The 67,097-nt window shown below is 43.6% G+C and overlaps 1 protein-coding gene and 2 long non-coding RNA genes across 5 annotated transcripts; 2 read left to right on the forward strand and 1 right to left on the reverse strand.

Annotated features, from left to right (window-relative positions):
* The first annotated feature begins 1,479 nt into the window (after window positions 1–1,479).
* LOC140581177 (uncharacterized) lies at window positions 1,480–8,582 on the forward strand. Its single transcript, XM_072703049.1, has 8 exons — window positions 1,480–1,497; window positions 1,573–1,666; window positions 1,894–1,987; window positions 2,343–2,394; window positions 2,958–3,047; window positions 3,852–4,028; window positions 6,775–6,964; window positions 7,363–8,582. The coding sequence occupies exons 3-8, from the start codon at window positions 1,976–1,978 to the stop codon at window positions 7,517–7,519; spliced, it is 678 nt and encodes a 225-aa protein (XP_072559150.1). The 5' UTR covers window positions 1,480–1,497; window positions 1,573–1,666; window positions 1,894–1,975; the 3' UTR covers window positions 7,520–8,582.
* A 10,109-nt stretch (window positions 8,583–18,691) lies between these two features.
* LOC140581145 (uncharacterized) lies at window positions 18,692–26,460 on the reverse strand. Of its 3 annotated transcripts, none has more exons than XR_011984187.1 (8): window positions 26,104–26,460; window positions 25,749–25,783; window positions 24,985–25,077; window positions 22,792–23,003; window positions 21,704–22,689; window positions 21,533–21,602; window positions 20,322–20,490; window positions 18,692–19,173 (listed from the first exon to the last, which is right to left on the reverse strand). It is a non-coding gene; the product is annotated as an uncharacterized lncRNA (long non-coding RNA). The 3 variants fall into 3 exon arrangements; XR_011984186.1 differs by having other exon boundaries at window positions 25,749–25,786; XR_011984188.1 differs by lacking the exon at window positions 22,792–23,003 and having other exon boundaries at window positions 25,749–25,786.
* Window positions 26,461–33,999: 7,539 nt separating this feature from the next.
* On the forward strand, window positions 34,000–42,657 carry LOC111850953 (uncharacterized). The gene is made up of 7 exons (XR_011984231.1): window positions 34,000–34,070; window positions 34,671–34,760; window positions 37,802–38,005; window positions 38,143–38,250; window positions 38,604–39,611; window positions 40,639–40,807; window positions 42,212–42,657. It is a non-coding gene; the product is annotated as an uncharacterized lncRNA (long non-coding RNA).
* The last annotated feature ends 24,440 nt before the right edge of the window (window positions 42,658–67,097 follow it).

Genomic DNA, 67,097 nt, shown 5'->3' on the forward strand with positions numbered 1-67,097 from the left:
TTCTGTTAACAATGAGTAGCTACTATAAAAATATTTGGCATAAATCAGTCTGTGAAGTGGCACCCAGTGAGACAGGGAGGACGATGGTGCAATCAGGTAGCAGCACATCCCATTTGTGAATAAGTGCCCTTTGTCATCAGAGCTCCTTACAGTTTAGTTATATCACTGTAAAAAGGAAATAGTCCTGAGTGGTTTGAGAAGAAGAAACCGCAGAAGAAACAGAACCAGACATAGCTTTTAAAAATTAAAAAGCTACAGCAAAGGGAAGATTAGTTTCTGACAACCACAGCTGCCAGTTTTTTTACTGTAAACATTTGGGATTTGTGTCGTTGTAACACGGCTTCTGAAAATATGTGCACTTTGAAAACAGAAGTGTGCAGAACTTTTGTAAACAAATTTCGCTGCACTACTGCACAAAACTAAAATACAAGTTCGCAAATCTATGAACAGGTTTACAAAACTAAATTACAAGTAGGCAAATCTATTTTACACAACCACGGCATTCTGTCATAATAATCACTCCATAAGCCATGGACTAAACGTACACGTACAATGAGTAAGCTTATTTTTCTGACACGTGATCGGGGCCGGCTCTACGCTGGGGCAAGAGGGGGCAACGCCCCCTTAAACAAACGTCCTGCCCCCTTAAATCAAAGTTGAGGAAGAAAATAATAGATTACCCACAAACTGAATATAGACAATATTTACTACAGTAGCTGAAAAATCCACTGAAAAAGGCACAAACGAGATGATAAGTTTCACTTCTTGTTCGCTCTTTCCCTCCGCGTTCTGTTTGTGCGTGGGCTCATACAGCACTCGGCAGAGATCCCCCACTCACCCTCCCCCCAGCTAAACATCCAATCACTGTTAGTATGCAAATGAGCCAGTTTCTCAGTAGGCAGGGCAGAGCGAAATGAGCTGCGTGATTGCGGGAGGTTTAGAGGAAGTAGCAATCTCTCTCGTCAAAATCATAACGACTCGTGAGATCATGGTTCGAATTACGGGGGGTACTGGGGGGTACAGTACCTCCCGATCAAGACCAAGACCCCCCCCAAATAGACAAAAATAGCAGTTTGGGGGGGGGGGGTCTTAACATGTTTCGTTTGTTGTTTTTTTTTAAAAAGAAAGATAACCTTACCTTTTAGGAAAATTTTATGTAAAACGATTTCAGATACCCCTAGGTGGACCGTACCATTTTAACCACCTCGGCGCTAGAAGCAGCTTAGCCAGTCGGTTGCGTCATTCATTGTCATTGAGCGATTTGTTCGTTGTGATTTCAAGATTCTTTATTCGTCACATACATAGTTATAACAAGTACAACATGTAGTGAAATGAACCCTGACCAATCCTATTTTTCAGTTTTATATTTCAAGACTTGGTGAATTGATTTTTTCTTTTTCATAACTTAGCCTACCCTTTTTAGTTTTGTTAATATCGGCAATAGTGAAAAGTGTTTTGTTGGGTTCAAATATGTTTGATATAGGCCATCCAATTAAGGTAAATGTTATCTTTTTAGTTGTTTTAATCTGATGAGGAATATTTTATTTTATTTTTTGTTGTTTTATTTTTCAGTTTTCCCCCTGAGGGATTGCCACCTTACTGTAGTCATGGGCTTTGCGTGCCTCAGTGACCCTAAGAGCTACACCAGCAGAAGCTTAGCCTTCAGGTGGGACCCCCAAGTTGGACAGGTCTTAGGGTAGAGGCCTGACAAAGTGCAATCCAATTACATGACAAAAACAGTTATCCAGAGCACCCCCACCACCACCCCACCTCCGTCGCCACCATGTGCCCCCTTCACATTTCTGTCTGCCCCCTCATATATGCATGTATAAAACCGCCCCCCCCCCCCCCGCACGTGATGCTGACATTTAATTTTCGATTTCGTTTGTATAGTGAAATCGAAAGTCTATGAAGCATATAATTTGAAGCATAAGGAGATTTTAAGTACAAAGAAGTAAAAGGAAATAAAGCAACCATGGACAATACGGTAAGAATGGCAAACATACAAAGTTTTTTTCTTTCGTAATCGACCGCAGACAGATGAGAGCAGATCAAAATAACCTATTTTAAATACGATTAAAATAACAAAACGCAGATGTTAAAAGTAATATTGTACGTATATACGATAACAGCGTAAAATTAATTACAGTTTAATTTGTAGTCTTCCAACCTGTACAGACGGGGTTGGAAGCTGTAATAAAATAACCCACATCCCTAAAGGTAATATTATTTGATTTAGGGACTATTTGAATAACTACAAGCCATGAACGTGGACGTTTTTGGTATGCGTGGTTTAAAATGCTTTTTTGTCAACGCGTATTGTTTCACTTTTGATTTTACAGGTGAACGGGGCGAACAGTAACATTTTAACGATGACTGTACTCATGGCTTATGGTAAGTCTGCTGCAAAACGCGATGGGCCCTGAACAGGCTGTCTTTTTAAACTGGTATAGCATATACAATACGACTAACAGTGACAGACTGAATTTAAAAACCCAGACAGACAGACAGGGCATACCTAGAAATTCTGGGCCACTGACAAAATGTCACCTTTGCCCCCCTAAACACATTTTATGTATAATTTCACAAATTCAAGGGCCCCAGTCACGTGCTGGGCCCCCTGAGTCTGCCAGGGTACCCATGCCCCTTTGACACCCTGCAGACAGACACACTGTAGCACATGGGCAGCAGGAGGTGGAGTAGTGAAAGTAACCTGAATTGGGGCCAGCAGGTTCTGTTTTTTCCTGCTGCTGTGCTGTTAATCATACTTACTTGATATAAGTTCTCCTGTAAATACACAGAAAGTTATCTCAGTAAAGTTTTCAAAACTGGGAATATTTAAAAATACAGTTTTGCCATTGGTTGACCATTAGAAGTTTCCACCATCCGTTTAAGCATGTTTGTCTGAATGTAATTGTATTTACAGCAACTGACTGAAGATGGTATGTATTTTACAGGTGCTTTTTGGTTGTTTGAGAGTCTATTCCTTGGACCATCCTACTTCTTACATGCACTCATTTATAACATTTGGAATCACTGCTATTCTGGTAAGCTATGTTTCTGAGATTTCACATCTGCCATCTTAAATAACTCAAGAAAAGTACAGTGGCACCTCGGAACTCAAACTTAATCCGTTCAGAACTCCGGGTCGAATCCTAAAAAGTTCGAGTTGTGATGATCAAATTTTCCCCATAAGAAATAATGGAAATCCAATTAATTGGTTCCTGGCCCCAAAAAATTACACCTAAATATGTTTTTTTTAGCATCTAAACACAAAATGAACCGGATAAAACAAGAAGAGCATATACTGTACTAAACACATCTAAGCACATTTATAAAAACTGTAATTTGTAAAGTAAGAAAATAAATGTATCCAAACAATGTGTCCTGCCCCGATCGTCTGCTCCTTCCGTGCGCCACACCCCCCCGTTAACCCTGTGTGGAATCCCCGTGTGATCAGCTGTTTCTGGTTGTTGTCATTAGTCCTCTGTATTTAGTCCGTGTTTCAGTTTCAGTTCAATAGCATTCTAAATCCCTACTTTCCAGGTAAGCTGTGTTTCTGAGGTTTGACATCTGTCATCTGAAATAATTCACTTTCAACTGTAGTTAAAAGTACAATGTTCCTGCGTGCCTTTTCCAAATAAATGACAAATTTGACTATTATAATATCCTCATATTATAATATCCTTCAGTTTCACTGTAAGTAAGTTGCTGTTATTCAATTGTATCTTCTCTAGTATATAGGTGACAAATGGCAGGTAGATGAAACCAACCTTTCTGTAGTAAACTTTCATGTATAATTCCTGTTCACGATAGTTAACTCATTTTAATTTTCCGTTCCACGTCCCCAGTTCAAGTCCACATGCTGGTTGCTGGAGAAACTTTCCAAACCCATTATACCTTCATGCAAAAGCTGAAGCTGAAGATAGAGCTCTGCAGTGCAGAGAGCTGCAACGTCATCCTGGTCTTCTGTCCCGTTGTATCTCGGATTGGGACAGACATGGAGGCTGCAATGAACAGAGTACCAGGTGAGGAAGGATTAAATCTCCAAATCTCCACCTCTACTTGTCACCTTTGCCCTGAACTGCAGATGTTAGGCAGTTTTTATGTATTGTGAGTGTGTGATGCAGTTCATATTAAAAGGAAAAAACAGCTCTTTTAAAAGTGAGAATAAAGTCTTTACCTGCAACTCACCACTAGTCTGACAAGGAAGGCATAAATTGGCTGTGAACATCCAAAAGAAAAATATGGGAAGGGAATATGGCGCACTAGTAAAATAAAACATATCCCTTTTTCCCCATCTACACATAATGAAGTCATATTACAACAACACGCACATATCAATGACACATTATAACATCCAAGGTTTACATGATCTCAATGGGCAAATAAAACATTATTTAAATCCCTGGTTGTTGTTTTTTTCCCTTTACTTTTTATATCCCACCATAGCACAATTAACATTTTCCCTTAACTCAGTCCTGTAACACTCACCGAAAATTTTCTTCAAAGGAAATTAAAAACTAAAACTATGGAAACTAAAAACTAAAGAGAACCCATTTTTTTCCCTTTTCTTTCCAAATTACTTTTAACTTAAAAACAAAAATTAAACCAGCTGCTCGCTTGGCAGCTTCACCATCCTGGTCCGTCTTCTTCCACTTTTCACTTGCTTCTTCTCTCTTTCTATTTTATTAAGAGCACCACTAAAACTGCCGCACTCCTAAGCATATTCCCCCTACCAGAGAAGAAGAGAATAAGTCCTCCTAAACCCAACTAAACTTTTAGCTGGCAGTTTTAGGGGGGTTACAATAACAAATATTCAAACTGGGAAATCGTACACCTTTATCCACTAAATGAGCTCATTTCAAATTTCATGCCTGTTACAGGTCCCAAAAAAGTTGGCACGGGGGCAACAAATGGCTGAAAAAGCAAGAAAGTTTAAAAAGATTCAGCTGGGAGAACATCTAGCGACTAATAAAGTTAATTGATATCAGGTGTGTAACATGATTAGCTATAAAAGGGATGTCTTAGAGAGGCAGAGTCTCCAATCTGTGAAAGAGTGCATAAAAAGATTGTGGAATACTTTAAAAACAATGTTCCTCAAAGTCAAATTGCAAAGGCTTTGCAAATCTCATCATCTACAGTGCATAACATCATCAAAGGATTCAGAATAACTGGAGATATCTCTGTGCGTAAGGGACAAGGCCAAAGACCTTTATTGGATGCCCGTGTTCTTCAGGCCCTCAGATTACACTGCATCACTCATCGTCATGATTGTGTCAATGACATTACTAAATGGGCCCAGGAATACTTCCAGAAACCACTGTCAGTAAACACAATCCACCATGCCATCTGCAGATGCCAACTAAAGCTGTATCGTGCAAAAAGGAAGTCATATTTGACCATGGTCCTGAAGCGCCGTCATGTCCTGTGGGCGAAGACTCCTTTGAAATGGACTGTTTCAGGTGTTCTATGGTCAGACGAGTCCAAATTTGACATTCTTGTTGGTAATCATGGACGCTGTGTCCTCCGGGCTAAAGAGGAGGGAGACTTTCCAGCCTGTTATCATCGTTCAGTTCAAAAGCCAGCATCTCTAATAGTATGGAGGTACATAACTGCATACTGTATGGGCAGCTTGCATGTTCTGGAAGAAACTATGAATGCTGAAAGGTATATCAAGGTTTTAGAGCAACATATGCTCCCCTCCAGACGGCGTCTATTTCAAGGAAAGGCCTTGTGTATTTCAGCAGGACAATGCAAAATCACATACTGCAGCTATTAAAACAGCATGGCTCCATCTGAGAAGAGTCTGGGTGCTGAATTGGCCTGCCTGCAATCCAGATCTTTCACCTATAGAGATAATTTGCCGCATCATTAAACTAAAAATACGTCCAAGACGACCATGAACTCTTCAGCAGCTGGAAACGTATTTCAGGCAAGAATGGGACCAAATTCCAACACCAAACCTCCAGAAACTCATAACCTCGATGCCCAGACATTTTCAAACTGTTGTGAAAAGAAGAGGAGATGCTACACCATGATAAACATGCCCCTGTCCCAACTACTGAGACCTGTAGCAAGCATCAAATTTGAAATTAGCTCATTTTGTGCATAAAATTGTAAAACTTCTCAGTTTAAACATTTATGTTATCTATGTTCTTTTGTGAATAAAATATTGGCTCGTGATTTGAAAGTATTTAGTTTTCATTTTATTCAAATTTATAGAACATCCAAACTTTTCTGGAATTCGGGTTGTAACAGCTTGCTAACTAGACAGATGTCACATTACAGTTCAAATTAGTCATTTAGCTAAGTTGCCATTCTCAAATTGAATTGAACTATTTGTTTTTTTTCTGGTCACCTCATTTAGTAATATCACCAGTAATCATTGGACGTCATGATAACACAAAGATTTCTTCTTAAACTACACATTGCATACACATTGCTTTACAGTGCCTGCAGTTTGAAAAAAAAATGCCTTAACCTGACAGTCTATCAGAGCAATCTGACAAATTTCATTCAGACTGAAATTGCTTGAAAGGGGTGGCCGTCCACAGAACATGACTTGACAGTGATTAACTGTCATTTTCAGAGGCAAGATGAACTGTCTATAACAGTCACAGCTAGTGTAGCACTGTGGTAGAATGCCATATAATATTAATTTTTAGTTTTTTAGAATCCAGCAGCCCCTTCCTTCTCCAATTAATTGATGCAGGGGCAGCAACAGCATCTATCAGTGCACATGCTAACCTGTTTGGATTCTCCCTTCCACAGACAACAAACCTGTCATCCTGGTGTTCATGCACCACTGTCGCAACTCCAGTCACATGACCAACATCACAGTACAGCCCTCTAGCAGTAACATAGTGAAAATCGTCCACTGTGCCTTCCATGAATATGATGGGCTGCTACTTTGTCAGGAAAACGAGCAGGCAGTCACTGAGGTACATTCGATGCTGCTGAGGTACGTGCAAAGAAACAGCCCCTCTGCAGGAGATAGTTTGCACCCATTTTCATACGTGCAATATTAATCAGATTTGATTACATGTAAAATCTAAGTTTGATTACTTTTTAAAACATATTGTCACATCCTGCACATCTGACCCCCCTCTCTCCTCCCTAACTTGACTGTGATGAGCCACGCCTGCTGCTTGTTACCCCTCATTTATCCTTGTATTTAAACACCTGTATATCTCATCAGCTCCAGTCAGGTCATCAAAACCCATCCTCCTGTTGCCTGTGCCATTCCCATGCTAAGCCTTCCTGTTCTGAACCCTTGTGGTCCTATTTTGTGTCCCCGCTTTTGCATTATGCAACAAAGCCCCTTTTTGTTTTCCTGATGCCTGTCCCCATACTCTTTAGCTTTCAATTACCGGACTCAGATTGCCTAGCAGCAATGCCCAAGATCCCCATATCTGCGGCATCTCTGCCTGCACAATTTCTGTTGCACCCAACCTCCTGGAGGAGCCCAATGAGTCCGGCGAAAATCCACATGGGATTGTATTTGAAATCAAAATGAGGTCCAGCCACTTTGACAGTTCCTCCAATCATGCAGCAGCCCAGCATCGTCACCCTGGTGCCTGCTTCGTAGCCGCCTCATCTCCTCATCTCCTGCTGGTTGCAGCCAGCCCGACATCCAAATCTCCGGCTGCTGCCAACCTGACGACAGCCTGACGGTGTCGGCTGAGGCCCAAGACAGGGGCTGGCCAAGTCGTCTCCTGGAGAGGGAGACGGGGGCATACCGTGCTAGCCTCCCAGCCTTGTGTTCGTCTGACGTTGGCCCCCTGGGCAGCACTCCATCCATGGCACCCTCCTGCTCTTGTCCTGCAGTCCCCACCTCCTCAGGCCCTGCTGGCTCCTCGGAGCCCTACTTGTCTGCCAAGGCCTTCAATTCCTGCGATCCGGATGGGATACTCCTTACTGGTGAATAGGCCCAGGAGGGTCTGCATTCCAGGGTCGTCACCCAGCTCCCCAGGGATCAGAAGACTCCCTGGTCACCCCTCCATTTCTGTTTATCGCACCCCAGCCCATGTCTCAGTACCCTGTCCTGCCTTTGTTTTACTCTGGTCTATGTCCCTTATTACCCCCTCTACTGTTTCTGTCTCTGTCTCCATTGTTCCCCTGCTTGTCTGCCACGTTCTGGTGTGGTATGTTCTGTCTGTCTCTCTATTCTCTGCTCCTTAGTCCCCATTGATGTTTAATGTTCTTCCTTCTGGTCCCTGATATGTTCCTGGTGCGTGGTTTCATCCTCTGTTTAGTCTGATTCGTCGATATGGTTCTGTTTGGTTTTGTTCTCTTCTGCTGTCCTCTTGTTCCATGGTCCGGCCTCTGCCTGTTCTGTGTCCATGGTTGTGCTGTGCGTCCTGTTCTATCCAGTCCTATTCTGTCTAGTGGTTCTGCCCCTTGGGTCTTGTGTGCTGTCTACCCCATGTAATGAAATACCCATTCTCTCCCTGAATTTCTTTATGAACATCATTATACGTAATGTTCTGGATGTTGCTTGCAAAATATATGTACATACAGTACACAGTCAACCCTGTGACTTTTTGAATTGTGACTTTCTTCATCATGGTTTCGATATATTGTGGAGTCAGCATAAGAATTGCGGGTATGGAAAATGCTGAGTTTGCTTACAGCAGTTTCTCGTATGAAATGTCACAGTGAACTTAAAGTGATCTTTGTGTCACATTGTCTTTTCACTTCACTCCACTCTTGTGCTAGCTTTGCTTGCCAAGGGGGCCAATAAAAATTTTGTGCATTTTTCCAGACTGGGTGGGAGAGGGGGGCTACACCTCTAACCCCCATGCTGGGAAGTGTTGACTGTATATACACTCACCTAAAGGATTATTAGGAACACCTGTTCAATTTCTCATTAATGCAATTATCTAATCAACCAATCACATGGCAGTTGCTTCAATGCATTTAGGGGTGTGGTCCTGGTCAAGACAATCTCCTGAACTCCAAACTGAATGTCAGAATGGGAAAGAAAGGTGATTTAAGCAATTTTGAGCGTGGCATGGTTGCTGGTGCCAGACGGGCCGGTCTGAGTATTTCACAATCTGCTCAGTTACTGGGATTTTCACGTACAACCATTTCTAGGGTTTACAAAGAATGGTGTGCAAAGGGAACAACATCCAGTATGCGGTAGTCCTGTGGGCGAAAATGCCTTGTTGATGCTAGAGGACAGAGGAGAATGGGCCGACTGATTCAAGCTGATAGAAGAGCAACTTTGACTGAAATAACCACTCGTTACAACCGAGGTATGCAGCAAAGCATTTGTGAAGCCACAACATGCACAACCTTGAGGCGGATGGGCTACAACAGCAGAAGACCCCACCGGGTACCACTTTTCTCCACTACAAATAGGAAAAAGAGGCTACAATTTGCACGAGCTCACCAAAATTGGACAGTTGAAGACTGGAAAAATGTTGCCTGGTCTGATGAGTCTCGATTTCTGTTGAGACATTCAAATGGTAGAGTCAGAATTTGGCGTAAACAGAATGAGAACATGGTTCCATCATGCCTTGTTACCACTGTGCAGGCTGGTGGTGGTGGTGTAATGGTGTGGGGGATGTTTTCTTGGCACACTTTAGGCCCCTTAGTGCCAATTGGGCATCGTTTAAATGCCACGGCCTACCTGAGCATTGTTTCTGACCATGTCCATCCCTTTATGACCACCATGTACCCATCCTCTGATGGCTACTTCCAGCAGGATAATGCACCATGTCACAAAGCTCGAATCATTTCAAATTGGTTTCTTGAACATGACAATGAGTTCGCTGTACTAAAATGGCCCCCACAGTCACCAGATCTCAACCCAATAGAGCATCTTTGGGATGTGGTGGAACGGGAGCTTCGTGCCCTGGATGTGCATCCCACAAATCTCCATCAACTGCAAGATGCTATCCTATCAATATGGGCCAACATTTCTAAAGAATGCTTTCAGCACCTTGTTGATTTAATGCCACGTAGAATTAAGGCAGTTCTGAAGGCGAAAGGGGGTCAAACACCGTATTAGTATGGTGTTCCTAACAGAGCATGTGAGCGGAGCGTGAGCGAGGAGCGGAGCGGGCAGAATTTGGTCAGAGCGCGGAGCGGTTTTTTAATTAAGGCTGGAGCGGTCGCTTTGTCTCGCTCCAATTTCGCTCCGGTACCGCTCACACTACGTATGATTCTGAGGCGTGCCCAAATCTACCCAGAATTCATCTGTACAATTATCAAGACTGTTACACAAATTGGCCGAGATGTATGGAAGAAAAACAGTATCATCAGAATCCAACTATTTTTAGACCTTGAATTTATAACACTGAATTTTTATCCTCCAAATTTCCCTGCAAAAATATTCACCTGCAAAAAATTCACCTGCAAAAAATTCACCTGCAAAAGTGATGAACTTAAATGACCCAAGCCAGAGCAATCAGCACTAGATCGAGTCGAGCGGCTCTCAGCCAATTAAATTACGCTGTTTGATCACATGACACCGTTAGCCAGCAGTGTGTCTCCTGAAAAGAGAGCTGTTTAGAGGTGAGTGATTAAGTTTTTCTCCTAAATAGAGATCATTACAGAACGCCTAGTCCTACTTAAAATCCCATTCAATTTTCTTTTATTTTATCATCTACTCGAACTGAGGAAAACGTTTGACTAACTCAAAGACAATTTCCGCGCCTCCCCTGCCTGTCTGCAGAGGCAGTTTTGAATTTAGGAGCGGCAAGATGGCAGCGGCAAACCCTGGCGGTTCTCCGGTAAGTATATTGTGTTTTATCTTCAAGTTTGTCTTTTGAAACGTTAATTTTATTTAAATCCCTTGGTCACGTATAAAGTACACAGACGGGGTCTTTGCTCAACTCGTCTGAGGCGTGTCTCACTAAGCGCTACATGCTGGCATCCTGCTAACCGAGCTAACCTTTACATGCTGTGCTTTAGAAAATAGATTACTCGGTACAAAACCATACTCCGCAGATATTGATAGATAGACGAACACTGCAAATATAATGTTGGAAACGAGAACGGCATTTGGTGAAGGGGTAAAATACACCACGATTAAAGCCATAGAGTGAATGGCTGCCATTGTTGCAGAACGGCCTGATTTAATGATAAGAATGGGGAAGAGTGAGGTGAAGTGAACCAAAGCCACAAAACACGGTCAGACAAGGCGGGAATAGGGCAGTGATCTGTCCGTCAGTGTGAAGTTGGTGTGTGCTTTGGTGAACAAAAACTCGAGACCGGTAGCAGGAAGATGGGAGAGACTGTGAAACACATACAGACAAACAATTTATAAATTGTTCAATAAAATCTAAGAATTAATCATTTATTAGATACCAATATGAATATGTCTACCATAAAACTTGTGTGGAGCGAAGTTACATTCAATCAAGATGGTCTCTCAATGTCTTTGATGGAGATGTAATAATTGGCTTATTTGTCATTGCGTATTTCTTTACCCTCAAAGTCTTATTTTTAACTTACGCTATCTGTTTAAGTTCAGATAGTATTTGTAAAGATATTGACCATATCCTTTTCTGAAAGTGTGGATATAATGGATGGGGTAAGGTACTGGCATGCTACAACTTTATAGTTGTTAAATTCTGGGTACAAGTATACATGCCCATATTGTACCTGTTTTTTAATATTATTATTTTCATCATCCTACCCAATTACATGTTCCTGTTAATTAGGTTGTGCTGTTTTAATGACTTTACAATATAATTTACATTGTGTTCCTTAAATTTTCCCTAATTGTATGTTATATTAATCCTATATTTGCGTTTTAATATTTCTAATGTTTGCCTTGCTTTCTTCACTGCCTGGTCTGCCTCTGTCTCGCCTGTATGGATGCATTTACACCTAAATTTCCCCAACAAAGGATGTTTTAATTCACCGCTATTCCAGTGAAACACGAGTCTCTCCCATCTTCCTGCTACCGGTCTCGAGTTTTTGTTCACCAAAGCACACACCAACTTCACACTGACGGACAGATCACTGCCCTATTCCCGCCTTGTCTGACCGTGTTTTGTGGCTTTGGTTCACTTCACCTCACTCTTCCCCATTCTTATCATTAAATCAGGCCGTTCTGCAACAATGGCAGCCATTCACTCTATGGCTTTAATCGTGGTGTATTTTACCCCTTCACCAAATGCCGTTCTCGTTTCCAACATTATATTTGCAGTGTTCGTCTATCTATCAATATCTGCGGAGTATGGTTTTGTACCGAGTAATCTATTTTCTAAAGCACAGCATGTAAAGGTTAGCTCGGTTAGCAGGATGCCAGCATGTAGCGCTTAGTGAGACACGCCTCAGACGAGTTGAGCAAAGACCCCGTCTGTGTACTTTATACGTGACCAAGGGATTTAAATAAAATTAACGTTTCAAAAGACAAACTTGAAGATAAAACACAATATACTTACCGGAGAACCGCCAGGGTTTGCCGCTGCCATCTTGCCGCTCCTAAATTCAAAACTGCCTCTGCAGACAGGCAGGGGAGGCGCGGAAATTGTCTTTGAGTTAGTCAAACGTTTTCCTCAGTTCGAGTAGATGATAAAATAAAAGAAAATTGAATGGGATTTTAAGTAGGACTAGGCGTTCTGTAATGATCTCTATTTAGGAGAAAAACTTAATCACTCACCTCTAAACAGCTCTCTTTTCAGGAGACACACTGCTGGCTAACGGTGTCATGTGATCAAACAGCGTAATTTAATTGGCTGAGAGCCGCTCGACTCGATCTAGTGCTGATTGCTCTGGCTTGGGTCATTTAAGTTCATCACTTTTGCAGTTGAAATTTTTGCAGGTGAAATTTGGAGGATAAAAATTCAGTGTTATAAATTCAAGGTCTAAAAATAGTTGGATTCTGATGATACTGTTTTTCTTCCATACATGTCTCACACAGTTCTGAATGTGTGTTGTAAATTTAAATTGTTGCTCAGTTGCATAAGTGCAACATGAGCATTGGGACACACCATCTTGGCAAAACCTTGTTGCAGCAGGACTGGCCTGTAAGTGTGTTGGATGCTTTAAAACAAACAATAAAACACTGTGCAAGCTTACCGTTACTCTGAGGTGCATGCTCATTCTAACAACATAAGATGCATGCAGAAGTAATGCAGCTTGTAAGGTTCAGCTGTAATATCGCTAAAATATCTTATGAACATTCATATCATCATCATCATCATCAACCAGTGGCGTAGGCAGAAATTGTATTTTGGGCGGGCCATTGAAAAAGTGAGCGGGCCTATATTTTTTCCTAGAAAAAATATTACTTAAATAATAATTAAACCTTAGAGTAGAAAAAATAATAGACAAACAAACTGCAAAAACACACCTTTATTTTGCAATATTCGGCAAAGGCAATAACAAAACACCGTCTAACCATAATGTTCAACAGTGCTCAATAAAGGCTGGACAAACCACCAGCATAGACAGTCTATATATTTAATACATTTGAATAATAAAAATAAACTAAAAATGTATTTTGATCAAACTTGCCTGGGTGGGCCAGGGAGTAATGTGGGCGGGCCAGTGCCGCCCTGGCCCATTACTGGCTACGCGCCTGTCATCAACTTGAGTATCCTGAGCATCATAATATAGCCTAAACATCTGCATAATTAACAATCATAATATACTATTTTTACATAAATTCTATTGAGGTATGAGTCTGTTGCTGGTGTAATTTAATAATATATCGATCACATTCTCCATAACTATTAGTAAAACAATTCGGTCATCATAATCAGAAAAACTCAAAACCACCTGTCATAGTGTCACGATCGCGGTAAACGGACAGGCAGGAAGCGGGGAGAGAAGGGCGAGGCAGGAAGGCGAAAAGCCAAAGGTAAACGGGTTTATTACCGTGAACAGGGCAGACAGCGACGCACATCAATGACGGATCTGGGGAAACTAACTCAGACGCAGACTGAAATACACAGGACAAGCCGAAAACAACAGGCAACAGGTGATCATAATCGGGAATTAACACGAGGTAACGAGGGGGGCGTGGCACACAGGAGGATCGGACGAGCCGGGCGTGACACATAGTCTGTTTTCTACATATGCATTTGTGATAAATATTTTGCAATATCATTGATATAATAGAAAAAAAATTTATTGTTGTTTTATCCTGTTCATTTTGTGTTTAAATGCTAAAAAAAAAAAAAAAAAAAAAACATATTTAGGTGTAATTTTGGGGGGCCGGGAAACAATTAATTGGTTTTCCATTATTTCTTATGGGAAATATTCGATCAGAACTCGAACTTTTTAGGATTCAATCCGGAGTCCGGAACGCATTAAGTTCGAGAACCGAGGTACCACTGTACTACTACCCTCGCTTAATGTATTATCCCGTCTCTCCTAATTTCGCAGTCTAACGAGAACTGACTAACAAAACAAATTTAACATACAAGATACACAATAACAACAACAAACGCAGAATACAGAGAATCTGCCTGCAATGCACTCGGTAGCAGATCTCCTCAAAAGTTACACGCTAACAACTCAACGGTTGACCGCACTGTATTATTGCAGCACCGAATGTAATCAGTCCAGGACCAGTCACTTACTGTTTGTCAGTGACACACAATACTGAACCCCTGAGTATGGTGAGTAACTGGCCAGGATCCCTTGGTGCTGGGTAGGATGATCCGGTGCGGCACAATCAGGAAGCCACCACTGAAATCTCAAAGGAGACGCTTCTGACGCTGCTCCAAGAGCATGCGCGTCGGCATCCCATTTACGGAGACGGCCTTTACAACAACTTATCTGGGCAGTTTCAGTAATAGTATGTGTGTACTTCATCAGAAAATGAGCCAGTTGAGCTTATAGGACTTGATGTTACAATCCCAATATCCGACACTTACTTGATGTGTTGAACGGGGGTGAGATTGTCACTTCATTGGGGTCATCAGGTGGGCACCCTGCTTCATCTGTGTTTCGTTGATAGCCCCATGACACCTCCACAGGGCTCAATCACAACACCTGGTGTCCCATGTCCGCTCTCCTCCACTTTTACCCCTTTGTTCGTCATTTTGCAGCCCAGTTGGGATCTTTTCTCTAAAGCCAAATCCAGTTACTGTTACGCTCGGCAGCTTCTGATAGTGACCTGATGCCTAGACAGAAGGCCTCCCCTTGTACTCCCATCTCCTTCACAAGCCTAGTTGTTGCCGTGGCTACAAACCCTCTACACCCTGCCTCTCCTGGGAGCACCTGGGCACTCCAGCCTCATTGTTCTGCCTCAGCTGCTGTGTCTGCATCAGAGCATGTGAGCAGAGCGGTCGGAATTTAGTCAGAGGAGGGGTAGGATAAGGATACCCATCTGGCTTCTACCTGGAAGTGTTTACATTAGAGCATTTAAGTCCTTCATTCCATAGATTGTGGGCCATGCATCAAAAGAAATCACATCACTTTTATATGTAATACAGAAATTAACATAATAAAATGTACATAATAAAACATTTCTATACAATGTTCTATGGTGTTTGTAAGGTTAAAGAATATTTTTGTTCATCTACAGAATAATAAGCTATAGAGACGGACAGATAATTCATAATTGGGAGCACGGCTGGATTTAGAAGGGGGGGGCAATGGCCACCCAAATTTCTGTTCTGCCCCCCCAATTGGTCAACTTTAGCCTGCTCCATCTGAATCTGCCAATCACTTTTATTTCATTCGTCCCACCAGATTTTCTTCTGCGGAGCGTTTGTAGTCACCAGTGAAAGTGGAGGAGGATTGTTGCATGAGAGTTACCAACCCTGTCCGCGCTTATTATAAATAAAGTTACCTGATTATATAGATTACGTGCTTTAGTTCCCTTAAATTAGTCATATACAACCATAAACAACATGCAACAATTTTTGCTCACCAAATCAAAGTTTGCTACCAGCAGTTTAGTTACAGCTGCTCTCAGCTTGATTAACCAAGATCAATATAAAACCTAACATCTAATTGCCTTCAAACCAAGAGAACAGCTACTGCAGGCAGTTCAGTAAGTAATGTTACACCTTCCCTGCCCACTTCACACCACAGTCTAAAAAGAAATACTGCATATTACTTAATTTAATTATTGTAACATTTTTACACTTAAAAATATTGAGTTGATTTGAAAGCCCTCAAATTGATTATAACAAAACAGGAGTATTAAGTAAATTTAAGTAATATTTTCAATTACATCTGAATGAACTGTCTTGTCACAAATACCACATAAATTGAGTAAATGTAACTAAAAATACTTTGTGAACCAGACGGAATACACTGTAAAATCTAATATGTTGACTTAACTTAAAAAAAGTATGCAAACTCATTGCCTTAAAAAAACCAAATCCAATTAACTTAGTTATAGTAAATTAATTCAGCTTCATTATTCTGAGTAAGAAAGACTTATTAAGCTCACATTTCATGTTAACTCAGCTTAATAATTCTAAGTATGTAATACTTAAGCTTACTTTTTTAAGTGAACTCAGTTTGATAATTCTGAATAAGTGGGACTTATGTAGCTTACATTTTTTTAAGTGAGCACTACTTAATTGTAATTATTGACCTCACCATACCAATTTCAGTAACTTATTTTCTGGCTCAGTTTACATACTGCCTTTAAAATGAAGATTACTGTACAATAAGCATTTTCAATCTAGCTAAGAAATCCACTGAAGAGAATGAAATAAACAGTTGATATGCATCACATTTATTTTAAATGCAACAGAACACATGCACAATTAATCAATTTTTTAAATCAATCCTTTGTTGTCCCTCATGGGGAAATTGTTTTTATTCTTCTCTCAACTAGCTCTTTGTAGAGCAAGTTGTCCACAAAGGGCAGCCACCTGTAGTGGTGCCCAAGGAGCTGGGGGTTAAGGGCCTTGCACAAGGACCCACAGACATGCTGAGGCTGGGTTTGAACTGGCAACCTTGTGATTACAGGCATACAGGCTTAGCCCACTGAGCCACACGTTGCCCCCAAATGTAGGAAACGTATGAAAACACTGTGTGCTACACTGTAAAACCTGACTAGTTAGTTCAACAAATTGTTTGAGGAAACCGATTTCCTTAAATCATTTAAGTTTATGAACTCAAACAATTAAAGTAAAAGTATTTTTTGTATTGAGTAAAAGTAACAAGTATTTATAATTTAAGCAACTTAGTTAAATCAAGTTGAGGATCAGCTGCATTCATTACACTGTTAAACAGTATTTCTTAATAAGTAAATAAATAAATTTCTCAATAAAATAAGTAAGTTAATAGATCTTAATTTTGCCTAAAAATTGGATTCACTCATTTCCACAAATTTGACTTTACTCAAAAATTAATCGTTTGAGTAGTAACTCAGTTGTTTTGAGTGTACTTAGATTTCTGGAGCATTTTAAGTTGTGGCGATATAATTCCAGTTTGCTGCATTAACTCATTTCTCCTTAGTTGACTTCATGTTCACTACACTAAAACCTGACGAGTTAGTTCAACTCAAACTGTTTGAGGAAACCGATTGCCTTAAATCATTTAAGTGTATGAACTCAAACAATTAAAGTAAAAAGTTTTGTATTGAGTAAAAGTAACTTAAGTATTCATAATTTAAGCAACTTAGTTAAATCAAGTTAAGATCATCAGTTGCATTCATTAGTTTGATTTAAATGACTTGAGTAACAATAACTTAAATGCATCCTCCTTATGTAAATGCTACTATTTAAGTTTTATTTACTCAGTTTTCTTCCTTTAAGATTTATTATTACATTCTAGTTGCGACAACTTTTAACCTAGTTGTGGCTACTCAGTTCATTTAAGGAAACTCATTGCCTTGAACCTTACACAGCAAATGTGCCAGTGTTAAATTAACACTGCATGGTGTTTAAATGGGTCACATTGAGTGTTACCTTTAACACTTTACAGTGTGCAGTGAATCTTGATTTTACAGTGTTAATCTTTATGAACTCTAATAGTCTTCAATTTACACCATAGGGCAGGGCTATTCAATTCAGGCCCTCGATTCCAAATCCAGGCCTTGTTTTTAGTTCTCCCAGGTAGTTAGTTTAATAATTACTGATTCTGATTGGTCAGAGGCTTCACACCTGGCTCACAGGTGAAGGAATACTGGAAAATCAGCAGGGCTCGGCCCTCGAGGACCGTGAGTTGAATAGCCCTGCCATAGGGTGTTGTCAATGAGTCTCCACCTCCACATATCTGCCCCATTTTAATATGTGCACAAGACATCATGAGGATCAGAAGAGCCATCCCAAATTTACCCACCGTCATGCACTGTAAAACTTTTCCCTGTAAATTTACAGTATAATACTGGCAGCTGGGTTGCCAGCCACATTCTGTTTTTTTACAGAACCACAACTGTAAACTACATTTACAGTATTGTACTGTAGTTGCCAGATACAGTATCATGCTGTAATTTAATTTTTGTTTACAGTGGTACTGTAAAACTTCCCTGTAAATTTACAGTACAACACTGGCAGCTGGGTTGCCAGCCACATTCTGTTTTTTTACAGAACCACAACTGTAAACTACATTTCAATTTTTAATATACATTCTGGCAGCATGCCTTTATTAAGTACTGTATTAAACTGTTGTGCTACTTAATTTTACAATATTACAATGTGTTATATATTGCATTAAATTGTATTTCTACACAGAATATAATTTTCCTTAAAACAAGAAAATTTTACTTTTTTCCCTTATCAGTAGTCTCAAATGGAAATAAAAAACAAAGGTCTTAGAACTTAACATGTTTATTTCTCAAAAGCAAAGGCCAGAAAATGTTGGTCGAAATGTCAGCTGTACGAAATAAATTCACTGAACAGTTAACAGAACATTAACAAGTATACTGTCCACAAATTAACTTTTCAGTAGTCTCCACAAATTAACTTCTAATTAATCGAAAGGTTTTAAATTATTTTACAATTGTGCAAAAAATAAAATGAGTCAGCAGGAAAAAAACGCATTATATAAAGAAATGCCAGCTGTACTTTTGTATACTGTTAACAGCATTATACCTTACTTCCTTTTAGTTCAATTACAGTGGATAGTGGAAGTGTCTAAAAATTCCATTCAAAGTCTGTAAGTTTTCTCAGAAGAGAGGAAACCTGTGGGTGCACAGTAGTGTTCTTTTTTTGCACAATTTGGCCAGTCTTCTTTGACGTAACTTTCCCTTTCTTGGCTTTAGATCCACGCTCTGGGTTGATGTCGAGAAAGCGTCTACAAGGCAAAAAAACAAAAATTAGTATAATGTTTATGCCTATTTTTATATCTCTCTCTTAACGAGAGATGTCTTTCAAGAATTTGTTTGGATATAGTTACTAAAATTAAAATTTTATGCTACAGTCATTGCACTTTACTGACAAAACGTGGATCAAACAAGTTTCCATTTTGTCTTTGTTAACCATGTTCTGCTTTAAATATAAATCGCATACTTCTGTGTACTCCCAGTTGCTGAACAAAGGCCGAATAACATGAATGCAAGTTATGCATAAATGTTTTATTTTACACAGTTATTTTGAAAAACAAATAAATAATAGTATAGTAATAGTGCAATTTAACTGTATTATTAGGTGTAAACAATTGTTAACTGGGGAAGATCAACATTGTATATATATATATATATATATATATATATATATATATATATATATATATATATATATATATATATATATATATATATATAATATATATAACTTTTTGTTCAAAATCAAAATCTGAAATATTACAATGGTTTTGGTGTAATTTTTTATATTTAATGTCCTGAAAAACATATATGAATTTTTAAATGTTCTAAAGGACATTACTAAATAATAAAATATATATACAAAACAATAACAATTTACATCATTTTCACAGGTTTACACCCTCCTCACTTTAAATGAATAGTGTTGCATTCATAAGCATCACTGAATGTTTCTATCTGTTGTAATAGTTGTGTATGTCTCTTGATTGTCTTTAATGTATAAAGATGAACCGTAACATCATACTGTTAATACTGGACATAATTCAAACATCAAGAAACGCTGAAAAAGATTCTGGATTATTTTTCTCAAAACCAGTGGACAGATAAATGACTCAGGACAAACAAGAAACCCTTAAACAACTATGACAAAACATTCATTGTTATCATACAGTATTAAGAATCAGGGGTGTTTAAACTTTTGCACTGGGTTGTTTAGAAATTCAGTTTTTTTGTGTGAACTTTAACATTTCTGTTTAACAATAACTTCCTCTGTGCAAGACCACATTAAAATAAACATAAATTTTTCCCAAATTATCCACCTATTTACAGATTCTGCAAGAGGGGTGTACATTTTTGAGCAGCACTGTGTATATAAATGGCAAATGCGTAAGTGTCTAACCTCTGAATAAACTCAAGGGTGCATGCTGCCTCTTCCTGATACTGGAGGTTAAAATTGTAAAATGAGGCAAACAGCGCTGCAAGACCAGAGACAATGTTGGGCTGCTCTCCTTCACACACAACCTGACCTTCCACGCTCAACATCCACCGCTGGTTGCTTAGAGACTGACCTGAAAATGAAAAAAGGATTAATAAAACATGTGAACTAAAAAAACCTACTGTTTCTTTTTCTGTTATGTTATTTAGATGTTTATAAATTAATCAACATAACTGTTAAAAGAACTACAGTATAGCTTTCTGCAGCATTCATTACTTAATTTTCTTTTAACCAGACAAACACTTAAGGTTATTTTTTCACAAAGAAATACCATAATGTATATTTCCATTTGTAGCAGTGAACTTTTCACCATATAAAGGAACAGCTTCTTTGCTAAAATGGAGGTAATGCTAAAGCAAGATAAAGGCAAGGTAGGCAATCCTGTCCAGAAACATTTTTGTCATGCTGGTTTGAAGTCTCTTAACATCCTGATAGCAATCAATAAGTAAAGTGAAACATCGGTATTATCATAATATATATATCGTGTGTGAAAGATATAGGATCAAAAAACATTGGACCGAGGGCAATGATTCGTCATGTGTATTATACGTTATCAATCGTGCTCATGTGTGATGTGCATGTAGCAGGACAATGGTGGACAGAGTGCAGGTACCTCTGTTCCTCCAAGTGGCAGTTCCAAAAGAGCAACAAAAAAAAGACAGCTCTTGAAACTGCCACAAAAAAAAAAAAAAAAGTAGATCAAAAACGGTCATACTACGCTAAACATGTGTTGCATTTACACGCTGGAGAAAAGACAGGCAGGTACATTGTTTGCTCCGATTATGATGGGTTGTGTAATAACATATGTTACTTATGTAGTTTGTGTTCACTTTACGCGTTAGCTCACCATTAGCGTAACCCAGCGTGTGATCGGGAACTGTTCATGTTTTCAAAATTACGAGTGCACCCATGTGTTTTGGAGGCGTGACTTTGAATGGTGATTCATTAGAGGGAGGGATCGTATAAATGCTTTGGTAGCAGGCAAATGTTAGCCTTTTCCAAATGATCTACTCTGCCTTTAAGACAGCTTACCTTCAAAATCAATTCCACTAACATAAAAAAACATGATGTAATTTTGTTTCCTGCCTTAAAGTATCGCTTTAAGGTTTACTTACCAAGAATTATAAGGCGTGGACTTTCTGGCAAAGGTAACGCTTGCTGGACATCCAAAGGTGTTGCAAATTCCTGAAAAAAATGTAAAAGAAAACAGTACAACCATCATCAACAGAAACAAACAATAAAACATGCTGCAAATCAATGTGAAATTTTGAATAATCTCTACTTACATCTGTCAGAAGGATAAGACCATCTAATTTCTCTTTGAAGTGTGCGAGAAGTAGTTGTAGGACCATAGCAGCAACATCATTTTGATCACTGGAGAGTGTGTTCCGAACATCCTCGTTAGTTGGTTTTTCTTTGAAAAACTGGACAATTTTTGGTCCACCCTCCTGAATAGACGATTCCAAAAGTCTGAGCACTTTTTTGTCTGTAAGCATCTCAAAATGGCCATATATATGTCTCTGTGCAAAGAGATATGGCCATTTGGTTCTTATATCTGCAATGGTATGGGACGGGATTTCATTAATCATCTTACGCTGGAGGCAATAGGTCTCTTCCATGAGTTTGCAAATGTCCCCTCTCTGTGCTCCAGAGATTCCCTCATGACGATGTATCTCCTCCATCCTTTGACGCTTAACTTCAATACTTTCGTAACTTTCACCAGGTGGAAGAATAGGCTGCCAGCTTGTACAGCCATAAGAATCAGTGGAACTTCGTTTTTTAGTATTTCCAATTTCATTCCTTTGTGTCATATGATGACTGAGTGTACTTTTTCGATTAAGATGCTCTATTCGTACTTTCAGTTGTGACAGAAGAGATGCATATCCACCCACAATCTGCCTGTCACCTACCATGTCAGCAAACACTTTTGGATACCTTCTGACTATTTGCTGAGTAACAGTTAGACACTGTGATCTGGTTGGGTTTTCCTCATGTTTCTTCATTTCATCAGCAAGGATCCTAATCATTTGTCGTCGGTCAGCTGGGGAAGGTCTCTGGTCATTCTCAATAGCACTCTGTATACCTGCAGGCATTACGTTCCAGGGAACTTTGAAATTTTCAGCCCATGAATGTGAAACACCAGTTGATCCTGGACTGTTTGCTGATGTGCTTGAGGAGCATGATGGACGTGCATCAGGAGTAGTGCTGGCTTCACAGGGAACCAATGGGAGAACATCAACTGGTTGCAAAACCACAGTTTGGTTTTGTTTTTCTGTAAATTATGTACAACAAAAAAATCTGTCAGAAAAAGTACTGTAATGCAATGTAACATTTTAAATTATCACTTTTTTAAAATAAACAATCTTATCTCTACCTTGATTTTGCCAGGCACTAAGAAGTTTCCTGCATTGAATAGGTCTGATGAACTCCAAAATGTCATCTTCCTTCACATAAATCAAATCATCTAAACCCTCCACTCCCTGATCCGTGAGCTTCTCAACCAGTTGACTGATAACATCTGGAGACAGGCTTGGCAACACTGACAGTACTGCATCTTTCAATGCTTCTTTCAATCCAGACATTATTCTAGAATTGGGAAAGAATGGTGGAGAACAATAACTGACAAGCCACACAGAGAGTATTTAGGAAGTGGGTAATAGTCCAGTAAGCTGTCTTGGTTTATGCACAAATAACCCTTATCTTGAGATGTCAAGCAATGAACTCCCTGGTCTACAAGACAAAAAGATTGACATTTTTGTGTGACAAAATACACACTGGAATTGTTATGAACAAGAATTAACTGAATTCTCCCGAACACAATTCCCTCATCATTGTTCTGCAAAATGACATGCAGGTTCTTTTTGTAAAGTGTGCCCTTCACTGTCACTTCATTTGATGCCAGTGTATTCCCTGGTTCAAAGTGAAAGCATGCAACAGATCCTTGAATGTCATCGTTGTAGTCACTTGCATGAAATTCTGTCCCTTTCTCTGCCACAACATTTTCAGGGAAAATGCTTCCTGAATTTAGGTAAGCCTGCAGAAGCTGATGTCTTTCTGCCAATGTAGCACTCAGGTTTTTGAAATTGTGCAATTTTCTGGCACACTGTTTAAAGTACGAGTGCTTACTCTCAAAACGCAGCGTCCACAAGCGAATGAGTGGACCAAAACGTTCAATGAGTTCAGGGTAATGGGACATGTAGTGGTGTTTCGGTTTAAGTGGATGACTTAGAAAAGACATCTTTCTAGTCTCAATATACTCTTCAATTAGAACTGCTAAATAAGCAATCTGACCGACTGTAATTACAGGAGCACAGATGAGCTCTGCTATTTGTCTAAGTTGAAGTATTAACTGCCACACCTCATTTTCAGTTGGATTGGCAATTTTTTCCCCTACCAAAAGAGGTAAAAACCTGAGCAGGCACCAATTTTGCACTGCATGTCCACTTAATTTCCCAGTACCCTGAGTAATGTTAGCTGGTTTATCACGTGCATCATTCCCCAGATACTTAAACTGGCTAATGCGGCGATTCAGTTCAGTGTAAGTGAACTGCATCTCTTGATTTACAAGGTGATCCACATACAAAGCAAGGTCAAATGACACAACACCTTCAAAAAGGTCATGTCCTAGACAGGGAGGTAATCCTGGCTGGCATACGTGAAAGTACTTTAGGTCATTAAATGGAGAATTGCATTTGACACCAACAGCAATTTCAGCTGCACCTGAATCCAAATCCCTAAGATTCTGTTCATATGACATTACAGTTCTCGTTAATGCCTTTGTCAGGGGTGCTGAAAGAAATGTTTGGCGGTCAATTTCACAAAATCTGCAGAAGTGGTTACTTCTACTGAAATTTTCCACAAAGCCACCAATGTAATGGGATCCAAGGTTATCTCCTGCTATTGCGCATAGTGTACCTTTGTGAACCTTTCCATCAGCTAACCGAACCCCATTTTCCTCGAGGTCTTTAAGATCTTGTACCAGAGTGGCAAAAACCAAATCCTGGCCAAAAAACTTAAAGTCTTGTTCCTTACACAGCAGAACTAGCTGCATGTGGTCAATTCCTGACCTGCAGTAAGGCAACAGGTTTCCAAGTGTCATGTAAACAGCAAGAATTTTGTGCTTTTTTTTGCCAGATCCAAGTGGGTTTGCCACTTCAAAAGCGTCTTGATACAAGATTAAAGCCAACGAATCTGTATCATCTTTTAACAGCACATTGTCATCAACATTACTGCCATCCCATACATCACTGAGGACATCATTTGCTTTAACTGTAGATCGTGAATTTTTATGTTGTTCTATAACTGATTTACAGCAGAACAGAGCTTCTAAGCTTTGCTTAATGGGAATGTACTGAGCAAAGCTTTCCTTGCCAGATTCGTTTTTACCAAGGCAGATGGGGACAGGTTCAACATACTTGAAATTGGCTTTATAGAAAGACTTTCTCCTCTTATCAGTGTGTAGTGTATGGGTATTACACATCCGAAAAAGATCATCAGTTTTCATAATGTCTACAACATTCTTTACATCAGTTTCAGAAATGCCAAGTGTAGTTAATTTTTCACTTACCATGTGTAGCAAATGAGACTGGCTAATATCATGGATGTCCTGCAGCCCCTCAATTACTGACTGAATTACAGATGATGGGAGAATGTGCTTTGCCTGCAATTTGAGATAAAACAGAGCCATATTCTTCAAAAAAAGTGATTCATTTGCATTATCTGGCAATAGTGCAATATCCACCTGCTCTTCACTATCACCACAATCCATAAACAAATCAGACAGTGCATTTGAGTCTTCAGCCACATTGCATTCCTCACCATGTGGTCTCTGCACTGAAAAATTCAAATGTAGTATATTATGGCGAAACCTATCTGCTGAGGAGTTGCAGTGATACCTGGATATATGTGAGGTCAGTGTTGATGCAAAAGAAAAGCTTTTATTACACTTAAATGGGCAAGGCACTCTAGTGCCTTCTTTGATATGAGACTTCAGGTGTAAAATGAAGTTTCTTAAATCACTACATCTTTCCTGACAGACACCAATGTCACAGACTAAAGTGTAAGCATTACCTAATTGCTCAGCAGACGTCTTTGTGTCCTTCTTTTTGTGATCCCTGAATATATGAGCCTTAAAAGCAGCAAACTTTTTGAATCTTCTGGGGCAATCAGGAATACCACATTTAAAATAAGCATTAGGAACATGACTATGCATTTTCATGTGCTGACAGTATGATAAGACGGATTCAAATGCACTATCACAGAACTGACACCACATCATTTTTATGAACAAGTTAATTATAACTGTAAAATTAACTTTTAAGATTAACTTACGTTGGCGCTCGGTCGATCTTTATCAGATAAAGTAACTGCTGAAATATAAATGAACAGACAATCAAATGCAGGTCGTCCGAATGACAAAATAAAAGATAAATCAAAGTTAATTTGTGAGTAAGTTAGTTAAGAACAGACTGAACTATTCACTCGGGTTTTAACCTAACATTACGTGTAACGTTGCAGGCTAAGTTAACGTTACGTTAAATCACAACACTTATTTCGGGCATTAAAATTTTGATGTAACGTTAGATGTTCAATCGTCGAAAACGACAGGATTAACACGCCGATCAAAAAAACCTTCCACTCGTGCAAACAGAAATGCAATCGAATAAAACAGTCGACGGTGTCTTACCGTGTCAATGCTCAGGAAAACAATTATCCATCTGCTACCAACTTCATTTCTCTTCGTCACAGACAAAATGTATTATCTTCGTCTTTTTGCTGCATTATCCTGTCATTTTATATGCAACGTATATATTGTTCGTGCTTTAGTGGCACTGGCTCTGCTCACATTTTAAAGAAATTTAGCGCGAAGGAAATCAATCCCATAATGCAACATTTACAGCCTGATACTGTATTACGATTTTTGCGGGCTGAAAACAGAAAAATACTGTACATTTACAGCCTTTCTGTTAAATATACAGTCTGATACTGGTTTATAAAAATACAGTACAATACTGTTAGAAATTGCCTGTAAATTTACAGTAAAGTTTTACAGTGTGAGAAAGACTCTGACCAAAAAGGACCTTACAGCTTTTTCTTGTTTTCTATCGAAGCTTTCCTCCTCAGTTCTGACTTATCTTGATGATTTGAAAGCTGTGGTCTTGGTGGGTTTCCCCTCCTGATATGTGGTTTTGTAGAATGATGACCTCAAGACAGAAGAAAACTTTTTGGAGATCAACAGGGCTTGTCCCCTTAGTGGTTTATATTTTATTGGTGTAGGGATGTGTTTGATTGCCAGTCCTGTCCTGGGATGATTAACATATGTCTGTAAAAGTGTTAGGACAGTTGTCATACTCATTTCTGTGCAGCTCCTGGTACCGCCCACTCCCCTGGTGCTGGATGAATATTTGCACAGCATGACACAGTACAGTTTTTTGACTTAAGCTTTTTTTTTTTTTTTAATCCACTGCAATTGTGATGAATAGGGCAAGAGAACAAAAACCCCAGAAATGGCTCTTGCATGCTAGTCAGTGACTAGGTGAGATGGTTTAACCTCTATGGTTTCATGGCTATGAAAATTGATGTAGTCAACTCAAATACTCATCATAACAACATTCAACATTTTTGATCAAAGTTTTAAAAAAAATGTATTTTCAAATTTTACAGGAAAAAAAAAACACAAGACACAACAAAAGAGAACACAAAACCAAACCCCCCCGTCCCCCCCAACACCAGACAGACACAGGGATGCCATAACAATCAGATGTCCATAAAAAAATTAAAATAATAATAAGTAATCTTCACACACACTCCCTTTACGGCACAATATTATCTGCGTTCATGCCCTCAGCAAAAGTTAAGAAAGGCTGCCAAATACTATAAAATGTACTAGTAGACCCTCTGTCACGCTCGGGCGATGTGGGCGAGCAGGGAATTAGGCGAGCAAGCCAGGACGTCAGGGAAACGGGGTTTTACTGAACAAAAGACGGGCAAAGCACAGCACATGACAATACAATGACAAGTCTGGGGAAGACTGACTCAGACGAGGACTAAATACAAAAGACAAGCTAGACTTAACAGGACACAGGCGATCACAATTAGGGCTGAACACGAGGTAACGAGGTGGGTGTGGCACACATCAGGAGCGGACGGAGCGGATCATGACAGAACCCCCCCCCCCCAAAGGCGCGCACACCGGGCGCGCCCGAGAGGAGGCGACAGACGGGACGAGACCGGGGGAACAGGACCTGGAAGACAAAACCCAAAAACCATCAACGAAGAACAGGGAACAAGACAGAGACACAAAACAAGAACAAGGACGAAAAGAAAGACAGGACCTGACACAGAACAGGGAAGGCAGACAGGCAGACAAGGAAGGGAGACACAGAAGGGGAGAAAGGCGGAACAAAAGGGCCAGGAGTGAACGAAGGAGACAGAGAGGGACGAGGAGCAGAGACAGGCGGGACAAACGGAAAGGGAGGAGGAACAAGGGGAGCACGAGGGAGCCCAGGCGGGCGACGGGCAGCGGCCGGAGGGGCCGCAGGGGAGAGGGAGGAAGGAGCTGGAGGGGACCACCTAGGGGCCAAGGGAACGGGACGAGGGAGTGACGGAGGGGACACGGAGGGAGCAGGAGGGAACACCAGTGAAGGCAGGCAGGAGGGGGAAGCCGCGGCAGGCGGAGGCTGCAGTCCGACGCCCAGCCGGAGCAGGGGGGCCCGGAGGCGACCGACATGGAGCCGCAGGCGGGACCGAGGACCGGCACCGAGGATCCAGGGGGGGACCCGGGCCCTACGCCTATGTCCCCGTCCCTTGCCGGATACAGAGAGGCGGGGTCCTGGGGGGTGTCGGCTTTGCCGGGGTAAGGGCGAGTGAGTCAGAGCCTCCCTGGGGGCAACAGGCGAGGCTGTAGGTAGGGCAGCCCGCAGGGTCGCGGGCAGGACGGGAGATGCGGCCTCAAGCAGGGCCGCGGGCGAGTCGGGAGAGGCGGCCTCAAGCAGGGCCGCGGGCGAGTCGGGAGAGGCGGCCTCAGGTAGGGCCGCGGGCAGGTCGGGAGAAGCGGTCTCGGACGGGGCCGTGGGCGTGTGGCCAGCAGGGGGCGCCGCAGCGGGTGCCACCATCACGCAGCTAGCAGGGGGCGCCGCAGCGGGTGCCACCATCACGCAGCTAGCAGGGGGCGCCGCAGCGGGTGCCACCATCACGCAGCCAGCAGGGGGCGCCACAGCGGCCACCTCAGGCAGGTCAGGCGTCGGCAGGACCGGCGAGACAGGCAGTTCCGGTGCCGGCAGGACAGGCGAGACAGGCAGTTCCGGTGCCGGCAGGACAGGCGAGACAGGCAGTTCCGGTGCCGGCAGGACAGGCGAGACAGGCAGTTCCGGTGCCGGCAGGACGGGTGCCTCAGTCGGAGCTGCAGCGTGCACCCTCAGCTCCTGATCACCAGGGGGCGCCGCGGCGGGCGTCGCCTCCATGCGGCCAGCAGGGGGTGCCGTAGCAGGCGCCGCCATCACGCGGCCAGCAGGGGGCGCAACCGCGGTCACCGCGGGCTGCACCGCAGGCGGAGCGGTGGCAGCTGCAGGGACTGCAGGCAGGTCCGGTAGAACAGGCGGGTCAGGTAAGACAGGTGGGTACAGCAGGACAGGCGGGTCCAGCAGGACAGGCAGGACAGGCGGAACAGGCGGGACAGGCGGTGCTGCAGGCAGATCGGCGTCAGCAGCAACAGGCAGTGCAGCCGCGGGCAGATCAGCGGCAGCAGCAGCAGGCAGTGCTGCAGGCAGGTCGGCGGCAGCAGCGGGCAGCGCTGCAGGCAGGTCGGCGGCAGCAGCGGGCGGTGCCGCGGGCAAAGCGGCGGCGGCGGCAGCAGCAGGCTGTGCCGCGGGCGGAGAGGTGGTAGCAGCAGCAGCCGGCGGTGCCGCGGGCAGGTCCGGAGCCGGCAGGATGGATGCCGAGCACGTCGGCGCTGTCCCTTTAAGGGCTCTTGAGACGCGGGGAATAGCGTCCCTCACAGCGCTGATACCTCTTCTGGGATAGTGCTCTGGCCGGTCATCCCCAGCCTCTACAGGTAGTTGGTCCTCCCCGTTGTGGGGCTCATCGGTCATACAGACGTCCTCCACGGCGGGGAGAAGGGAGCACGCTCCCAAGAAGAGCGTCGTCGGGTGGATTTTCCTCCCTTTTCCCCGGCGTCTCTTTTTGGCGCGGGGGAGAGCGGAGCCTTCTGGGACCCAGGGCAGCTCCCCGCAGCGGGGAAGCAGAGCGGCCATAGCCGCGTGAAGCTCAGGGTTGCGCGTCTTCTTGCCAGCCCTTTTTGTGACTAGGAAGGTGGCTGGTAGCGAGTCGGGGGGCGGTTCCCGGGTGGCACACCCCGGGTGGGGTAGCCAAACAGCCGCTCTCTCCCTCAGCTGCTGCAAGTGTTCGCTCACCTGCTGGAGCAGCTGTTCCTCGCCGGTACGGAACCTCCTATTAAGGAGCTCCCAGCAGCTCTCCACCAGCCGGCGGGCTACAGGATCCGGGTGGTGATCGAGCTGATTCGTCCATAGAATCACCTCGTTCTCCATGGGGAGGACTTCCCCGGTGGCGCTGAGCTTGTTTCTGAGACTTGTCATTCTGTCACGCTCGGGCGATGTGGGCGAGCAGGGAATTAGGCGAGCAAGCCAGGACGTCAGGGAAACGGGGTTTTACTGAACAAAAGACGGGCAAAGCACAGCACATGACAATACAATGACAAGTCTGGGGAAGACTGACTCAGACGAGGACTAAATACAAAAGACAAGCTAGACTTAACAGGACACAGGCGATCACAATTAGGGCTGAACACGAGGTAACGAGGTGGGCGTGGCACACATCAGGAGCGGACGGAGCGGATCATGACACCCTCTAACTGTATACCTAATTTTCTCCAGTTTAAGACAGTACATCACTTCCCTTACCCAGTGGCTAAAAGTTGCAGGATCAGGATCTTTCCATTTAGTCAAGATTAATCTCCTAGCCAGAAGGGAACAGAAGGTCAACATTTTAATTTTCCTTTGGTGAAAACTGGTATTCCCTGGAGGCACACCAAACAATGCAATAAATGGAGTTGGCTCTATTATCTCTCCAAATATTCCAGAAAAAGTCCCAAAAATATTGGTCCAGAACCTGTAGAGTCTTGGACAAGACCAGAACATATGCAGCAGAGTAGCAGGAGCCTGCCTGCATCTGTCACATGTGGTGTCTATATCAGTTTTAATCCTAGAAAGTCTGACTTTTGACCAATGTAAATTGTAGTACAGCATGTCTAAGGCAAATGGACGATGAGAAAATTCCCTGTATTATTTTGTGCCAGATTTCCTCTGAAATTGGTTCAGCTAAATCTGTCTCCCATTTATTTCTGAGTAAGTCTAAGGGTGTTGAATCATACATATTGAGTATTTCATAAATCCTGCGTATAGTTTGTTTTTGGACTGATGTACATTCAAATATTGAATCTAATAAAGAAAGTGGAGGGCATGATGGGAAATTATTAGAATTCGATGCCACAAAGTGCCGAAGCTGCAAGTACCTATAAAAATGTGATTTGGGAATGTCGTATTTCTGTACCAGCTGCTCAAAGGATGCAAAATTTCCATCAATATAGAGTTCAGACAATGAGACCAAACCCTTTCTAACCCAAACTTTAAAGGCATCATCCATCATAGATGGAACAAACATGTAATTTTTAGCAATTGGGGCAGCCTGCGGTAACTCTGTAAGGGAAAACGATAGTCTGAATTGATTCCAGATTTTAACTGAATGTATAACAACTGGATTAGAGGTCAAACTAGAGATTGATTGAATGAATGGTATTTTAGAACACAATAATGCTATTAAAGAAGTGGACCTAACTGAAGCCCCCTCCAGAATTGTCCAAACAGGGGGATTAATGTCATTATTTAACCAGAACATCAGTGCTCTTATATTGGCTGCCCAGTAATAATACAAGAAATTTGGAAGTGCCATCCCTCCTTTTGCACGAGGTCTCTGCAGTATACTTCTTTTAATTCTTGGTGTTTTTTTGTTCCAAATAAAGGTTGAGATCTGATTATTTAATTTGGAGAAGAAAGATTTTGTTAAGAATAACGGAAGGCACTGAAACTTGGGCAATACACTCATTTTTATGATATTAATTCTTCCACCCAATGAAAGATGGAGGTGGTCCCAACGTTCAAGATCTTGTTTTAGATTGGATAAGAGAGGTGGATAATTGGCTCCGAACAAGTCTTTATGATCATGCGTAACCCAAATCCCAAGGTATTTAAATTTTTTAGGGCTAATTTTAAAGGGAGTTGCGCTTAAAGATGACAGACTGATTCCATCACCAACAGGCATTAGTTCACTTTTCTGAACATTAACTTTATAGCCAGATATTTTGCCAAACTCTGTAAGTAAAGTCACTAACGTAGGTAAGTTTGTCAGAGGTTGTGACAAGTATAATAACATGTCGTCTGCATAAAGCGAAACCTTATGTTCCAATCCTGCCCTTTGAATACCCTGGATATCAGCTCTTTGTCTCAAAGTTAAAGCAAGTGGTTCCATTGCGATTGCAAATAGAAGTGGAGACAGAGGACATCCTTGCCTCGTGCCGCGTTGAAGCTCAAAATAAGCAGATATGTTGTTATTAGTACGCACAGCGGCTAATGGAGACGTCACGGGAGAACATTTTAAAACAAATTTGAGGAAGCACTTCTTTACACAGCGTGTAGTTAGAGTATGGAATAGTCTTCCTGCTAGTGTAGTGGAAGCTAAAACCATGGGTTCCTTTAAATCAGAGCTAGATAAGATTTTAACAACTCTGAGCTATTAGTTAAGTTCTCCCCAAACGAGCTTGATGGGCCGAATGGCCTCCTCTCGTTTGTAAATTTCTTATGTTCTTATGTGTCTAAAAGTTTTATCCATGAAATAAGCCTACGACCAAATCCAAACCTCTCCAGAGTATTAAAAAGACACACGGTCAAATGCCTTTTCCGCATCCAATGAGAGAACTACCTCCGGTGTGCCAGATGGAGAGGGGCCATAAAGAATATTCAAAAGTCGTCTGATGTTAACAAAAAGAATAACGATTCTTAATAAACCCCGTTTGGTCAGGTGAAATGATGGAGGGCAACACCCCCTCTAAACGTCGCGCAAGGACCTTAGCAAGCACTTTGGCGTCGGTATTAAGAAGGGAGATCGGACGGAATGAGCTACACTCTAGAGGATTCTTGTCTTTTTTAAGGATTAATGAGATAACTGCCTGACGCATGGTTGGTGGTAGGGATTTTACTGAAAGTGACTCTTCAAAAACTGATAACAGCAAAGGAGAAATTAAAAAAAAAAATCTGTTGGGAAACCATCCGGTCCCGGTGATTTGCCAGTCTGCATAGATCTAATTGCTGAAGCTATCTCCTCCACCGTGAGATTTTCTTCCAAATCAGCAACCGTCACTGGATCTATAGAAGGGATATGTATATTAGTCCTCCAGGGAAAGAGGATCGACACATGAATCGGAGGTATATAGTGACTGATAATAATTTTGGAAACATGTATTAATTTTAAGGTTATCAGTATTTTTTAAGCCTTGCTCATTGTTAATTACAGGGATGGACTGACTGGCAGTCCTTTGTCTTAGCTGATGAGCAAGTGTTCGCCCAGCCTTGTCCCCATGCTCATAGGACACATGTCTTAATTTAGAAATAAGATATTCAGCCTGCTTTGTTGACAGGAGATCAAACTCAGTCTGCAAAAATATATGCTTTTTCATTATGTCTGCAGAGGGTCTATAACTATATAATCTATCTAGCTCCAGTACACTGTAAAAAATATATATTTTTTTACAGTTTTTGCCAGTAAATTTTACAGTGTTTTCCCTGTTTTTTTAAATTACAGAAATGTTTTATTAAAATTACAAAAAAAAACTGTTTATTGACTCGTGTGACGTAATTTAACAGAGAAACTTTGTATAAATGGAATACAGTATATATCTGTTTTTTTAACCGATTTTCAATGATAATTGTAACCAAACTAACTGTAAAAATAAAGTTTTTTTATTAACCTGCTGGCCTCTTTTAACACATGAAATACTGTAACAACTGTGTTAATTTCTGACACCCCTTAGCTTGACACAGATTATCAGAAATCTGTTAAAAATAGAGATATCCTAGTTAAAAGTATATCTATCTACTTGTGTTAAGCAGGCCTCTTCTTTTTTTGTTTTTAAAACCAGTCTTAAAACACGTCTTTTCTCTTTGGCTTTTGACACATAGTAAGATGTCGACTTTATTTGCTTGTTTTAATTTGTTACTTTGAATGCTTTTATTGTGTGCGTATTAATTGTACTTATGTGTTTTTTCTGTACAGCACTTTGGACAACATTGGTTGTTGTAAAGTGCTTAACAAATAAAGTTGGTATGGTATGGTAAATTTAGCTGTTTAAAAAAAGACCGTTGCAATTTAAATAATAAGCTACGAAAACCAATGCAAAAGACAAATCACAAACCTCTGTGCTCAGCAAATCATTTTCACGGCAATAATTATTTAAGCCAATCAGAATTGACACCTCTGCTACGTTGGTGACGCACGCAGAAAGAAGCAAGCGACAGGATGAAGACGTTGGCGCGCTGGTGAGCGGTCTATTACGCTGTTTTCGAGGAAGCAACACTTGTGAGAGAGGTAACGTCGAAAATATTTACTGACACATTCAAAAATTCAACACAATACTTTTTGTGGCCGTGACTGCGTGGCACGTGGCTGGCTAACTAAAAAAGTTAGTTAGCTTACTAAAGTTGACCACTGCTAGCAACAGCTTTCAAATATGCTGCGCATGTAAGCGCATTAACTGGCCCAAAACATCGTCAAAATTATTAGAAAAAGATAATTGTTTGGGTTAAAGTGATAAGTCAACGTTGCCTTTGGTTTCAAATGGTACACTAACAGCAGTCTCTAGCAAAAGCATCCACGATTCTCAAAAAAAAATGTCAGCAAATTTTGTGTAATTGATATACAGCTAAAATGACATGAGGAAAATACTCGTAGTGTGGTGCTAGATGGTCACATTGATTGTAAAGGTTTAAGAAACAAACACACTTTATTTCAAATTGTAAAGGCTTAACACTGAGTGACTGTTTCAGAAATGCCTAAATTACTGATTTTTTTGTGACTGAATCTGAGACTCAAGTAAATAAAGAAAATCGATGTTGCTGTGTTACAATTTATTGTAATGTAATTTTGCACAAACATTATGCAAACTATTTTTTTTTTTTTTTCCTCCAGTTTTTTGATTCCATACCAGGAATTGGAACAATAGCTATCTGGAACTTCTGAAACTGAGATCAGTCAGAAGCCTTCAAGCTCAAACATTAAGTAAGTTTGCAATATGGCAAGTGTTCTAAATGCTTTCACATGTCCTATATGTGGCATTTCTATGAAAACAGTGAAAGGGTATGTAAATCATCAAAAATTACACACAAATGAAGCACATGGTGAATATGCATGTTGTGTAATTGGGTGCAAATCAAAGTTTACCAAGTATAATTCCTTTAAAAGTCATATATTGCGCCACCATAGGCGGTCATCCGTGTCACAATGTGAAACCGTACAGGGTCCACTGAAATGTGAAAAGCCACATTGCCAGAAACAATGCATTGATCTGAAAGATCTTTTGGATCATTTAAAGTTGCATGTTTCAAAGAAAGAAGAGGTGAAGTGCCCATTTAAAGGCTGTGGCAAAGCCTTTTCATTGAGGTCCTCTTTTACTGCACACATTTCTAGAAATCATAAAAAAGCTGCATCTGTGCACGTGTCAGCTATGTATCTTGTTGATTCTGTGCCAAGCCAGTCTTTTGATGTTGCTCAAAGTCCGTCAGATGTAAGCATTGACGAGCCTGAGGATATCCTGGACACACCTGATATGAAAGGGCTATATATGAGAAATTTGTGTATGTTTTACATGAAGTTACAGGCCAAATACCTTGTACCTTCATCCACTATTCAGATGATTGTGGAACAAGTAGATAGTCTCAGTGATGTGTGTCACCAGTACACAACAAATCACCTTAAAGGTGTCCTGCAAGCTAATACGAGATTGACAGAGTCAGAAATAAAAGATGTTCTGGCAAATTTAAATGGTTCTAGCTTGCATGCATCCTGTAGCCCTGCACTCTCTTCTGAGTATTTGAGAAGGCAATATTTTCAGACAAACTTCTCTTATGTGCATCCTCAAACTATTAGTTTAGGCACTGATGATAATCGAAAGGAACAATTTGCTCAGTATATTCCAATAAAAGAGACTTTGCAGGCTTTGCTAAAAGACCCAATTGTGTGGAAAGAATGTACAAAGCATGAAGATGAAACTTCTGCACATGTTCTAAGTGATGTGAGAGATGGATCTGTCTACAAGAGTAATACACTGTTTAGGGAGTCGGGTATAAGTATAAAGCTTATACTGTATCAAGATGCCTTCGAGGTTGTTAATCCTCTTGGGTCAGCAAAAAAAAAATACAAGATCCTTGGGGTTTACTTTACACTGGCCAACCTTGACCCGTTTTATCGTTCCAGTGTTGAAAACTTGCAGCTTGTGCTCTTGTGTAGGGAAGAACACTTTAAATATTTTGGCCACGACAAAGTGTTCTCCACAATGCTGTCAGATATCAAGGAACTGGAGACAAATGGGCTTGTGATATCTGGGCATGTTGTTAAGGCATCAGTTTTTTGCATTGCTGGAGATAATTTGGGGTCTCACAATATTGGAGGTTTCACAGAAAACTTCAGTACCTCCACTTACTTCTGTAGATATTGCCTGGTAACTAGAAGTGAGTTCCATGATTTCCAAAAAGGTGCACCACCTCGAACAGTGCAAAACTACAATGAGGCAGTACAACAGATAAGAAGTGGTGCCCTGACAGAATTCAGGGGTTTAAAATTTGATTCGGTTTTCAATTCCCTCACTTACTTTCATGTCAGCCAGCCTGGCCTCCCACCTTGTATTGGACATGATGTGTTTGAAGGAGTTGTGGCATATGACTTGGCCATGTACATCAAGCACTTTGTGAAGGTAAAGAAATTCTTTACTTACAGTCAGCTAAACCGGAGAATCAGGCAGTTCAGCTATCAGGGATCTGATGCCACTTCTACTCCTTCAGAGGTTGTTGAAAAGGGAGTTAAAATAGGTGGCCAGGCAACAGAAAACTGGTCTCTCCTGAGGCTTCTTCCTATTGTAATAGGTGAAAAGATTGCCGAAACGGATGATCCGATATGGCAGCTGACAGTCCAGCTGAAAGAACTTGTGGAATTAATATGTGCCCCTAAAATATCTCACTCTCAAGTTGCTTTGCTCAATGTTCTCATTGTGGAGTATTTAGAAACAAGAAAGGAGATGTTTCCTGATCATAAACTCAAACCAAAGCACCATTACATGGGCCACTATCCTGCTTTGATTCTAAAGTTTGGCCCACTCATAAGATTGTGGACTATGAGATTCGAAAGCAAGCATTCTTATTTCAAAAGATGTGTGAGAAGAACACAGAATTTCAAAAATGTGTGCCAGACACTTGCAAATAACCACCAACTTCTGCAAACATATCTAAACTCAAGTTCTGTCTTTGCTCCTACTTTGCAAGTGAAACAATCCACCCCTTTCCATGCAGAGTTGTACAGTGATGCAGTACGCAGTGCAGTAGAAGCAAGCTTGCCTGATCAGTGTGCTCTTGAAGCATCTACTGAGATACAGTGGAAAGGCACACTATACAGAAAGGGATTTTTTCTTTGCATAGGTCCTGGCATGCCAACAGAGTTTGCACAAATCGAACTTATGCTAATAATGGATAAGAATGTGTACTTCCTTGTAACTCCTCATGGTTCACAGTATTTACCTGAGTTTGGACTGTATGAAATTCACACAGCATGTGGAGGCATGATGTGCATAAATGGAGAGCTGTTGTTGGATTACTATCCATTGCCTGCTTATGCTTTTTGTGGAACTCGAGTAATTTCTCTCAAACATAGCAAAGTAGATATTGAGTAGGAAATGTAATGCTGAGTTGTGACTGTGTGAGCACTAGGTAATATAAGGATGAGTACAGTAGACTGTGCAGGACTTGAGTATGGCTGAAGAGGTCCTTAAATGCTTGAAATTACATTTTAGAATTTAACTTTCAATAACAGAGTTCCATACATATTCTTGCGTAGTTAAAAACAGATAGTGATAAAAATGGTCACCACTTCACAAAGATGCAGAAACAAATCTACACACACATTAAGCTAATGTTTAAAGCTGATCATGGAATGGCTGCCTCTGAAGCTAAGAAATGAAGAATACATTACATTTTCCTTTTGGGCTGAATTGCACTTTGGATATTTATTTGGGCTAACACTGAATTACAATGTCTGACTCTCTCTTTTCTTAGTGATGGATGATGTAGACAGTGGTCTTTCTGACTTCATTTACTCTGTGCTGCCAAATTCAAGTTCAAATGACCTGCTGTTAGAGACTCTTCAGACCTTGGGTTTGGAAACCATGGAAGATTTAAAATATGTCCAGGAGGAAGATCTTGTTAATACCCTCAGGCCAATTGAAGCTCGAAAATTGATTGCAAGATTTAAAGCTTTTTGTAAGTATACTTAATTGTAAGTTGTAAACACATAAAAAATATTATATCCTCACAACATAATGGATCAGTTGTATTTGAGTTCTGCAAAGCGATTTTGAAAGATTTTGCAGGCCTAAATCCTATTGTCTTCTGTCCAGCTGAAAAGGATGCCAAAGAGATTCCTGATCTGCCTACCAGAGCTGAGCCAGAAAGATGTATAAGCACACACACAGGAACAATGCCATGCAGAGACCATCCATCTACAAGTATGTGTGATGAAAATGTTTTGGCTTAATTGAAGCATATTTTCTAATTATTAATGTCTTTTGATCTGAGACAAACAAGCCTGAACAATACAATAAGGGATATTCTATTGTTCAGGCTTAGGGTTAGACTGTGATGTATCAATATTACAATTGAAAATGCTTTATCATTTAAATTCGATGTTAAGCCTGGTAGAATAGATTAGTGTTTCACATACAGTAGCTGTTTTTTGTTGTCGTTTTTTCACACTCCATCAAAAATGTACTCGAGTTGTGGCATGTCTTCTGGTCATAGGCCAGTAGTGAATGCTAAAATTTAATGAACTATTTTGAATTTTTTTTTCTGCCCTCTCCAGATGAATACAGTGCAGCTCATTCCAACTCTCCACAGTCTTCCTCAAGCTCAAGTGAAGTCTCAACTCCTCATAGAAACACTCCAGTGGATAACAACTGGCACTTCAATTTTGAGATACCCTGGAGTAAAATGCCGTCAGAACTTACCAGAAAGCTCGAAAATAAAGAGCGGCCAACAGGACGTGAAAGACGTGAAATGATTCGCCTGATGTTAGGAGAGATTCTAACCATCTGCCCTACACCAGGGAAGAAACATCTATGTGAAATTGCTAGGAAGATTGTTTCAAGATATCCTCTGTCATTTAGAGATGTTATTGAAGATCAAGTTGTTGGTAGTGGTTATGACTCCCTTACCAAGCAGCTGCAGGCTAGACTTGACAACATGAAAAGAGGGAAAACCTCACTTTACCTGAAAAGACAGACGTTCAGTGCAAGTGAGGGAGAAGACCCACCTTCCAAGATAAGAAGAGTGGATACATATGGTTGCACAAATTGGCAACCAAAACGGCTGCCACCGGGTGAAACTGAGGAGACTCAGAAATGTGCACAAGAAGAATTAAAGAACATGCACAAAAACAAAAGCAAGAACGCCAAAAGTATTCAAGAAAAAATGCTGGCTACTTTCTACACTCAGAGAAGCGACATAAGTAGAATGGAAACCCCTGTTTTGGTAAAAGAGTGGCCATATCTGTTTGAGATGTGCGGGATAATGGTCCACTTCAAAGAGCTAACAGATATGGATGTTGACAGAGGAGCCATCTCAAGTAAATGTGAAAGAGTCATTTCATATCTCATGTCCCATGACAAGAAGAACAGCAAAATAGAGGGCATCTTAGAAGGCATTGAAAGTGCCAAAGCGAAGCATCTAGATCCTTATCTTCCTGGATGTGTGATGTTGCTTCTGAAACATTTCAGTGAAGATCAGGCCAAGATGTTTGTGATGGTTGATGAGACGTGTCTGCCATCTGAAGTTGATCAACTGCCCAGCACGCCTTGCATCGTTGTGTGTGGTATGTGGTATTTTATGTTTTATCCCATTTAAGCAAAAGGCATTTTTAAATTTATGAATGGGTTGATACAGGCATATTAAATCAGGGGCTGGCTGGAGATTCTAGTGAACTTAAGTATATCTTGTTAATGGGTTAAGCATTTTCTGCAATTAGACCTTCATCAGCGTAGCACTAGCATTATGGAACTAAATTAATTATTTTTTAAAAGTTGATTAAAAGGGTAGTCAAGCCGAAACAGAAAATTGGCATTTATACACCATAATGTCATTCCAAACTTGTCTGACTTGTTCATTTTTAGAACACCGATATTGCAGAACGTTATCAGCTGTTTATGTCCATACGTTGATGGAACTTGTTGGTTACCATTCACCTTTAATGTAATCCACGTTACTCGTGTTTTAATTCAAGTCTTCTGAACAAATATGGTCACTTTATATGAGATTTATTAACTACAGTATCAAATCATAACACATTTTAGTGTACATCCACATCACATACAAAATGTCACATCTCTTTTAGCATAGAATTTCATTAATCACCATTGCCATAATGTATAGACAAATTAGGTTTCACTTTACGGCCTTATTTATTTTATATGTGATTTTAAATTGAGAGTTACAACTGCATTTTATATTTATAAACAGTAAAGTGATTGTATTGCTTCAGAAGACTTGGATTTAACCTCATGGGTCAAATGGATTCATGCTTTTATCTTTGTGTATCCTCAATGTTGGTTGCCTTTCATCTACATTGTTTGGATCAAAACAGCTGATAACTTTTAAATATCTTAATTTGTATTACACAGATAAACTGTCATACTGTTTTGAAAATACATTAGTTACTGTGAGAATTATTTTTTGGTGGACACCCTTAACTTTTTAACATAATGGAAAGGTAAAACCCAGAATAGTAAGGTTTTCTTGTGCTAATATGCAAGCCAAATATTGTGGTCTTTTGACAGTCGTGATGTTAGACTTTTCATTTAACCTAATGTTTTTGACTTTTCTTATTTTCCTATGTACTGTAGGGAGTTCTCCCCTCACAGCTGAAAACTTGATGATTGCTGTGGACCAGACCATCGTGAAAGATGGGGTTACAAATTGTGGTGATGCCCTTGTAATGATGTTCGTATCCTACTACTGCCTCAACATCAGTTATCCACTGGAACTTGGAGCAACTCTGGAGTTCATGCAGAGGTAAGACTTAAAGTTTAACCACAAAATGCATTTCCTGAAGAACAAAAAGTGTGTATATATGGCCCAAAGATGGATAGATAAACAATTATCCATTTAGGAAATTAATGGACATGAAACCGGTAACAGAAGAAGGTCTAGATAAATTTTATTTGGTGGCAAGATCATTACAACATTTATTCAATGACAGGAGCAAAATGAGCAGACGCTGTGCATTTCTGGCATCTGTGGGAAGACAACTGGTATTGGTACATTATGAACTGTCTATTCTGATTTAATAGATCACAATTTTTTCCCTGTTGGACATTACATTCTCACCTTCCATCAATCTTGTGGTGCGACTATCACTGTGTCCTAACCAGACGCGATGCGATAAGATTCCAGCGACAAGCAATTTGCCTGTCCACACCAGACACGATTACAAGATGCAACAAAATCAATCAAAAACCACAGCCAATCAGAACAGCGTGTGGGCGGGCTCCCGCGGCAAGTGCACGGCCCCAGAGATTAATTTAGTTAAAAACATAATAAATCAAAATGTATTATTTTACACATTACACCATGTTAAACTATTAAAAATACATACTGAGTTATTAAAACAATCTTTGTTATAGAATCAAGTTTGAACGTTCTTGTTTCCATTTGTGTAATTGTAAGACCTGAGGTAGTACGGCTACAAGGCTGGGAACAATAAATGATATTCAAAGTCACATTACATGCTTTTAACATTAAATAAAACACATAAACAGTACCTGAGATTATCATTGCCATACTTTGTGTTGTAGTTCCAGCCGCGATGTCGCGGAAAAATAGAAGCAGTTTCTAAAATAGAATCGTTGTGTGTCGCCGTCACGGCTGGTTAGGACATGGTGTAACACTTCCTTTATGATCTATGGATATGTTGACACTGGCATCAGATTTTAACACTGGTTGTTGGAACGCATCACAGCCATTGTAGGCACAGTTGCTTAATGGGAGATACTTGTTCACCCCAAAATAAAATTGTCATCGTTTACTTGCACTCATGTTGTTCTAAACCTGTATGAATTTCTTCTTTTGAACACAGAGATATTTTGAAGAATGTTTGTAACCAAACAGTTGATGGACCCCATTGACTTCCAAAGTATTTTTTTCCATACTATTGAAGTCAATTGGGTCCATCAACAGTTTGGTTACAAACAAATCTTCAAAGTATCTTTTGTGTTCAACAAAAGAAATAAATGTGTACAGGTTTGTAACAACTTAAAGTTGAGTAAATGATGACAACTTTATTTTGGGGTGAACTATACCTTTAGATATGTCTGTCACCTCTCTAGCTCAGTTTAAATACTTTTTATATGGCTCATCAGAATTGCTGATTATGAAAAATGTTTGTAGCACTATTCAAGTGTATTTCTGTCTTCACAGATGCCTTTTCAGGATAAATCCAGATAGGGGGACAAAAGTGGAGAAGCAGCAATCTAAAAAACAGCAGTCCCTAAATCCCAAGGTTCTTTCTTTGATTACAAACATTGCAGACTTTGAATGGCGTGAGTAGACATCTCACATGCCAGCTTCTTTTTGTTTCATACATTTCCATTTAGTTTATATACTATTCTGTATTGTGTAAAGGGTTCATTCTGCTTGTATTTTGTGGCTGACTGTTATCTTGAGTGAGTGCAGCGTTTTAACGTGTGTTTACATGTTTTAAATTGTGTACATTTCAAAGTACAGGTTTAAAAAAAAAAAAAAAACTCACAGTAAAGACCAGTAGTTTTAACCAGTGGGGAGAACCAGTTTCATAAAAAAATGCTTTGTTAAATGTTGATCACAGGCTGTATTTGCAGATAACAAATAAAACAAAATTAAGATTACTGTTGTTGTGTGTTTTATTATTAAAGCAAATCTTAGTTATTTTTGCAGTTTAAACTGCAAAAAAAAGTTTAAGAACTGTTATAAAAACTGTATGTGTGTATATCTATATATATTATGTGTATTTTTTTATCATTCTTTAAATAATTTTTCTGTGTTTGAATATTTTAATGTATGTTAACATACATTTTAACAATGTATGTTTCATACAGATTTCATGGTATTATAAGGATATTTTGTGTAGAATAACAGTAATAAACCGTTTTTTTACAGTATATGTTATCTGTACTTAACATTTTTTTAAAGACGATTTTCTGTGTGTTAGAGGTGTATGACTGTATTTTAAAAATTAATTTGTTAAAATTAAAAGATTTCATGGTTTTATAAGGATATAACAGTAGAATAACAGTAATAAACCGTAATTATAGGAAAAGAAATTACCGTTTTTTTACAGCATATGTTATTATCTGTACTTAAAACTTTTTTTAAAGACGATTTTCTGTGTTTTAGAGGTGTATGACTACATTTTCACAATTAATTTATGTTAAAATTAAAAGATTTCATGGTTCTATAATGATCTAACAGTAGAATAACAGTAATAAACCGTAATTATAGGATAAGAAATTACCATTTTTTTACTGTTTTTTGCTGTTTTTTTTCCTGACAGTATTTTTCCGTTTTTTAACAGACATTTTCTGGCGCCCCTGCTGCCAGAAAATTACCGTTTTTTTACGTTTTTTTTTTTTACAGTGTATCTCATCAGCCAGTTCTTTAAGGCGTGCAGCATCACTTTTATTCTTCCTTGCGCAATATGAAATTATCTGGCCTCGTAAATATGCCTTAAGTGACTCCCATATAGTCGAAGAGGACATCCCTGGTGTCTGGTTAATCTCAAGGAATAATGTAATCTCAGAGGAAATGAATTTAGTAAAAGCTTCCTCTGATAGAAGCAAGGAGTTTAACCTCCAGGGACGGTAGCTGGATTGTGTATTGGGGATACGCATTTTCATAATTAGGGGACCATGGTCAGATATAACTATAGCTCCATAATGACATTTAGTAATAAAAGAAAGAAGTCTCTTGTCTAGGAAAAAAGTATCTATACGGGAAAAGGTCTTATGAACAGAGGAAAAGAAGGAATATTCTCTGGAAGTAGGGTTACGAAACCGCCAAATGTCAGCTATACCATATGATTTGAGAAAAAGTTTCATTGAACGTGCTGATTTAGAAAGGGGAGCTTTTTTGGACAGGCTACGATCTAAAACGGGGGAGAGTACACAGTTTGTGTCGCCACCAAGAATAAGGTGGTGTGATGATATATCTGGTAACCGAGAGAAAATATTTGAAAAGAATGCAGGGTTATCCCAGTTTGGAGCATAAATATTAGCTAGGATAACTGGGAGGGAATAAAGCTGACCCACCACAATAACATATCGCCCCAAGGAATCAGTCTCTACACTAGTCATAGTGAATGGCGTATTTTTTTTGATGAGTATGGCCACACCTCTAGCTTTTGAATGGAAATTGGAATGATATATCTGTTCCGCCCAAATCCCTCTGAGCCGGAAATGATCCGTTGTACGTAAGTGAGCCTCCTGGAGGAATGCGATGTCCACATCAAGTTGTTTTAAATGCGCAAATACCTTTCTACGTTTCACTGGATGGTTAAGTGACTTAACATTCCAGCTCACAAAATTAACTGAACAGCCATCCAGCCCTTTAGAAGTTCGGATAGCTGTCATCTGAAGGGGAAGTATTTACATATATGAAATCCATAAAAGCAACCTGAAAGTGAGTGAAAATTGATATGGACATCTGACAGAATAAGTCTGGTAGAAAAAACCCCCTGGATAGAACCCCTCCCCCCTCCCCCCCTATCACCTACAAGAACATGGTGAACAAAATACCCTGCAAAAACAAATCCACACATTAAGTGTTTGTGTTGGGAGCTCTACAGAGCCAACAGCTCACGCTCCCGCCGAACCCACCATACTAAAGTTACTCAAATAGCGCATTATGATGTGTCGTAAAATCTGCGGAATAAAATAGTAATAACAGTAAGAATAATAATGGTAATAACAATAAGAAAAACAGTTAAAGTAAGCCCATTGACACCGGCAAAGGCAATAAGATTAGACGCTTCTCTTAAACTGCAACTAAGCAGCACAAGCTCACAATTAAGGAAGAGCCATAATATTAATTAAAAGATATTAAAAAATAGTAATAGCAACAACAATAATAATAAAATAAAATAAAAAAAAAAGAAAGAAAAAAGGGGCAGGGAAGGAAACCTTAACGGTATATCAGTGATGTTTTCATCAGCAGCGAGACTATTAAGTAAATATTGTCATATCCGTATCTGTGGAAAGTCTCCCGCTCATGACTGAATAGTACCTTGTACGCCCTCTGGGAGGAGCCAAGAACAACGTGAACAGAAGGTCACTGCTCCACTGAGGCATGGTCTAGGCTGGAAAACGGTGTAGACGGATAGAAGTTAGGTGTTTTCATAGATTTCAAGCCTCTGTGGGGATAATGTTCTTCCTGATATACCTCATAGCTTCTTCTGCATCTGTGAACACCTTTTCTCTCCCGTCGTGTGAAACACGTAAACGGGCTGGGTATAGGATGCCATACCGGACGCCCTGACGATTACGCAGTAATTTCCGAGCCTCGGTAAACGCAGCCCTGGCCTTGGCAACACTCGCAGTATAATCCGGAAAGATGGCGACTGATTCTCCGTTAAACCTTAGCGGAATCCGAGCGCGTGCACGGCTCAACACCTCGATACAGTCATGGTGATAGTGAAGTTTAGCCATGATGACACGCGGTTTTCCATCCGATCTTCTTGGAGCCTGAATTCTATGCGAGTGGTCCACAAGCACATCCTTCTCAAGTTGTAATGTTTCTTTCAGCAGCCTCGAAACAAAACACAGTAGAGATTGATCCCTCTGTCTCAGCTACCCCCACTATCCTGATATTACACCTTCTCATCCTTCCCTCCATGTCCTCGCATTTTCCTCTTAGCTCAGCTACCTCCGTTTTCAAACAAGTAACCACAGATTTTAAGGTTGTCACCTCGTCTGACCACGTTGATAGGCCGCCTTCCACCTCCTGTATCACGGTCTTCATTTGCTCTATTTCAGAGTGAAACACCGCTGCATTATTTATAATTTCCTTTTTAACGGATTGTATCTCGTTTTTAAGGGCGCTGAAATCATCGGCAAGCGCATTCTTTAGTTCAGCCTTAATTACTGCTGAGATATCTTCTTTTAATGAGCGAAGAATCTCGGATTTGAAGGCCTCAGCATCCATTTTCTCCGGACTGGTCGGAGGGGGTGGTGTTGCTCGGGACCGAGTAACGGTGGAGCACGAAGACGAGGCGACGTTGGGCCTAGTGCTGGATGATGCGTCGCAATTATATTTGCGTAGTTTTTCCGCCATCGACCCGCATGTTAATTTTCCCCTTATTTCAAAATAAAAAACATATAACACTCTATATAGTGTTTCCGTAAAATAAAGCGCTTATTGTAAAAAAAAACAAGAGTTCGGCGAGAGCATGAGCCAAACACGTCCTACCTCATTGCCATGCAAGTGCGCCCCCCTCAACATTTTTATTAAACATGAAAACTTATATATATTTGTGTCATATTTACTAGGTGCTTGAATTTTTTATTACAGTGCAGCGCAGTGCAAGTCGCTTCCACCTTTGTTCACAAAGTCAGTTTGTTCATGGTCTGGTAATTATCTTTTAATGCTTTTTCTCTTTAAGGAGCCTCCTTCCCCTATATTACTACTTTGCCTATAATATGCCAGTAGATAAGACCATGAGAGAAGTTCATAAATAGTCCAAACAGCCATCCATCCATTTTCCAACCCGCTTATCCTACTGGGTCGCCAGGGGTCCGGAGCCTATCCCAGAAGCAATGGGCATGAGGCAGGGAACAACCCTAGTCCAAACATAAAATATGAAAATGTCCTTGTACCCCACCTATTTCTCTGGTCACAAGCCGCTACTGCACTGTAATATAGTCCATTGTGTGAAATGCTGCCCACCCAAAACTTGTAATTGCCCTCCCAACCTGAGCAGTCAAGATCCGGGCCTGACTGGGAGTGGAAAGACGTGTTTGTGTTTGTCTCATTTTCTGATAAAACACACACATACTATTACTGAAACTGCCTAGATATGTACTTTCCTCAAAGGGGTAACAACTCAATAGAATCTTGTTCAGTTAATACGAATCGAAAGCCAAATGAAGATCTTGAAGGTAAGCCTCGCTAAATGAGTCCCCCTACAGGCGCAATCGTGTCATTGCATTCGGCTGTGCAGCATTTAAGGTGGGCCGGAAAATCCCAATAAGGAGCTGCGAATGAGGAGCCAACTTTAGCGTCTTTGCTCGCAGGTCTGGAAATGTCTGCCAACCAGTATGGAGGGTGTTTTGTGATAATATTCTATTAATAAATATGTCATTAAAATGATTATTGAGTACCGGCAGGCTAAGCGGAACGTGGCTTTGGCGGTCGCTGAGGCAAAAACTCGGGTATGGGAGGAGTTTGGCGAGGCCATGGAGAATGACTTCCGGACGGCTTTGAGGTCCACCATCCGGCGTCTCAGGGCGGGAAACGGTGCAGCATCAACACTGTTTATGGTGGGGATGGTGCGCTGCTGACCTCAGCTCGGGACGTTGTGGGTCGGTGGAAGGAATACTTCGAAGACCTCCTCAATCCCACTGACACGCCTTCCAATGAGGAAGCAGAGTCTGGGGACTTGGGAGTGGACTTACCTATCTCTGGGGCAGAGGTTGCTGAGGTGGTTAAAAAGCTCCTTGGTGGCCGGGCCCCGGGAGTGGATGAGATCCGCCTGGAGTTCCTCAAGGCTCTGGATGTTGTGGGGCTGTCTTGGTTGACACGCATCTGCGGCATCGCGTGGACATCGGGGGCAGTGCCTCTGGATTGGCAGACCGGGGTGGTGGTCCCCATCTTTAAGAAGATCAGGTGGTCAGGTGAACCAGGGTTGGTCAGGTGAACCGGAAGGTTGGTCAGGTGAACCGGAAATGCTGTAAGTGACGTCAGACGCCGGAGACTTGGTGGAAAACTTGAATGAACAGCAAGGACAGCGAGGGGAATTTGGAATCACTGGAAGAATACATTGACTGGTATATCGACGCTATAGTCATGAAGAAGAACCTAAATACATCTTCCCTGGGCAAAAGCAAGACGCCGTCATCCAAAAGAAGTCGCCCGGCAGACTCTCCCGGAACAACTTCGCCGACTAGTAAAGACTTTGCCGACATCCTGGATTCAATCGACAAGCGATTGTCCAGCTTCGACGCGAGATTGTCTCTGGTCGAGATTTTACATCAGGAGTTCAAATCCCTGAGGGAGTCAGCCCCCCACTGTGGTCCTTCCGTGCCCCTTCCCCGTTTGACCAGCAGGTGGTGCTGGTCATTCCGTCCTTCACGTCAGTCCTTGTTCTCCCCTGTCTCCTGTCTGGTCTCGTGGCTCAATGTATTAAGCATGTGCTGTCTGTTTGCCCCTCGGTCCTGAGTTCCCTCTTGTCTTGTGTTCGAATCCCACCTCCTCTGTTTTTGTATTTAGCTCCCTGGTGTTTTCCTTTATGCTTATTTATTCCTGGTGTTTGCTTTGTAATTGGTTTTGGTTTTGTTTCTTGTTCCCCTGCTTATGTTATTGCCTATGTACCTTCCGTGTGTTGATATATGCTTCCTTGCTTAGTGTTTAGTTTCCCTGATTGTTAGTGTCTTTGAGTTAATTGGTTTCACCTGTGTCCTGTTTCCCTAGTCTTTGTTAATCAGCCTCACCTGCCCTGTGTTAGTCATTACCCCCGTAGTATATTAGTTCCTGCCTTTGTTCTGTTCCCCGCTGGTTCATCGTGTCGTGTCTCGTGTCTAAGCATGTCTAAGCTTGTGTCTCTGATGTCTACGTTTGTCTGTGGTATGCCCTTGTCTCTGGTTTTCCCCATGGTTGTATTTTACTTTAGTGTCTTGCTTTTCCAGTTAGTTAGTTTTTCCATGTGTGTTATTTAGTCTGGTTTATTCCTCCCTGTTTAGTTTTGACCCCTCGTGGTCTTTTGGTTTTCTTTAGTTATCTGTTTTGTTTAATAAACCCCTTTCTGTTCCTGGAGCAGCCAGTGGGTTGTCCACCCTTTTCGTGCACCATGCCTTGTTCCCACACCCGAGCCACCCGGACTCATGACAGAATGAACCAGCCACAAGGACGATCCCCAGGCTCCAAGACACCTGCCCCACCTGACGGTCAAGTCACTGCCCAGACCCGGGAGGAGGAGGTCAGCACCCTTCGGGACGTCTGGATGTGACTGTCCCAGACCCCGACGCTCCTCCAGTCGCCCTGGTTATGCCGTGCCCTGACCGAGGCCGGCAACCAGCTGCTCCAGCTCTCTCCAGCATCTCCGGAGGAGGAGGTGCGAAGGCTGGAGAGGGCCTTCTGGCACCTGGTGGACCTGGCCGGGTCGGCTAAGGAACCCGAACCAGGTTGCCCAGGGGAAGCCGCAGCCACCTCCGCCGCTCTGCCCGAGCCCTGCCCAGGGGAAGCCGCAGCCGCCTCCGCCGCTCTGCCCGAGCCCTGCCCAGGGGAAGCCGCGGCCGCCTCCGCCGCTCTGCCCGAGCCCTGCCCAGGGGAAGCCGCGGCCGCCTCCGCCGCTCTGCCCGAGCCCTGCCCAGGGGAAGCCGCGGCCGCCTCCGCCGCTCTGCCCGAGCCCTGCCCAGGGGAAGCCGCGGCCGCTTCCGCCGCTCTGCCCGAGCCCTGCCCAGGGGAGGCCACGGCCGCTTCCGTCGCTCTGCCCGCGCCCGGCCCACAGAGGGCCGCCGCCTCTGCTCTGTCTGCGCCCGACCCACAGGAGGTCGCCGCTTCTGCGATGCCCCGGCCGCCCGCGCCCGGCCTACAGGGGGCTGTCGTCTCTGCGATGCCCCGGCTGCCCGCGCCCGGTCCACAGGGGGCCGCTTTCGTCTCTGCTCTGCCTGCGCCCGGCCTACAGGGGGCCGCCGCTTCTGCGATGCCCCGGCCGCCCGCGCCCGGCCTACAGGGGGCTGCCGCCGCTGTGATGCCCCGGCCACCTGCGCCCGGTCCACAGGGGGCCGCTTTCGTCTCTGTTCTGCCTGCACACGGCCCACAGGGGGCCGCCGGCTCTGCTCTGTCCGCATCCGGTTCACAGGGGGCTGCTTTCGTCCCTGCTCTGCCTGCGCCCGGCCCACAGGAGGCCGCGCCTATGTACTCTGCCCCTGTTTCTCCGTCCAAGCCCGTCCTGGCCCCATGCCCCGAGTTCTTGACTCTGACCCCCATCCAATTGGACCCTTTTTGGCACTGGTGGGGGTCCGGCAAAGGACCAGCCCGGTTTTCTGTCTCCCGAAAGGGGAGACGGGGACATACCAAGCGGTCCAACCGCCTAGACGCAATCCCTTCCTTGTCACCCTCTGGTCCTAATTCCCGTCCTCATCCTGCAGTCCCTTCCTTGTCGCCCTCCGGTCCCAGTTCCCGTCCTCATCCTGCAGTCCCTTCCTCGCCGTCACCCTTCAGTTCCCGTCCTGCAGTCCCTTCCTCGTTGCCCTCCGGTCCCAGTTCCCGTCCTCATCCTGCAGTCCCTTCCTCGCCGTCACCCTCCAGTTCCCGTCCTCCAGTCCATTCCTCATCGCCCTCCAGTTTCTGTCCCCGTCCTGCAGTCCCTTCCTTGTCACCCTCTGGTCCTAGTTCCCGTCCTCATCCTGCAGTCCCTTCCTCGCCGTTACCCTCCAGTTCTCGTCCTGCAGTCCCTTCCTTGTCACCCTCCGGTCCCAGTTCCCATCCTGCAGTCCCTTTCTCGTCGCCCTCCAGTTCCTGTCCCCGTCCTGCAGTCCCTTCCTTGTCGCCCTCCAGTTTCTGTCCCCGTCCTGCAGTCCCTTCCACCTTGCCCTCCAATCGGCCACCAGGCCCACACCCTACCCAACCTTTCCCTTTTATGTTTCCTGGCCAGCAGTCTTCATTCCCTTCTCCTTCGCCCTTCTGTTCCCATTCCGGTCCCGTGCCCTTCTCATCATCGCCCTCCAGTCCCAGTTCCTGTCCCACTCCTGCAGTCCCTTCCTCGTTGTCACCCTCTGGTCCCCATCCTTCCTTATCATCCTCCAGTCCCCATTCCGGTCTTGTGCCCTCCTCGTCGTTCCCCAGTCTTGTAGTCCCCTCCTCGTTGTTGCCCTCCTTTCCCAGTTCCCGTCCTTGTCCTAGGGTCCCTTCCTCATCATCCTCCGGTCCTTTGCTCCCTTCCTTGTCACCCTCCGGTCCCAGTTCCCGTCCTCACTCTGCAGTTCCTTCCTTGTCGCCCTCCTACCAACCACCTACCCCACATCCTACCCAACAGTTCCCCTCTCCGTTTCCCGGTCAGCTGCCCCAACAAGTTCCATTTCTGCCCTTTCCTTCCGGTCCCTCTGCCCCGCTTCGGTCCCAGTCCCATGTCCCTGGTCCTTTCCCTTCTGGTTCCCCTACATTTTGTTTTCCGCCTTATGCCCCAGGTTGTGTTCCTCCGTCCCTGCGTCCATTCCCGAGTCAGTTGGGTTTTGGTCCCCATGTTCTGTCTCCTGCTGTGTTTTCCGGTCTGGTCTTTTTGTCCCAGCTCCTGGTGTCTGCTCTGTCTATTTTCGTGCCCTTCCTGTCTGAGTTTTTGGTTCTGTCTGTCCAGTTCCTCGGTTGTCGTTAGTCTGTTCCCTGTCTGGTTCTGCGTCTTGGTCTGTTCCGTCTGTCCTGTCGGTCCGGTTCCTTGGTTGTCGTTCGTCTGTTCCCTGTCCTGCTCTGCGTCTGAGTCCTGTCTGCCTATTCTCTGTGGCCCTGGCAGTGCCCCGGCGCGCGTCCGGTGTCCGCGCGTTGGGTGGGGGGTACTGTCAGGGTCAGCCCCCCACTGTGGTCCTTCCGTGCCCCTTCCCCGTTTGACCAGCAGGTGGTGCTGGTCATTCCGTCCTTCACGTCAGTCCTTGTTCTCTCCTGTCTGGTCTCGTGGCTCAATGTATTAAGCATGTGCTGTCTGTTTGCCCCTCGGTCCTGAGTTCCCTCTTGTCTTGTGTTCGAATCCCACCTCCTCTGTTTTTGTATTTAGTTCCCTGGTGTTTTCCTTTATGCTTAATTATTCCTGGTGTTTGCTTTGTAATTGGTTTTGGTTTTGTTTCTTGTTCCCCTGCTTATGTTATTGCCTATGTACCTTCCGTGTGTTGATATATGCTTCCTTGCTTAGTGTTTAGTTTCCCTGATTGTTAGTGTCTTTGAGTTAATTGGTTTCACCTGTGTCCTGTTTCCCTAGTCTTTGTTAATCAGCCTCACCTGCCCTGTGTTAGTCATTACCCCCGTAGTATATTAGTTCCTGCCTTTGTTCTGTTCCCCGCTGGTTCATCGCGTCGTGTCTCGTGTCTAAGCATGTCTAAGCTTGTGTCTCTGATGTCTACGTTTGTCTGTGGTATGCCCTTGTCTCTGGTTTTCCCCATGGTTGTATTTTACTTTAGTGTCTTGCTTTTCTAGTTAGTTTTTCCATGTGTGTTATTTAGTCTGGTTTACTCCTCCCTGTTTAGTTTTGACCCCTCGTGGTCTTTTGGTTTTCTTTAGTTATCTGTTTTGTTTAATAAACCCCTTTCTGTTCCTGGAGCCGCCAGTGGGTCGTCCACCCTTTTCGTGCACCATGCCTTGTTCCCGCACCCGAGCCACCCGGACTCATGACAGGGAGTCTCTGGAATTCAGCCAGCAACAGGTGGAAACACTCGCTGCTGAAAACGCCTCACTACGGGTCTCGGTCAAGTCTCTAACTGAGAATGTGACCAATCTAAAAGAAGAAAATAAAAAAATAAAAGAGACTGTCATCGATCTCCAAGCCCGTAGCATGAGAGATAACCTGGTGTTTTCAGGCATCCCGGAATCTGCTGAAGAGGACGCAGAAATTACGGTTAAAACATTTATCAAGACCCACCTGAAGCTTCCAGAGGACACTGTGGAAAACATCTGCTTTGACAGAGTCCATCGGCTGGGAGCTAAGAGGCCTGGTGCCCTGAGACCGCGTCCTATTGTGGCTAAATTCGGGAATTTCAAGCAGAAGCAGCAAGTGAAGAGTCGCGGCAGGGAATTGAAAGGAACGGACTTTGGCGTAAACGACCAGTTCCCCGAAGAGATTCTGGAGCGACGCAAAGTTCTGTTCCCAATCCGACGCAGCTCCATTCAGAAGGGCTCCCGAGCTGTCATCGCCGTGGACCGGCTCTACGTGGATGGGCAGCTCTTCCGCGACTCTTACATCACTCCCTGGTTATATTAACGCCACGCCAGATAAGAACCCGTTATATTTTTCTTCTTTTCCCTAATCCTCTTCCGTTCACATCAATCTAGCTTATACATGTTAATTCGCTAATTAAATGTTATGTCATAACAAATACACTACCATCAGTCTCCGCAGCGCTACAGTACTAACAATGTTTTTGTTTCTATGTTTGTCACTTATACCCTTACTCACGTGCCCCTTTGTATGTCTTTTTCACTTCTCCCTGCTTTCCCTGCACCGATCACCTGCTTTAAATTTCTGCTCAGTCACACACACCATCGATTTTTACACATCTGCACGACATGACCATGTACATATGTACTCAGCATCACTACAACCACTCCGACTTTATAGTGCACACAGACATATAGGATACACACGCACACAAGCGCTCACACGCTCGCTCATATCCAACTCATTTGCACGTGCAATATTAGCTACACACACATGTCTATGGGCACACTAAGGTTTGTTTCATGGAATGTGCATGGAGCTGGCTCCAGAGAGAAGAGGTTAAAAATATTTAGCCAGCTTAAAAAACTACAGGCAGCCGTTGTTTTATTACAAGAGACTCATAGACCTGCCACAGCTACAGATGAACTTAAAACACCTGTGTTTCCTCATGTGTTCTCAGCCTGTTATAACTCTAGGCAAAGGGGAGTAGCAATTTTAATACATAAAAATGTTAATTTCACAGTACTCAACACAATTATAGATCCAGAAGGTAGATTTATAATCATTAAATTATCTATACTTAACAAAAAGTTATGTATTGTTAGTATATATGGTCCAAATGTTGATAACCCCCTCTCCTGGAGCCGACACCTTATCGTGGTGGAGAGGTTTGCGTGTTCCAATGATCCCAGGAGCTAAGTTGCCTGGGGCTTTAAGCCCCTGGTAGGGTCACCCAAGGCAAACAGGTCCTGGGTGAGGAACCAGACGAAGTGCGGCTCACAAAACCCCTTATGATGAGTAATAGCATGGATCCACGATTTCCCTTGCCCGGACGCGGGTCACCGGGGCCCCCTCCTGGAGCCAGGCCTGGGGGTGGGGCTCGACGGCGAGCACCTGGTGGCCAGGCCTACAACCATGGGGCATGGTCGGGCACAGCCCGAACAAGGCACGTGGGTCCCCCCTCCAATGGGCTCACCACCTGTAGGAGGGGCCATAGGGGTCTGGTGCAGTGTGAGTTGGGCAGTGGCCGAAGGCGGGGACCTTGGCGGTCCGATCCTCGGCTGCAGAAGCTAGCTCTAGGGACATGGAATGTCACCTCTCTGGTGGGGAAGGAGCCTGAGCTGGTGCGCGAGGTTCCGACTAGATATAGTCGAGCTCGCCTCGACGCACGGCTTGGGCTCTGGAACCAGTCTCCTCGAAGGGGGTTGGACCCTCTTCCACTCTGGAGTTGCTCACGGGGAGAGGCGCCGAGCTGGGGTGGGCATACTTATTGCTCCCTGGCTGGGCGCCTGTACATTGGGGTTTACCGCAGTAGATGAGAGGGTAGCCTCCCTTCGCCTTTGAGTGGGGGGACGGGTCCTGACTGTTGTTTGCGCTTATGCGCCAAACGGCAGTTCAGAATACCCACCCTTTTTGGAGTCCTTGGAAGGGGTGTTGGAGAGCGCTCCCCCCGGGGACTCTCTTGTTCTGCTGGGGGACTTCAATGCCCACGTGGGCAATGACAGTGAGACCTGGAGTGGCGTGATTGGGAGGAACGGCCCCCCCGATCTGAACCCGAGTGGTGTTCTGTTGTTGGACTTCTGTGCTCGTCACGGATTGTCCATAATGAACACCATGTTCAGGCATAAGGATGTTCATATGTGCACTTGGCACCAGGACACCCTAGGCCGCAGTTCGATGATCAACTTTGTAGTCGTGTCATCGGACTTGCGGCCGCATGTTTTGGACACTCGGGTGAAGAGAGGGGCGGAGCTGTCAACTGATCACTACTTGGTGGTGGGTTGGCTCCACTGGTGGGGGAGGAAGCCGGCCAGGCCTGGCAGGCCCAAGCGTATAGTGAGGGTCTGTTGGGAACATCTGGCGGAATCCCCTGTCAGAGGGAGTTTCAACTCCTACCTTCGGCAGAACTTCTCCCATGTTCCGGGGGAGGCGGGGGACATCGAGTCCGAATGGGCCATGTTCCACGCCTCCATTGTGGAGGCGGCTGACCAGAGCTGTGGCCGTAAGGTGGTCGGGTGCTTGTCGCGGCGGCAATCCCCGAACCCGCTTGTGGACACCGGTGGTGAAGGATGCCGTCAAGCTGAATAAGGAGTCCTATCGGGCCTTTTTGGCCTGTGGGACTCCGGAAGCAGCTGATGAGTACCGGCAGGCTAAGCGGAACGTGGCTTCGGCGGTCGCTGAGGCAAAAACTCGGGTATGGGAGGAGTTTGGCGAGGCCATGGAGAATGACTTCCGGGCGGCTTCGAGGAGATTCTGGTCCACCATCCGGCGTCTCAGGGCAGGAAACGGTGCAGCATCAACACTGTTTATGGTGGGGATGGTGCGCTGCTGACCTCAGCTCGGGACGTTGTGGGTCGGTGGAAGGAATACTTCGAAGACCTCCTCAATCCCACTGACACGCCTTCCAATGACGAAGCAGAGTCTGGGGACTTGGGGGTGGACTTACCTCTCTCTGGGGCAGAGGTTGCTGGGGTGGTTAAAAAGCTCCTTGGTCTTGTTCACGAGTGAGGGAAGGATGGAGTGGGAGATCGACAGGCGGATCGATGCGGCATCAGCAGTGATGCGGGCGCTGCATCGGTCTGTCGTGGTGAAGAAGGAGCTGAGCCAAAAGGCAAAGCTCTCGATTTACCGGTCGATCTACGTTCCTACCCTCACCTATGGTCATGAGCTGTGGGTAGTGACTGAAAGAACGAGATTGCGAGTGCAAGCGGCCGAAATGAGTTTTCTCCGCAGAGTGGCTGGGCTCTCCCTTAGAGATAGGGTGAGGAGCTCGGTCATTCGGGAGAGACTCAGAGTAGAACCGCTGCTCCTCCGCATTGAGAGGAGCCAGATGAGGTGGCTCGGGCATCTGCTTAGGATGCCTCCTGGACGCCTCTCTGGTGAGATGTTCCGGGCATGTCCCACTGGGAGGAGGCCCTGGGGAAGACACAGGACACGCTGGAGGGACTATGTCTCTCGGCTGGCCTGGGAACGCCTCGGGATCCCCCCAGAGGAGCTGGAGGAAGTGGCCGGGGAGAGGGAAGTCTGGGTTTCCCTGCTGAGACTGCTGCCCCCGCGACCCGACCTCGGATAAGCGGAAGTAAATGGATGGATGGATGGATGGAACAATGTGTAAATTATTAGGATAAAAATGTAGAAAGTACAAAATTACAGTTTAAACCAATAAATTCAACACTGTATTTCTGCTGAATTAGCATGACAATATTACTACAACCCAGTTCTTTCAGTAAGACTTACATCCTATTATCACTTATTGTCCATTGAAGCCAATTCAGTTTCACTGAAAATACCAAACAATATTACTGAAGTGGAAAATTGTCATTGTTGGCACCACAATGAAATGTGTCCTCAGTATTTAACACAGCGGTGAGCCACTATTATTTAGCACCCAGGAAGCAGTGCATGGGAATGGTACCATGCTGGTTGGGGATTGAAACCAGTAACATTCCAATCACAAACACACAGCCTTACCCATTAAACTGCCACTGCCATTATTTGGTAACAAAATCCTCATTATGTGTCATTAAAATGAATTTTTCTGTAAATTACCTTCAAAGGTTTTTTATAAGGTAATGTTTTTTGATGCATTACTCACTTCTTATAGTGAAAGCAGCATCTAATTACTGCTATTTTGCATATAGACAATGTGAATAAATCCCAGCTAAATCACATTTGCCTAACTATCTAGGTAGTATCAGGAAATTTACTCATAAAAGTAACGCATTACAGACAGAGGTGGGAAATTCAGGTCCTGAAAGTACAAATCCAGATTAAGGTTTTGTTTCAACCAAACACACTGAAAAAAGTCACTTTGAATGAGCTCAGTTGAATCATGTACAGTGGTTACACCCAAATAGAATGAGTATTTTGAAACTGAGTATTTTTAAGTTGATGCATTGACTTTGTTCTGAGAACAGAATATAGTTGAATTAATCTCACTCATTTTTTTCATGTCTAATTAATCCAAATGAATCACTTTCATTCATTAAATGTCACATATGCCAAGTGTCAAAGTTTTAAAAATGATGCATGTTAAAATGAAAACAATCCCAAACATAGACTCACCTAAAGGATTATTAGGAACACCTGTTCAATTTCTCATTAATGCAATTATCTAATCAACCAATCACATGGCAGTTGCTTCAATGCATTTAGGGGTGTGGTCCTGGTCAAGACAATCTCCTGAACTCCAAACTGAATGTCAGAATGGGAAAGAAAGGTGATTTAAGCAATTTTGAGCGTGGCATGGTTGTTGGTGCTAGACGGGCCGGTCTGAGTATTTCACAATCTGCTCAGTTACTGGGATTTTCACGCACAACCATTTCTAGGGTTTTAGTGCGTGACAAAAGACTGAAAAGAGTGACTGTCACTCTCAATGCGTGACACTTGAGAGACCTGCATAAAATATATACCAGCACCAGCTAACATTAGTTAAGTAATTAAATTTATCATGCCAAAAAGCAAGTTAAATAGCATGTAGCACCAGCTAACGATACCAAGGTAATTAAATTCGGCACTAAAAAAACGTCACTACAGCCTCCAAAGTTTATTGAATAAATACACTCTTCTTTTTAGAAATTATGACTTAAGGTGCTTTCAGACCGAACGCGGCATGCGCTGCGCTCGCCGCGAGGTTTGCGCCTCCTCTCAAAAAACAGCAAGTTGCGCTCAACGCGCCGCGCTTGCCGCGGAGCTCAGCGCAAAAAGTAGGCGTGGTTTTCTAAACTCTTCTGTTTTGTTGTTGTCCCGTCCCGCGGTCAGTCACGACAATGTATAAAAGAAAAGCACTAGCTCTGTTAGCACCAAGAAAGAATAGGCTGTGGGTGCATGAGACCCTCATATCCAGAGAGCAGCTTGGGGAATTCAGGCTGGTAAAGGAGCTGAGGTACACCGTACTACGGACTGGAGGGTCTATTCTGTGAGGATGGGGACATATTGTAGGAGGTGGCCCTCTCCCTGACATAAGGCTCCAGGAAGCTCATGATTAAGTACTTCCAAATTATTTTCTGCTCTGCCCCTGCACCACTCTTCTTTTCTCTGACTTCCTTCCCCCTTAATATACCTGTCCCTGAGATTTATCCAGGTCTTTTTACATTCGTCATCTATTAAAGTGGAGAAAATATGTCGTTTAAAGATAAAATATGTTTTAAGACATCCCAACCTGCAAAGGATCATTTCCTCCATACCCGCTTTGTGTGAGTGTGTGTTTCGAGGGGGCAGACCGAACGCTAGCCCGCTTCGATGCTTTTTTTTTTTTGTTTTTTTTTGCCCGCTTCAATGCTTTGATTCTATTGATCGCGCGAAAATGCGTCACGGCGCGCAACGGTCAAAGTTCAACAAATTTCAACTTTGACCGCGGTGCGCGCACAAGGCCGCCGAGTGTTCATGGCCCACTCTCCGTTCTCCCCCTTTTTCTGAAACAGGATGGCGTTAACAACGTCACCTGCTTCAGAAACATCCAAGTGGAACGGGAGAGAGTAATCTGGGAGGGCTAGGTCTGCGGCCTGGGCTAGTTTCTGCTTTAAGATGATAAAAGCCTCCTCTGACGCCTGGTCCCAATTGAGGGATGCACTGAGGCGACGTAGGCCGTGCTCCCGGACCAAAGCCCTCAGAGGCTGTGTGAGCCCCGTGTAATCTGGAATGTACGTGCGACTGTAGCCTGTGAGACCTAAAAAGGACAACATGTCTTTTACCGTAGTGGGTTTTGGATGATGCAGGATAGCTGAACGATGAGCCGGGGAGAGACCTGTCCCTGCGCTGGACAACACGCGACCTAAAAAGGACACAACTGTCCGCGCAATCTGCAATTTATCCTTACTGACCTTAAACCCTTTCTCCGACAGTCTGAGCAGCACGGACTGGGTGGCTTCTAGGGCCGATGTTGGGGCAGCAATCAGGAGATCGTCAACGTATTGGATGAGGGTGACACCCTCCGGGAGAGAACATCCCTGCAAAGCCTGCTTTAAGGCCTGATTAAAAATCCCTGGAGAAAGGGCGAACCCTTGAGGCAGGCGAGTGTACCTTAGCTGACAACCCTTGTACGTGAAGGAGAATATGTCTCTGCACTCCTCTGCTAGAGGCAGACAGAAAAAAGCATTTGCCAAGTCAATACAAGTGAACCACTTCTGTTGTGGGGTCAAATTAGTCAGGGCAACATATGGGTTTGGAACTGGTCACGCCCATGATCCCTAGCTATCTGCTCATGTTGCAAGAGGGCTGTGTCCTGTGCTGCGACTTGTATGCAATAAGTACTGCAGGAGGGTGAAAAGGAGATCTGTGGGATCTGGGTCTGTACCCAGTCCTTGGTTTCTTTGGCCCGTTTAACCATCGGGCCCAACTCTTTGGCCTGGTGTTTTAGGATGGAGGGCCAGAGAGACATGTGGGACAGCCTCCTGTCCCATCATAAACCAGGTCACTTGTTCTGGGGTTAGCATGGTGGCTGAGGCTACTCCTTCGGGACCCACATAAATGTTCTCAGAGGCAACTTGCCACTGTTGGCCTTCCAGTTGCTCAACAAACAGTTCCTCATACCATTCAGTATTTTCCCTATCATAGAAAAGGGTCACATGAGGTGGGTCAGGGGGGCACACAGAGCCCTAGGAGCAAGATCCAGGGCCGCCACGCTGAGTAGGCCGCCAGGATGCCAGCCAGGCCGGGCTCCAGTAGGCCCCAATAGATGTCTGCCAGGGCCTGGTTCTGGATGGGCTGGACCAACCACTGTCCCGCCCCCGTGTTAGTGCCTTCCGGCAGGGTAACCACCAGTCCATCTGCACTGCACAGAATTGAGGCGCCCAACTTCACCAGCATGTCCCTGCCCAGGAGATTCACTGGAACTGAAGAAGACACAACAAAAGGGTGGAGGAAGGTCTGTTTCCCCACCGCAACTTTCACAGGTTTCGTTATTGGCAGTCTCTGTTCTTCCCCCGAGAAGCCCACCACGGTCACTGTTGAGGCAGACAAATGATGTTTCTCTGGGACCACGTTAAGAGTGGAGTACGTGGCTCCCGTGTCCACCAAGAACGGCAGTACCTTATCCATGACCAGGAGGGAGAGCATGGGGTCTGCCTCCCCTGCCTCCCGGGCCGCTCGTGAGCACCGTCACTGGGGAGGGGGAAACCAGTCCCACTCCCCCCCCTCCATCACCGGGTAGAGTCCTGCTGGGGGAACTGCCTGTGGGTGTGGTGCCATCACCGGTATGTTGGGTGCCTGCACCTGGCCTGTAGGAGGTCCTCCCCTGCCGCGTGCACTGCTAGGAGCGGGTGCTGGACAATCCTTTGCCCAGTGGCCTTCTGCCCCACACCTGTAACAGACACCTGACGGCGGTCCCCTTTGTGGGCCGCCCCTTCTCCAGCCCCGGCCCCTGTATCCCCGACCCCAACCGCCTCGGGCCCTTTCCCACTGTTGGCCCCACCCTCCCTGTTGGTAGGTGGGTGTCCCATTCCAGGGACCCGGTGGTTGAGACGGTGGTCCCTCTGGGGAAACCCCCGCCATCATCTGCTTCCCCTGCCCTGCCTTTTTGTCTTGGATCGCCTTTTTTCTGGCTTCACCCACCTGCAGCTTCAGCAGCTGCGACTGCAGTTCCTTAAGGTCGCCTTCCTCTTTCTGTGTTTCCTCTTTTGCCCTCTGCAAATGATGGACGACATGCCTGTCCCACATCTGAGATTCTGCTCCTTGGAGATCTGGGTTGTTTAATATAGCCCCCTTTACTCCCGCTGGGACTCCCTCCATTACTGCCCGCCTGAACCATTCCCGCTGCGCCCCATCCTGCCCTGGATGGCACCCGGTGTAACGGGTCCAATCCTCTTTACATTTATCCAAATATTCTCTGGGGTGGAGCATCGGATCCCATGTAAACTTTGGGATCACTGCTCCGCTTGGGGCGGGGAACATCTCCCGCATGGCGTCACCCAGGTCCATTATCACCGCTGTCAGAATCACACTATTTGCCACTGTCGCAACCCTTGCTCTGTCCTCTAAATCCTGTAACGCATGCTTAGTCATACATCGGGCTGCCACTGCCCGGAAATCCCCCAGGGCCAACGTCAGACCCTGAGTGAGCTGATCCAACTTATCCAGCCACTGTCCTCCCCCCTCTGCCGGGGGAGGCAGCTTGTCTGCCAAAGCCTGCACATCCCCTATTGAGAAAGGTTCATATCTTTCTCCGCCGCCTGTTCCTCGCAATAAAGGTGCGACTAGCTTTGTCCCTTTGGAGCGCAAGCCGTATCCAGTTCCGGACGACCCTTTCGCTCCCCCTATGTATTGTGCACCTAGTGCGTCTGTCTGGTTTTCCCCGAAAGGCTCTTCCTCACAGTCCTCAAACCGTGCGTCCTCCTCAGTCTCCTCACACGTCCCCACTAACTGTCCCACCACCTCTACTTGCTTTTGCTTCCTGCCACTTAACTCTAGCCCTCTTCCTGGGGTGGCGGGTTGAAATATGCCATTCTCCCCGAACTCCTCTACTTGCTCCCGCGCTATTCTGTTACGGAACGCTGGCTGGTCTGGTGCCCGTGCACAGTGCTGTAAATCTAACCTGTCTCCTGTCCCTTGAGAGGAGGACTCAACCTCGACGTCTGAGCCCCCGTCTGGTTCCTCCTCCATTTTCTCCGACCGCGCACCTGCTGAGACCTCCCGAGTCCCCTGTGTGCGAATATGGAGGGTTCCCCCTGTAACATTAATCATTGGGCACATGTGGGCTGGGGGCGCTGTTGGAAACAATCTCCGGCCTGTATATGCCGGAGGAGGATCCTCACTGCCTGTCTGCGTGCCTTCTGCAGGAGAAGGTGACTTACACTCCTCTGTTTCCTCCCTATGGAGGTGATCTGTCCCCTGCCATAATAGCGCCAACCTCGACCACTCTCTCCTTTCGCTCTCATACATCTCTACCTCTCTCCTTAACTTCCCCTTTGTCAGCAGACTAGCGCTCGCTCTTTTACACGTCGCTTCGTCCCTGAGACTAGCCTGCTCTCTCTCCTTTTTCCACAATAGTACTCCTAATGAGCACCTGTCCTCCGCTTGGCATCCAGCACTCCGAATCGCCTCACACATGCGCTGCCATGCCTCTGTGACCTCTTTCTCCTTATTTTTCTCCCTGCTTGCCCCGGCCACTGCTTCCTTCACCACCCGAATTTGCCTTACCAGGGGCTTCCACACTGTAGTTTTAGGAGGTGACCATCCTCCGTCATCTAACTCTCTATCAAACTCGCGATCCATTGTAATTGGGCCAGCTATGTTAGCTTTATTTTATTCCTATTATTTAGTATTAACTTTTATTAATATATATTACTTCTCTATTCTGCTTTAATCCTTTTTTTTTTTTTTTATATCATCTATTATTATTATTTATTTATTTATCTTTATTTTCTTCTAGCAGCGCTTTTACCTCTGGGTGGGGGTTCACCCAGCTACACTTCCTACACCTTTTATTGTAGTGTAATTTCCTACTATTAAACACCACCAATACATAAAACAGCCTTACAAACAATAATTCTTCATTCATATTCCCCGGAGTAGGGCATACCTCATACTCTTAATCCCAGTCAAATCATCACATTCATACACCTCCTAGCATTTTTGAGACACCTCGCCTCGGGACTTCCAGCCCTTTTGGAGAGGGACCTTAGTTCCTCTCCCCACCTTACATTTGGGGGTCTTGAATTCCCCGGGTCCCAATACCCAGCTCGCCTACCAGCTCGTCAACCAATAGGGAGGTCGCCACACCCAAGACTATGCGGGGTCCTCCACCCTCTATTCCTTAAAATGGGTCCGGGCCGTCTTTTCCTTAAAATGTGTCCCTGTACCTTTTTTATTTACCAACTTTTCGGCCGGACAGGGCATTTACCTACTTTTCGGCCGGACAGGGTCCCGTGCCCTCTATTCCCTTCTTCTTTTTTTTTTTTTTGCTATCTCTTATTATTTTTTTTTATTTTTTATATCTCTTCTTATTACTTTTTTTTCTATTTTTTAAATCTCTTATATTTTTTTTTTTTTTTTTAAACTCCGGTTTTTCTACACTCACAGACTTACCATACTCACTCCTTATACACAAGGCATAAACCACACAAGACACAGTACATCAACCCCACATATACCTGGTACCCGGCAACCCCCTCTCTGTGCTAATTTACAGACGGGCCACTGGACACTTCAAACTGCTCAATTTGACATGACCAATATGCAGATTTTGATATAACAGGCTCTGCTTACCTCTTCTAATCGGGCCCCGCAGTTCTCTGTGTCCAAGTGGGCTTCGTCAACACTTAGCCGAATCTTGCAGATCTCCTGCTCATCCCGGACGAGCCCCCAAATTGTTGGAGTCAGAACTCCGCCGGGTCCGTTGATGAGAAGAGATTCACTGCACAGTCGAGGAGTGGTCGCAAGTCACCAGTTTATTCTGATTATAACCAGGGAGCTATTCTGATCATAATCAGGGAGCAAACATCCGACATACATTCAGCATATACAAGAAGACGCTCGAACTCTAGGGGTCGGCTCTAGGTCTTTATAGGCCTTTTGGGGTGTGGCCCCCCCTCGTCTGTACTTTTCCATCTACGTGACTACATCATACTTTAGCTTTTGCTCTAGTTAGTATGTGTGCATGTTCCCAAACAAGGGTAAAAAATGAGTGTCAGCAATAAGATGGGTTCCTGTTCTCTTAGTGTCTAGAACAAGGTCATCTTGACCCGTTCCCTTGCTGTAAGTTCCTGCTTTTTCCCATTTACGGGTAAGATCACCTCATCCTAGTCTCAGTTCCCTTGTCTATTTTCTTCATTGGGTTAGAGGCCATACAGTTATAAAATTATTAGTTGTATTTCTTAAATAATTAACCCTTCACCAGAGAGAGACCTGCTGAGCTGCTGCTTCCTGTGAGCACCCCCACCCCCCGTGTGACTGGAGAGCGCTTTGCTGACCGTGCATTTGTTGAAACGCATAATTAAACATAGAAGCATATCTGGCATATGCGACCGATGAGGGGGGGCAACAAATTTATCAGGGGGCCATGGCCCCCCCTGGCCACCGCATGATGGCGCCACTGCTCAGAAGAGGCTGGGTGATGCAACAGGACAGTGACCCCAAACATTGCAGCAAATCCACAGCACAATTGTTTCAGAAGAACAAAATCCGCCTTTTGCTAAAATTCCCCCCGCACGATGTGCAGGTCTGATCTGCAGTTACAGGAAGCGCCTGGTTGAGGTCATTACTGCCAAAGGAGGGTCAACCAGTTTTTAAATCCAAAGGTTCAGTTACTTTTTCCACTACCACGATGAACATCGAATGCGTTTGTATAAAAAAGACATGAAAGAATAGAATTTTTTGTGTGTTGTTGCTCATTTTGCATTTCAGTACCTGTGACTTAGATGAAGATCAGGTCACTTTTTATGACCAATTCATGCAGAAAACCAGATAATTCCAAAGGGTTCACATACATTTTACTGTATGTATTTACTGATTTTAGAGGGATAAGAAGCTGTTTATTTCATTAATAACCTTTGTTGTATTAGAAACTGAAATTAACTAGACACACCCAAGCTTGATTGCTACCAGTCCTGATGAACCTACACATCACTTAAATAGAACCATTGCAGCAATGAGAAGCTGGATAAGGGTCTCAAGAAGCAGCAGACCATGCCTCAATCAGAAGAACTTCCTGAAGACCTGAGAAAGAAAATCATTGATATATATCAGTCAGGAAAGGGGCACAGAGCACTCTCTAAAACGCAGTGCAATGAATCACCATGAGAGCCATCATCTCCAAATGGAGAAAACCGTGGCAGATCTGCCCAGGAGTGGCCGGCCTAACAGAATTACTCCAAGAACACAAAGAAACCTCATCAGAGAAGCTACAGCAGACCACAGACCAAGATCTAAGGAACTGCGGGTCTCAGTTAATGTCCGATTCCATGATTATAAAGACAATGGGCTATAATGGTGCCCATGGGAGAGATGCAAGTTAGAAAACAGCTAAATAAGAGGAACATGGAGACTCATCTAAGATTTGCCAAAAAGCACCTCGATTAGCCCCAACACTTTTGGGAGGATGTTCTGTGGCCTGATGAGTCAGAAGTGGATCTATTTGGAAGACATGGGTCCTACTACATCTGGGGTAAAGCTAACACAGCTTCCACACAAAGAACATCATGGCCACAGTCAGACATGGTGGAGGCAGAGTGATGCTGTGGGGATGCTTTGCTGCTGCAAGGCCTGGGCGACTTGCTGTAACTGAGGGAAGCATGAATTCAGCTGTTTACCAGAAAGTGCTGAAGGAGAATGTCAGTCATCAGTCTGTGATCTGAAGCGCATTTGGGTTATGCAGCAGGACAATGATCTGAAGCACAAGAGCAAGTCCACCACTGAATGGCTGAAAAGAAAAAACAAAATTAAGGTTTTGTAGAGGCCTAGTGAAAATCCTGACTTGAACCTCATTGAAATATTGGGGCGGAACCTTAAATGGGCAGTTTATATTTGAAAACCTCCCAATGTGGCTGAATTGAAACAATCCCATAGAGAAGAGTGGGTCAAAATTTCTCCACAGCGATGCCAAAGGGGGGAAAATACTTTGTCACACAGGTGATATGGGTGTTTGTGAATATTTGGTTGTTTTTTTATTTTATTTTTAGGTTTTTTTTCCTTCCTTCAGTAAATCAAATGATCATTTAAAAACTGTGTTGTGCACTTAGAGTGTTCTTTGTACTATACTAAATTTGTTTTGTTATCAGACACATTTAAGTGTTATGGATGTTAAAAATAGAGGGAATCGGGGCAAATACTTCATCACAGTGCTGTATGTACCTGTATGACTAATGTTTTTCTCTCTACCTTTCAGCCAAACCCCGTAAATATGTATATTTCTCAGGGACTTTTGCTTTCCCTCTCCTGAATTCTGTTGCCCTGGCTGTAGCATTAAAACTCAAAGCAGGTAAATACACTAAAAATTTGAGATGTTTTACTTTTACTATGTAAACGTAACCATACAGCTAAATTGTACAAACCCTTTAGGAAAAAATATAGATTCCTGTGGTGTAATATCTGTCACTTACTGTTCATTTACTGACCTCAGTTCTCAGTGATTTTTGTGATCATGTCATTTCAGACACAGGAAAACAGCCACTGGATCTACGGCTGATTGTCCTGATTTCTGGGTCTGTCTTCCTCTTTAGCTGGTTTGTTACAGAGATGTCTGCATACTGTAAGTATAACGGAGATATGAATATTACATTTATAACCACATGGTTATTTATTCACTATACGGTGTGACTCAGGACGTTACATTTCATAACAATGCTGCTTAAATTCTTCTGGGCTGTTCTCGTCTTCCTTTATGATGCTGATGCTATGATGCTTACACATTATCATTTCTTATAACATAGTATTTTGAGCTCCAACATAGTTAATTGTATCTTTTTTTATTACAGGGTTGGATAAAAAAGAAAAGTAAGTAGACATTTAAGAAGTACATGTACAAGACATTTTTTGATAGAAGGGTATCAACGTACAAAAAAAAAAATCTCCATCCATCAACCCATCACAGGAAGCACAGGGCACAGGGCAGGGACACCCTGGGCAGGATGTCAGTCCATCACAGGGCAAACACACACATTCACATACGATGGGGCATTTAGAGACGCTGGTCAGCATGTAAACTACACGGAGCCCAAGCCGGGGGGTGTGAGGTGCCAGTGTCACCCACTGAGTCACCATGCCAACTACACAGAGCCCAAGCCGGGGGGCGTGAGGTGCCAGTGTCACCCACTGAGTCACCACGCAAACTACACGGAGCCCAAGCCGGGGGGTGTGAGGTGCCAGTGTCACCCACTGAGTCACCACGCCAACTACACAGAGCCCAAGCCGGGGGGCGTGAGGTGCCAGTGTCACCCACTGAGTCACCACGCAAACTACACAGAGCCCAAGCCGGGGGGCGTGAGGTGCCAGTGTCACACACTGAGTCACCACGCAAACTACACAGAGCCCAAGCCGGGGGGC

This window comes from Paramormyrops kingsleyae, chromosome 19 (assembly GCF_048594095.1).
Source record: "Paramormyrops kingsleyae isolate MSU_618 chromosome 19, PKINGS_0.4, whole genome shotgun sequence".
NCBI lineage: Eukaryota > Metazoa > Chordata > Actinopteri > Osteoglossiformes > Mormyridae > Paramormyrops > Paramormyrops kingsleyae.

Bases quoted from the DNA above. Each gene is read 5' to 3' on its own strand.
- LOC140581177 (XM_072703049.1), top strand. The intron at 4,029-6,774 runs GTGAGGAAGGAT...TCCCTTCCACAG, and splicing joins TGCAATGAACAGAGTACCAG to ACAACAAACCTGTCATCCTG. The intron at 6,965-7,362 runs GTACGTGCAAAG...CATACTCTTTAG, and splicing joins GTACATTCGATGCTGCTGAG to CTTTCAATTACCGGACTCAG.